Genomic DNA, 72089 nt, shown 5'->3' on the forward strand with positions numbered 1-72089 from the left:
TTTTGAACACCACAACAACAACCGCCGCTGACAGCAAGGTCGGTGTAAAGGAAGCTACGTCTCCGGCAACGGTAGGCCACCCTCCCACTGCTCCAGTCGGAAGCAAGCGGGCAAGGAAGCCGACGACAGCTGCAACAGTGCTCGCCGAGGAGGTGGCGAAGAAGAAGAAGAAGAAGAAGAAGAAGAAGAAGAAGAAGAAGAAGAAGAAGAAGAAGAAGAAGAAAAAGAAGAAGAAGAAGAAGGCAGCTCTGATGCCTCGTCCTCACGTGACGCCTCATACCCCGTATGCGGCCACCCCTATGCCCTCTCTTCCGGTGCGTCCTACCGCAAGTGTCGTCACCAAGTGCCATGGCCGCCAAGTAGTCGGTAAATGCCTTCAAGGTAAAAGAAAATTGCCTTTTCATTTTGGCCAGTGCATTATTTGGTGATCCCTTTCTATGTGTACCGTCGCAGTCTATGTGTACCGTCTTTGCAGCTGCACCCCCAGGCCAGGTTGGCCCACCACCCTGCGCTATCAAGTACAGCCGGCAACGCCCGACAACACACCGTCGGATGCGATGCATGCGGCCACGATAGGGCTTTGCCCAGAGTGGTTGCACCGTGCTGCCTGCGCCGGGCCGCGCGCTCTGCCTATAAGAGGAGACCGTGGGCAGGGCACTCCCACCTTCTTCACCTGGGAGCTGGGACTGAGAGGAGAGGGGGAGGGTTTTCTCGGAGACTCTTGCCATTCCTCCTCCTATCCCCGCCGCTTCAATCAATCAGTAAGAGGAAGCGACACGGTGGTGATTTTCTTGCTTGGCCTTCTTCCTCCTCTTCCCTCTCGGTCCTCTAATTTTACCAATGAATATGATATGATCTCTCCCTCGTTCGCCTGTGTTGTTCCTTTTGTTAATCTCTCTTGCCGGTACTGGTTTTGCCTCGTGTTATTTGGGATGCTCATTCCATATATGTTCTCGATCTAGCTTCTATATATCTAGACTCGTGCGGGTTTACTGGCTGTTCCTCTCGCTCTCTGCCTACTTCTTCTTCTTGTTGGTGGTCGATCGGTCGCCTTGACTCCTTCGGCAGCTTCCTTTCTTTCCTTCGCGTCCTCCTTGTCTCGGCCTAATCTCTCTCTGTCTTCTCATTTATCTCTTGCAGGTGTTGATTAATTGGCGTCGGATCCACCGATCTAGGCCACCAAGAGATGGGGTAATTAACGCATCTTCTGTGCTCCTTCTTTCCTTTTCCCTATTGCCATGATTCCGTCCTCTTTATGTGCCTCTGTGTGGGCGTAAGAGGGTTTTTCATCTCTTTTTTTGAGGGATTTCTTTTTCTGTTGACGATCGTGGGAGGAAGCCTGCACTTTTTTTTTGAAAGCAAACTAGGCTTTATTGCTTAACGGTGGCTGGGCATATCGCCCGATACACAGACGCCCACATGGGCTGGTACATCAGCGTCCCACTGCATACAGTGGTTTATCTCACACATTCGGCCAAGGTTGGCAAGTTCATGAGCCACCAAATTGGCACTCCTTCTACAAACAGAAATTGTAAACTTGGAGAACCAAAGCTTTAGTTGGTATTTCATATCCTCAATCACAGCTGAGTACGCCGAGGAGTCCACCTTACCCAAGTCCAAAGCATCAGCTAGCAGTTGGGAATCCGATTCAAATTCCACCCGTACCATCCCCAGATCAGTCGCAGTATTGATCGCTTGAGCCATGGCACGGGCTTCAGCAGCAAAGGCATCGTATACATGCACATCGCAACCCGCCCGAGCGCACAGAAGATGGCCTCCCGCATCTCGCACGGCAACGCCCCACCCAGCATTGGACTGCCGAGGGACGAAGGATCCATCAACGTTAATCTTGTACTCACCATCCCCTGGGGGCCTCCATCTCTCCGGTGAAGGCTTGGGATCTGTGGGGATATATATGTGCATGAATTCCAGAACACTGCTCTGAGCTCTTCTGGCCACGAACTCAGCCGCTAGCATCAGCTCTCCTGAACGAAGCTTGTTGCGATTAGACCACCATAACCACCAGGAAGTGAGAACAAGGAGCCGCTTATTAACATCCAGCCCCCACAAGAAGTCCAGCATTGCATGCACGGACGTGATCCGTTCCAACTCACCGCGTTCCCGTTCCATACCAAGCTCTCTCCAGACGCCCTTGACGGTTTTGCACTTGATGAAGAGATGTGCCCCGTCCTCGTCAACTTTGCCGCAGAACAAGCACTTCGTGTCAGCTATAGGGATGCCTCTCCGGGCCACATTCGTCCGCAGCGCAAGGGACTCATGCTTGACTCTCCAAGTGAACATTTGAATGGTTTTCGGGCAGGGTAACTTCCAAATCCGCTTCCACGAGTCCTCCTCCGTTCTGTTCAGAGAACCCGGGTTCGCATTACTTGCACCCACGTCCCCGGTCGCCCTGGTTTCCTCAAGCTGGCAGAAGAGTTTATAAGCTGATTTGACGGAGTGAGTACCCTTATTGTCATAATGCCAAGCAATGAAGTCTTGAGCCCCATCTCTCAAAGGGATCTGAAGGATGTGCTTGGCATCGTCTGCCCAGAAAGTGTCTCGCACCAACTGTTCGTCCCATTGGCCTGTGGATGGATCAATAAGCTCACTAACCATAGCCAGGAGATTTGCCCCTCGTGCCGTTAAGACACGTCGTGACCAGGGCCGCGGTATCCACGGGTCGTTCTAGATATTAACTTGGGTGCCATCCCCAATCCTCCAAATGTATCCTTCCCGAAAGAGCTGCAGCCCATGAAGCAAGCTACGCCAGGAGTAAGAGATGCCATCTCTCGGGGCGGCCTCTAGCAGTTGATCATTGGGATAGTAACAAGCTCGCAGCACCTGCGCACATAGGGACTCCGGGTTTTGGAGCAGCCTCCAAATCTGCCTCGACAACATGGCAATGTTGAACCCGTGCATGTCCCGGAAGCCTAGCCCTCCCTGAGCCTTTGGAAGCCCGCACTTGACTCACACTAACTCCGGCCTCTCGCACGTCAGATCCATTTCTTCCCAGCCAGACGGGCTGGATGAGCCGATCTGGGCTGGATCTGACTCTTTTTTTTAGAACAGTCGGGCTAGATTTACTTTTGTTTTTTGATGCGGGGGTTGGGCTAGAGCTACTGTGAGAGTGAAGAAACAACAAACTGCTAAAATTGCTAGTGGGAGATTTGTTTCTGGCCCAACTAAATTGAACTGCCCTTCTGAAGAGATATTAACTGGCCTAATTTTTGATTGGACAAACCTTGTACCTATGACCTTTGTTTTGGATGAATAAAGATGGCGGGAATTCTAAAAAAAAAAAAAACTAGAGCCTAATTTTAACTGGAAGGAGTGTGGGGAACCGAAACATGAGTGTATATTGATATGGGGGGTTGGGTGATGCAATCCAGCTATTTGATCAAATGTGCAAAAAAGAGCATGATTCATGGTTCTGTTTCCCCATGAGATGCCTCGTTCCCTGAGATGCGCAGTACATGGTGTTCTTGGCAGCACCGTCGTGGTCTCGTCTCACTTCTGTTTGTTCTGCCTAATTAGGTCTCTACTTATTTCTGGGCAGCACCGCATGGTATTACTTTTGGTTTTGGTTAATCTCTCTTGCTCGTGTGCCTGAGGTGTTTGGGGTATTGCTTTAGAGGGTTTTTGGCCTTTGAGAAGGAGGTGCGCTGGCGTTTGATCTTTAGCCCGCATATGCATGCTTCAGTCGTGTTCTCCTTAGTATGCGGTTTGGTATGTGAATATGCGCTCCCTTGGTGTGTATGAGCAGCGTCGAATCAGGCTTACTACTGATGCTTACATCTCCAAAATACTGTTCCATATATGTGTGCATTTATTGATTTAATAACATGGGCATGAGGCGGTGTTTCTCTTGTTGTTATGAATTGGATACATAACATTGGAGAGTTGTCAAAAAAAATTGAAAAACGTTATCAAACAACATCAAACTCTATCGAATGTTTGTGGTTCTTGCAAAATTTCATCAAAAAATAACATCCGAGTGTGCGACTAGGCGGAAGTGTCTTACCTCGATGTGAGGGACGCGTTACGTGTTATATGGAGCAGGGGCGCACCTCCCTGATAGCGCATACATGCGGTAGTTTAGATCTTCTAGGAAGATTACATCTTGGAAGAGGAAGAGATAAGTGAGAGGTTACAATATAAGATATGAGATAAACATTCAAACAACCTACTCTATCTATCTCTATCATCTACTCTATCTATCTCTATCATGCGCCGGTGTGGGCTCAATGAACGTGACATGTTTACATGTTTGACACCCTCCCTTAATCACAACTTCATCAAGTTGAGATTATGCTTGAAATCCTCAAAGCTTCCGACAGGTAGGGCCTTTGTGAATCCATCTGCTATCTGATCTCTGGAATGCACAAATCGAATGTCAAGTTGCTTTTGAGCCACTCTTTCTCTGACAAAATGGAAATAAATCTCTATATGCTTTGTTCTCGCATGGAAAACAGGGTTAGCAGATAGGTATGTGGCACCCAAGTTATCACACCACAAACAGGGAGCCTTGGCACTTTTCACACCAAGCTCCTTTAGCATGGACTGCACCCATATGATCTCAGCTGTAGCATTAGCTAATGCTTTGTATTCTGCCTCTGTACTTGATCTGGAGACCGTGGCCTGTTTTCTTGCACACCATGAAATCAAGTTAGGGCCAAAGAAAACTGCAAAGCCACCAGTGGAACGCCTGTCATCTAGGCATCCTGCCCAATCAGAATCTGAGAAGGCACTCACAAGTGTAGATGAAGATTTGCTGAGATTGAGACCAATATTAAGAGTGTTTTTGACATATCTGACTATGCGCTTTGCAGTAGTCCAATGAACTGTAGTGGGTGCATGGAGGAATTGGCAAACTTTATTGACAGCAAATGAGATATCAGGTCTTGTAAGTGTTAAATATTGAAGTGCACCTACTAGACTTCTGTATTTCGTGCTGTCATCTTGGCTCAAGGGCTGCCCTTCTGTAAGAGATAGCTTTTCAGAACTAGACAATGGAGTGGGTGAGGGTTTACAACCTTGTAAGCCAGCTTTCTTCACCAAGTCTGTTGCATACTTTTCTTGGGAGAGATGAATACCATTCTCATGCTTCTTTACTTCTATGCCCAGAAAGTAATGCAACTCTCCAAGATCCTTGAGAGCAAACTCTGCACTGAGATCTTTCAGAAGTCCTGTGACAGCCTCATCAGATGAACTTGTAACAATAATATCATCAACATATATGAGAACAAATATGTGTGTGTTGCATTTATTGTAGATGAACAATGAGGTGTCAGACTTAGACGGGACAAAACCAAGTGTTTGCATTTTTTGACTGAGTCGTGAATACCACGCACTAGGAGCTTGCTTCAACCCATATAATGCCTTATCAAGTTTGCACACGTGAGAAGGTGCATTCTTGTTTTCAAACCCAGGAGGTTGTTTCATGTACACTTCCTGTTCCAGAACACCATGAAGAAACGCGTTCTGTACGTCAAGTTCTCTGAGACTCCATCCTCTGGAAACTGCAATAGACAACACGAGACGAATGGTGGCAGCTTTTACAACGGGACTAAAGGTGTCCTCGTAATCTATGCCATACTGTTGTTTAAAACCCTTTGCCACAAGTCTTGCTTTATAGCGATCTATGGTTCCATCAGATTTTCTCTTGATCCTAAATACCCATTTACAATCAATAAGATTTTTACCTTTCTGTGGGGGAACCAAGTGCCAGGTTTTATTTCTTTTCAGAGCCATGTATTCTTCATTCATGGCTTTTCTCCAATGTTCATCACCAAGTGCTTCTTCAAGTGTATAAGGTTCACCTGGTTCACCTGTTGAACAAATCATACCATATTTTGTTACATGTTTGTAATCAACAGGTTGAATTACCCCTTTTTGCAGCCGTGTACGCCGTGGTGACTGCATAGAGGATCCCGTGCTGCGTACATGAGTTTCTGCACGTGCCGATCCCAAGTAGGATTCGGAGGCAGCAGCGGTGTCCAGCGGCGGCAGATCTTCTGTGGCAGGGGACGAAGCAGCGACGCGCACGGGCGAAGCAGCAGGCGCAGAAGATCCGGGCTCATCATTGCCCGTGGCTCCCCTGGCGCCAGCAGCGGAGTCCGCGCCAGCAGTGGTTGGGCCCGCGCCGGTCGGGCAACGCAGGTCGCGCCGCTTGTAGCAGACCGGTTGGACCGGAAAGCAGGCACGCATCGCGCCAGTCAGAGGCGGCCACGCGGTTGAGCGGGGTTGGTGCGGGGCGAGGGGCGCGGCGTCAGGCGCAGGAGCGGCCCGGTCGGGCGCAGCCGAGACGCGGGCGGGCGCTGACTCCGAGGCGGATCCGCGCAGCCTGTCGTCAGACGCAGATCCCGGGGCGGATTCTGTCGGCCCTGCACGCACCGATCCCGAGGGGGATTTGTTCCCCGAGCTGGGACACATGAAATATGGTGCTGTAGCACCGTTTTCTTCAGGATTTTCACCGGTTCCTTTCGAGTTTCCGTTCCCAGATGCATCTGCACTATCTCCTGTATCATCACACAACTCATGCAGCGTGGTGAGCGGGTTAGTCATCATAGAATCAACACAGTTATCATCCCTTGAATCAAGGTCAGTGAGAGTGGATGGGAGAAGAAGAATTTCTTTGCGAAGCAAGGCACCAGCATTTGGGTGGAGGTCAGAAAACGGAAACTTGGTCTCATCAAAAACTACATCGCGAGAAATGTAGACACGACCGGAGGAGACATGAAGACACTTGACCCCCTTGTGTTGAGCACTATACCCAAGGAACACACACTGTTTGGAGCGAAACATGAGTTTTCTGGTGTTGTAAGGACGGAGATTGGGCCAACATGCACAGCCGAAAACACGTAGAGAAGTGTAGTCTGGTTTGACATGAAGAAGTCTTTCAATGGGAGTTTCATGATTTATAACACGGCTAGGAAGCATATTAATGATATGAACAGCCGTGAGAAAAGCTTCATCCCAGAATTTAAGGGGCATGGAAGCAGCAGCTAGGAGGGCTAGACCAAACTCAACGATGTGTCTATGCTTACGTTCGGCTGACCCATTTTGCTGGTGAGCATGAGGGCATGACACGTGATGTGATATGCCAAGTGTTTGGAAAAAGGAATTGAGTTTCTCATACTCCCCCCCCCCAGTCGGATTGGACGGCAATAATCTTGCGGTCAAACTTGCGTTCAACAAGTGCTTGGAAATTTTGAAAAACTTGAAAGACTTCGGACCTCTTCTTGAGAAGATAAATCCACGAGAATTTGCTATAGTCATCAATAAAGCTAACGTAATATGTGTATCTACCAACCGAGCTAGGAGCAGGGCCCCAAACATCAGAAAATATTAATTGCAAAGGTTGAGTAGAAACACTAGTTGATATGGGATATGGTAACTGCTGACATTTTGCTCTTTGGCAAGAATCACAAATAGTCTCAATGTTGCACTCACCAACAAACGGGAGCTTATTTTTCTTAAGCAAACTTTCAACTAAGGAAAAAGAGGCATGTCCTAAACGATCGTGCCATCGTGTGGATGAGAGCTTGATAGTACCACAAGCTTGTTTATTTGATCTTCGAAACTCTGGAATCAACGGGTAAAGCCCTCGAACGCATCTACCTCGATAGAGAATTCTCCTCGTGGCATGATCCTTAATCAAGAAGAAAGAGGGGTGAAACTCAATGAAAACATGATTATCAATGGTGATGCGATGAACGGAGAGAAGATTCTTATTGGCACTAGGAACATGCAAGATTTTCCAAAGATGAATTTTGCGGGAAGGGGTATGAATAACTGAGTGACCTATGTGACGTATGCTCATACCTGCACCGCTGGCTGTATGGATTTGATCCTTCCCATGATATTTCTCACGGAGAGTTACCTTCTCCAGCTCGCCCGTGAGATGGTTGGTGGCGCCATTATCGAGATACCAGTTGGTATCCACGCCATAGGAGCCATCGGAAGCCGCTGCCACCTTATCATCTTCTTCAGATGTCGCCTCGTCCTCATCAAACCGGTACCAACAGTCTTTGGCTATGTGGCCAGGTTTCCCACAGATTTGACAGCGAACGGCGTCGGGACGAGACCGGCCAGATCCACTGCGCCGCCCCCTGTTACTGGTGGAGTTGGGACGGCCCGAGCGTGAACCGGAGCCGGTGACGTTGCTGGGGCCGCCTTGCTTGCCCTTAGGACGAGGAGGACCGCGGTGGCGACCTGAGTAGCCACCACGCCCGCGGGTGGCCGCGTTCGCAGATGACTTGAAGCCGCCGCCGGAGTTCTGGAAGTGGGCCACACGCTGATCGAAGTTGCTGAGCATGGCGAAGAGCTCGTCGAGGGTGACGGGCGTGACGCGGGCGTCGAGAGCTGAGGCCAGGGGCTGGTAGTCCATGTCCAGCCCGTGCAGGATGTAGGAGATGAGCTTGTCGTCCTGGATGGGTTTGCCCGCCGCGGCGAGTTCATCGGCAAGCCCGCGCATGAAGGCGAAGTAGGCAGCGACGGACTGGTTGCCCTTTTGAGCGTTAATGAGGGCGGTGCGGATGTTGTTGACGCGGCTCAAGGATTGCGACGAGAACATGCCTGCCAGCGCCGACCAGAGGCCGTGCGCGGTGGTGATCGCGGTCACCGTGATCAGCACCTCTTTGGAGAGGTTGCTGAGGAGGTAGCCGAGCACCTGCTGGTCCTCCGTGACCCAGATGGGGTGGAGAGGGTTGGGCTCGGACGTTTCCTTCCCATCCTTGTCTTTGGTGACAAGAAGGGGAGCGGGTTCGGGCATGGTGCCATCGGCATAGCCGAAGAGACCTGCCCCTCTCAGCTGGGGCGTGATCTGAGTACGCCAGAGCACGTAGTTCGTGCGAGAGAGTTTCTCCGGGACCTGGCCATTTAGGCTTGCGTGGGAGGTGGCAGAGGAAGACATGGAAGCTAGCGCTACTGGATTTCTGGAACCCTAGATGAGATTGGAAGAGGAGGCTCTGATTACCATGTGCGACTAGGCGGAAGCGTCTTACCTCGATGTGAGGGACGCGTTACGTGTTATATGGAGCAGGGGCGCACCTCCCTGATAGCACATACATGCAGTGGTTTAGATCTTCTAGGAAGATTACATCTTGGAAGAGAAAGAGATAAAAGAGAGGTTACAATATAAGATATGAGATAAACATCCAAACAACCTACTCTATCTATCTCTATCATGCGCCGGTGTGGGCTCAATGAACGTGACATGTTTACATGTTTGACACCGAGGAGCTCCCACCAAAAACAAAAGAAAAACAAAATTGCTGCTCAGGCAGTGCACAAAACATTGAATTGCGTTTATTTTTTGTGAGAGCTCAAGTGATGTTTATTTGGGTGAAATTTTGAAAGAACCTCAAACAGTCGATACAGTTTGCTGTCGCAAAATTTCAGATTTTTTAGATGTTGTTTGATCACGTTTTTTTAGAATTTTTGGGCAAAGTCAGTGTAGTACACCCGAGAGTAGCCACTACTTTTGGATAACATTGCTCGTCTTCTTGTTGTGAATTGGTTACATAACATCAGTGTGTTAACTGCATATTGTTTCTTGGCTAGTTAGTTGCTTTGCGTAAACATCAGTATGTGTTTTGTTCTACTGTCACTCCACTGTCTTACTGCTTGGTGCAATTTTTCTAGCTGATTATTCCTTATTTTTCAGGTCTCCTATGGAGTGCAGTTCAGACGAGTCGTCAGAGCTAAGTGATATTGATATCCATGACTATGCTGACAAGGCATACACGGACCTCAAGTCTGGCAGGCTTGTGGCGAGGTTCGGCGCCGACAGGTTTAGATGCCCGTTCTGCCCCGGGAAGGAGGACTGCCGTTACAATGAGCTGCTTCAGCATGCAATTGGTGTGGGCGCATCCAACCATGCTGCCGAAGTGAAGGCAAACCATCTGGCATTGGCCAATCATCTCAAGACGGACCATGCTGATGCAGCAGGCTCATTGCCGCCGCGACAAGCCGAGGCGCTAATGAATCCTCCAAGGCCTCTGCAAGATCAGGAGCTGTTTGTTTGGCCCTGGATGGGCATCCTTGCCAATGTTCCAGTAGAGGAAACACAGAGAGGTGGAGCCATTATAATGCAACAATTAGCTGGTTTCAAACCCATACGTTTTGATGCTGTGCATTGTCCTGACGGCGTGTACACTGGCTTTGCAATAGTCCGTTTCAAAAAGGATTGGATCGGGTTCAAGGATGCCTTGGGATTCCACAACTACCACAAATCACATCATCTGGGTAAAACGGATTGGGAGGCAAATAAATGTGAGAAGTACATGTTTGCTTGGCTGACAAAAGAGGAGGATTACAGAGCCGATGATCCAGTTGGCAAGTTCTTGTCAGAAAATGGTGATCTGAAGACAGTGGCTGAAGTGCAACAGGAGATGTCCCGCAAGACTGACACTCTCATAGCTCGTTTGACGAGCCAGATTAGTGCTAAGAGCAAGTACTTAACGGAACTTGAGTGCAAGTGTAATCAGATGGATCTCGCTCTTCAAAGGGCCATGGAAGATAGCGACTCGCTGAACCAACGCTACAACGAAGGTACCCCCCACCCCCCAAAGTCTCGTGCGACTGCTGTATGAATGGTACACTCATTTGCATTGCAAATATGATCATGTCTACCGTATCATGTTTTATTTGTTTTTTCTACAGAAATGGGAAAGGTGCAGTCAACTGCCCGTGAACATTCATTGAATTTTTTTCATGAGACTGATCAGCTGAGAAAGCAGTTGGATGAGAAAGCGAACGACATCAAAAGGAGATCCAAGCAATTAAGTGAAATAGTTGCTCAAACTGACATGGAGAGAAGAAAACTGGAGAATGAGAGGACGAAGGTATGAAATTTACTCACCCTTTGGTTTATATTATTGTTTACTATAAAATGCCTCATTTATATCGGAATCAAGCGAATAGCTTTCTTGGTCTAAATTTTGTCTCTGTTCTCGCAATAGCATTTTTGCATGCTTGTGCTGATATTGTTCTCGGTACTGCTGAACTAATTTTATCTTCAGAATGATGGTCAAGACGACTCCCTCGACATGGCCAGAATTGAGCAAGAAAAAGCCAATGAAAGTGTGCGGATTCTTGTTGAGAAATACGAAGTATGCACTCCTACCCTTCCAATTGTTGGTGTCATTCAAATGTCTTGTGAGTTTTCATTCCAGAATCTAGAAATTTACCCTGACATGTCAAATACCTTCCAGAAAGAGAAGGAAGTCGCTCTGATTGAAACCTTGCAGTTAGAGAAGCAGCTTGATGAGAAGCGTCGGCTGGAGCTGGATATTCAACAGCTTAGAGGCAAACTGGGGGTGGTGAAGCACATGGATGGAGAGGGCGTCGATGTGAAGAAACGTAGTGAAGAGCTGAATAAGGATCCACAGGATAGAATCGACGCGGCGGAAGACCTTGAAGAGCTAAATCAAGCTCCGACTATCAAGGAAAGGATGACCAATGATGAAATAAAACTTGAGCTTGTTGGTTTACAGGGCTCGGTGGATCCGTTGGGCCCTGGTAGCAACATTGGAATCAGGAGGATGGGTCAAGTGGATGAGAAGCCGTTTGTTGAAGCTTGCAAGCCAAAGTACGGCGCGGAGGCGGATGCTAAAGCTCTGGAATTATGCTCCATGTGGCAAGACAATCTGAGGGATGCTAACTGGCACCCTTTCAAGATAGCGACCACAGGTGAAAAGCCTTAGGTACCAACGATCAATCGAGTGATTCTTATCCTGTTGCCTTCTTGTCTTAGACACTTGCTGACAAGTACATAATGCAATGCAATGATATTGTGATGTGTCTGTGTGATGTCCCCGGCAAATCATCGACGAGGGTGACGAGAAGCTGGTGGAGTTGAAGGAGGAGCTGGGTAAAGAGGTTTACAAGGCTGTGACCACTGCGCTAGTGGAGATGAACAACAAAGAGAACATCCTCAAGCAGTGCAAGGCGAAACGTAAGGATTTTTTGTCACAAAAAACCACACACGCTTTTGTATTGACAGAAAAGACCACCTCCAAACTGTATTGACAAAAGAGACCATGTACACCGTGGCGGCAGGTCCGGCAGCCGACACGTGGCACCTGCCGGCACGGCCAGCGGCGGCCAGACCTGCTGCCACAACCTAGGCGGCAGCTCAGCTGCAACAGGTTTTTGGCCCATCCCTATGGCGGCAGCTCCTTTTTGTTGCTGTAGTACAGTGGCGCTAATTCCTACTTTCCTATCCAAGTTCTGACCTGTTTTATTATTTACCTACTATTAGTACTGCTAGTCCTGGTCAAGCCACGTGCTACAGCCTACAGCAGAAACAAATACAGTAAATACTAGCATGTGTGTGGAAAAACTTTGCAACGAAGGAACCAACATGCTCCGAATTTGCCTCAGACTTGGGGAGCGAGAATGAAAGAGCAAGGCAGTACCGGATCGGGTGCAAGCAGCGGCGCACAAACTTGGAAGCGGCCGAGTTGCTTTTTTGACTGCTTCGTGTGGGGCCGTCGCATCGTGCTGCTGCACGGGCTGTCGCGCTGTAGGAGCTGCCCGCCACCTCTTCCTATCCCGTTGCGAGTCGCTGCGTCGGACGGAAATCTGTTGGAGCCGAGCTGCCGCCTCCACATGTGACGGCAGGTGCCACGTGTTGGCTGCCAGACCTGTCGCCACGACGTATGTGGTCTTTTTTATTAATATGATCTGCGAGTGGTTCTTTCTGCTAATATGATAGCGTATGTGGTTCTTTTGAACAAAAAATCAAACATAAGAGGTGATAGACGTATCGTACTCGGCGCAATCAGTGGTTTTCATTTCGGGTGTGGATTAGAGAAGACTTGACAACTCTTTCCTTCTAATAATGTTGGTGAACTGCAAGACAAGTTTATGTGCTGCTCAGTCAGTCTGAGAGCAGTGATGTATGGGAACCGCTTTTATTCCGTTCGGAGTTGGGAGACAATGGTCGCAATGAATCGTGGTTTCTTCCTTATCATTCGTTCCTTTTTCCGCAATGGATCGCCTTATCGTCTTTTCTGAGTGTGTTTTTTCAGGCAACTTTTTTTTGCGAGGGTGAACTCGACCACTTGTGTGCTCAAAAGTCACGTGTTTTCGATGTTTTTGCATGTCCATGTGGGAGTTTATTTGGCACCTGTGGTTTTTGTATTGCCATCACACGACCATATAATCGCACTTGTCTGATATTTAAAGTAAATTTCATTTCACCAAAAGCATTTCCACGGCACCCCGGCGCTGATGTTCTTGAGAGGCTTCGACAAATGGAGATTGGACTTGGCACACTCCTGTACTTGCACGATTGGCTCACGGTCGCCCCCACGTTCCTCCCGTGGTTGCACCCGGCGCCCCTATATGTACTTTGTGATGGCACACTAAACAGTCAATCCACTTCCGCACTTCCACGATCGCCATGACGAACCAGGCGAACAACCAACCCTTCTCATCTCCGGCGGCCAGCCAACACCTCCTTCTCCGCCCGCCGCCCAGCCAACTCTCACACCATTCCCTCCTCCCTCTTCTTTAGTGATACGATCACTGACACTACCCCGTTCATCCCTATCGTTCTTGATCTCCATGGCCACAACTACTATCATTGGCGGCACCTCTTCGAGATCCATCTTGGCTGCTGCTCCCTCCTACATCACATCACCGGCGACACACCACCAGCGACACACAATCCTCGATGGCTCAAGGATGATCTCGCCATCATTCAGTGGATGTACACAGTACACCCGTATCTCCACCGAGCTATTCGACCTTGTGGTGACCGATGGCGCCTCCGCTCGCGATATCTGGCTCGAACTCCGCCGGCTGTGCCAGGACAACCGCAACGCTCGCGTCTCCGTCCTCAACACGGAGCTCGGCCCTCGCCTCCTCCTGGCGTCGGTTGCCTCGCAGTGGTACGCTGGCTGATGCGGCAAGATGATCAATATCAGGGGCCGCCCTGGCAGGCGTGCTGTGGAGGCCATGGTAGAGGACAAGTGCGACATCGACAAGGGCTGCTGCGACACCGAGGTCAGGACGTTGGCCGCCGTATGGAAGGCCCTCGGGATCAACGCCGACGTCCACCAGGCAGCCGTCACCTGGTCGGGTCTCAACCGAAACACGCATGGCAAATTGAGTCATCTCTTGCTTTGGACTTCATTCAGAGCCTTCAGTGTTCGTGCCGTTACTACGTGCTTACCGACCTTCGCGGCTGAGTAGTAAGTAGTACACGCATGATCTGGGCGGGATAATCTACTTACATGTAAGTGTCAGTTCAGTGCAGAGTAAATTGCACAGAACCACCAATTTAAAGGTTAGATTTATGAAAAACACTACAATATTTTTTTTTGCAGAAAACATCATATTTACGGTAATGTTTTTGCAAAAAACACTGATCAGCGGATTTGGCTCTGTTAACTGAGGTTATGACAGATGGGACCCATTTTTTACCTACGTGGCATAAATTTTACACATGCACCCCTCTCTTCTCCATCTCTCTCCCCTCTCTGTAAAAATTAAACCGCCGCCGCCTGCCGCCCACCACCGCGGCCCGGGATCCCGCCGCGCCACCACAGGTTCACCGGCTCCACCGTCGCGCCCCACACCGGATCCGGCGACATCCGCTTCCACCTCCGCACCCCACAGCAGATCCGGTGACATCCAATTCGACCTGCAGCCAGAGCGCAAGGCGCACCCGGAGCCTCGACCTGCACCCGGAGCCTCAACCCGCAGCCGGAGTGCAAGGCGCAGCCCTGCAGCCGGTGCCCAAGGCCCTTCGACGGCGGCGGCACCAGCCATACCTGGTTCCCTAGCCGCCAGCGTGGCCCTTCGCGGGCGCCCCGACGACGGCAACAACACCTCGACGTGCCCCATGACGGCACCTTTGACCACGTCGTTGTCGTGCTGCTGCAGTACCCCCGGCTGCCCACGCGGCCCTTCGGCGGGCGCCCCGACTACGGCGACAGCGGGGCGACGTGCACATGCTGGAGCTCATCCTGGTCGCCCCAAGATCCAAATCGGGCTCGCCCCAATCCATCCAAATCGAGCTCGCCCCAGCACCAAGCCGCCCCAAGCCTCCATGGGCGCCGCCCCAGCCAGCGACGAGAGCCCATGGACGCCGTGCTACTGGTTTTATGCACGTGGGGGGCTGATTGTGATTTTGCATTTTGATTCATGGGTGTATACATAAATTTCTAGGGATTACTTTGTGAATTTAGATTAAAACCCATTGGCACGAAATGTGATGCCACGTAAGCAAAAAACGTGACCCACCTGTCATAAATGTGCTCAAACGAGCCTAATCCGCCGATCAGTGTTATTTGCAAAAAGATTACCGTAGACATGGTGTTTTCTGCAAAAAAAAATTTATAGTGTTTTTCGCAAACCTAACCTTCAAACTGATTGTTTTGTGCAATTTACTCGTCAGTGCAGGACGATCTCAGTTTGCTGTCCTCCACGAGACCATGAGCTACCCAACAATATACTTCAGCATCATCATCCCATAAAATTTTGACTTCATCAGATTCTTAATGCCGCCTAAATGATTCCACTTTTAGCTTAGCAGCTGAGCGTTCCGGTGTTTCACCAATCACCATCTCCTGAAATTTAATCGAGCAGTAATGTACGCTCATAATATGACTCGTTAACAAAACAAATTCAACATCACGCCAGATAGCAAGCAAAATCAGGTAGCGAATCAACCTGTGGTTGAGTTGGTTAGGTGGACAGTGGTATCCCCAACCCAACAGGGTTCAAATCCTGATGCTCGCATTATTTCTGAATTTATTTCAGAATTTCCGGCGATGTGCTTTCAGTGGGAGGAGACGTTCCCGTCGACGACGAGATGCTCGCATTATTCCTGAATTTATTTCAGGATTTCCGGCGATGTGCTTTCAGTGGGAGGAGACGTTCCCGTCGACGACGAGGCGCCTACGGCGACTTCGTAAATCTCAAGATGATATGCCGGCTCAGTCTCTCGAAGGTGCTCATAGGGGTAGGGTGTGCGTGTGTGCGTTCATAGGGGTGAGTGTATGCGCGTGTATATGAGCGCTTGTGTCTGTACTGATGCTCAAAAAAAAGCAAGCAAAATCAGGTTTAAATCACTTGATTTTGACGAGTATATATAGCCAGAGCTAAATCACCAAGTTTGATGACTTCGCGAAATTACTGTTTCTTTTCAGATAAAAAAATCTCTACCACCTATTGGGAAGAAAATGTTCTCCACCATTCAAGTTCACATCCAATCATTAAATCACAGCACAGACACAGCAACAGCAGCACCAGTAAAGTATAGAGGACCGGGAGAGGCCCAGCAGCGCATAATTATTCTCCCTCCACAGTTTGGCTCAACACGGCCCAATAGTTGGGCCCGAACAGAAGAGAAGCAATCCTTCCCTCGGAAACAACCAGTTTTTTCTCGTTATTTCTGGGACTCTGGCACCGGCGGACAACTAAGTACAGAACAAATATGAGGAGCATTGACAGTTTGGTTTGCTTATATTATAATCTCTTCAAACTCTTCTTCCTCGCATCCATCTTCTTCTTATCGACGGGGACTTTCACGGCCAGTGGCCCGTCCTTCCTGGGCGCTGCCGGTGCTCCACCTGAGACAGCAGAAGGGGCAGCGTTCCGATCCTGTGAATTTGGGTCAAATGCTTTTGTGCCGGTAGAGGTCGATATTGGTGCAAGAACAGTATGAGGCTGGCCCTTATTCAGAGCTGTCATTGACTCAGAGATAGCTCCACTCTTGGACTTATTCTTGGGTCTGAGAGCATGGATACTGGTATATAGCCTGCATATGGAGCACAATGGCGGGATCAGTAACTAGCTACAGCCGCGCCAGATGTTTCGGTAAGAGGTCTGGTCTAACTTGCCACAGACAGTAGCAGTAGGTGGCAATCTAGGTGTTCACATTGTTTTGAATACAAAACCCTAGCTCAATTTTAACCAATAAATAAGAAAAGACGTGAAGCACCGCATCACACCATGCTGACAAAATGAAGTTGAAGATTACTGACCTGGCATGCCGTGCATACTCCTCATAGTTCTCAAGCAGCAACTTCCCAGCTTGTTCATTCAGGGCAGATTCAGGAAATGGCTCAATCAGGAGGCATCTCACTACCTGTCAGCAAGCAATTTATAGTAAGTCCACCACATCCTATGCAGGCAGTTCAAACTTCTTCCATAACCAAATACTAGAAAATGCTTACAAAACAAATCATGCACTACAACAACATGGGTTGTTGTGTGTTGAACTTCAAGCTTACCAGCAGAACATGCCTTAATCCAAGGCTAGGATTCCAATCCTTCTTCAATGTGTTAACACATATCTCACCACTAGTTGCAATATTTGGATGGAAAATTTTAGTCGTGAAAAACCCTGCAGAAACAAGACCAACAGACTTTCAACTAAAGCTCTACTTCAGGAACTAAACTAAAGTATGGACGACAAAGGAAGTCTGACAAAATGTCTACCTTTTGGAGGTGACTGAGGGAAGTCACGAGATAATATTAGCTTCATCCGGAATATTCCATTCTCATATGGGGTTCCAGCTGTACATGCCCAGGTTCAGATTAAGAATGCAATATCAGAAAGTAGTGTAATAGGAAAGAAACGCAGCTTTGAGATTTCTTTAATTTACAAAGCCAGAAGCCGCAAGCTCCAACTTGACTAGTGATGAATAAAAATGTGACGGAAAGACAAGAATAGAAAAGGGCACCATCATGCAAGTAGCAGAGCATTAGCACATAACTTATTGGTGCAAAGCACACAAGATGGGAGGTGTAAAGCAATGTATTGTATCCTGACAGAATCTTACCAGGGCCCTCAATATCAGCAAAAATAGTGGCGAAGTCATCGTCATTAACAATAACTTTGATCCCTTCTGGAGGTGAGTCATCAAGGTTCTTCAGTTCTTTAGCCAATTGCCTGATGACAGTTGGTGGGAGGTTCTCGTTGGTCGCCTTCAGTGACATGAATTGACCATTAGAATAATGGAAGCTCTTGAACACTCAAATCTGAAAAAAGTTATTCTCACCATGGAAGCCATAACAGCAGACAGCTTTAAGATGCTCGTTTCGCTAGGTGCTGACTTATTTTTGGATGTACCCTTTAATGACAACAAAGCCTCAGGACTGTGCAAAATTTGTGATCACCAAACTGAACCTACAAGAAAAAGTATGTAGGAGATCAGATAGAATGAATAGGTATAGAACAATATAAAATAAAGATATTTCAGAAAATTGAGTGTGAAATTCAATCTGATACCATGAGAGGGGTGGGGGGTGTTCTGCTTTCATAACGGCATATCTTGGTAAGAAAAAAGAGCACCTTACATGAACTGTACTACTACAATTATTGTTGTGTCGATGTCCATAAACTTACCAAACATAATCTCAAACATTCAGATTGCGAACAACCGCTATAAGTAACGACTTAAGGCCACTACATGATATATGACCAATGCCTGCAAGCGGTGATTTATGCCCCCAAAGTTATTGCAGTACTATTAGTTTATGAAGATGCCATTTATGCAGCCTACTTTATCCTCTCTGACTATCATGCCCGTTTGAACACAGAAAAATTATTCCAGCTCAATAAAAACTCAACCAACAAGCACTAGCACTCGTGGCCTTTTTATTTATTAAAAGAGACAACTGATCACCACGGGGAGTACATGCCTCGAACCCGGGTGGGCTGAGCGAGCACAGAGGCTGTTAGCCAACCGCGCGACAATCAGTTCTTAATGATTCCAACTGCAAATATCACCTTTTATCCATTATTCCTAGCACCGTATATATGCAAGTAAGCGTGCTCGCACGTGTTAGGCGCACGTGTGGACAATATGCCCAGTAACTCGATGCTGCTAAACGACGGTGCCGCACGTGTGAATGAAACATCAACAACTTAATGCTGCTAAACAACGGTGCTGCACGTGTGAACGATACATCGGTAACTTTATGCTGCTATGATAATTGCGTTAATTTCGTACGGAGATATTTACGCGGGTGATTTATTCAAAAAGGAACCATCAACTTCTGCCCGCCCTGTTTTCCCCGCCATCCGTACACGGCGCGCCGCGCCCCCTTCCCCGCTTCCCACCAATGCGCTATCCTGCACACCACTCCAGACACAAGCACACACGACGATCGCTACATCCGGGGGCTGTTGCCATTTGACCTTGCGTTCCTGCATGATCAGAGGACCCAGATGGACCTTGCTAATTCCTAACAAACAACAGAGGCGTTGTGTATTTACTCTGCGCACAAGAACTAGGACGAAAACAGATCGTCCCTCCAAGAATTCACTGAGATGTCTCCGCTAACGAACGAGATCGGATCGGATTAGATACAGGACCAATCGGTCGGAGCAGGCAACCAGCGTCTCCTACCCACCCTACCACCACCAGGACGCGAAGTGAAACACCAGCGCGGAACCGAACGGCACATCCATCCTGCAAGGCAACTCGACTTCTCATCGCTTGCTTACCAGGTACCGGACAAGTCGTCGGAGGAGACCGCCGCTCGCCGGATCCGCCACGGGGAGTCGGGAAGGGGTCGGACGGCCGGGTGCCGCGGCGGGGAGGGGAGGGGAGAGGGAGAGCGGTTGAGGCGGCGGGCAGCGGGGGAGGGCTTGTGGGGAGGATTGCGGCGAGGACCGGCCGGCGGCGGTGGGGGGCTCGTCGGCGGGGGAAACCCTAGGCTTCCGATTTGGGGGAGGCAGGGGCGGGAGGGGGGGAGAAGGAGGCAAGTTAAAAAGTGACTGGGATTTGAGAGGGACTCGACAGCCGACCGAGATCCGTCGGGGGGATCCGACCGTTGACGTCTCGTGGGCCCCCTCCCGGGCTGGCCCAGGATCCCGTGTGTGTCCCGGCCCGTCTCTGCCGACGCAGCGGTGGGCCGTACGAGGGCCACGACCCACGAGCACGAGGGACACCCCTCAAAAAAATACGAGCACGAGGGACTACCCGTCAAAAAAAAATCAAAAGATAAAAACGGGCACGAGGGCCTGTTTGAAAAAACGAGCACGAGAGATTTTTTTTCTAAGAAAGAAACAAAACCGAGCACGAGTGACTGGGCGTCGTGTCGCCTCCCAAAGCTTTTTTGGACCGCAATATTTGACGAACACTGGGGGGTTGGCATTTGCGAAGGTTGCAAGTTCTAATATCCGGCTCAGTATCTCAAAGGTGCTCATAGGGACAACATGCGTACGTGCGTGTGTTCATAGAAGTGAGTGTATATGCGTGTACGTGAGTATCTGTAATTGTTTTGTGTTAAAAAAAGATCCACCCTCATCACTTCACCTGCCAGTTTCCCAAAGCCTTTTGAAAGTTTTCCGACCTCTTATCAAACACCATCTCGAGCAGACTTGCGTTTCCATCGTTATCTTTCAGCATGTCTCAGTCACCTTCGCTATTGTAGTGAACCACAAAAACATTGTCATTGATGTCTTTTAATCGAGCATCGCGGTGCAGACCCACGCTCTTTGCATAGCCCTTTTGAAAGCATGGATATTCAAGGGCCTTGGCGTGCATACGTAGCCCACGGCCGACCGCTTTGGAGTTTTGGGCAGATCCGGTCCAGAATCAGCGAAGAACGAACCCTTTGATACCTTCTCAGTCAAAACTACCCCCCCCCCTCCCCCCCAGCCTTGCTGAAAGGTTTGTAGCCTCCTCCAAAGATTTGCCATCAATCGGAGATCTTGGGGAATCCCTGCTTGTGCACACATCTATCGTTTTTTTTTTCCAGAGTTGATGTCTTCATCGGAGTAGTCACACCTTGTCCCGCCCGCGCCTCCATTGAGATCCCCTGCGGAGAGGAGAACACCCACTAGCTAGTGTCATGGCCACACATGTCGTAGCTTCTACACCGCAGGAGAACCGACCACATAGGAGAAACCCTAACCCTAGGCGCTGCCTACCGACGCCTCGACGATCACCTCTCATTCGCCGCAAGGTTTAACCCGTGGTGGGCCTGCATTGCTGGATGATCTCGACACAACAATTACTCAGCTCTAACTATCTCACAACAACGAAAAAAAGGAGCAGCGACACAATTCATCAATCAAACAGGAATCCAGGTCAGCAATCACAATCCACAAACCCCATGTGGTAGCCCACGTGCTGACGGTGAACAGTCGTATTCTCGGAAATAAAAACAGTGAGCAGTGCCACCGTATCAACTTTTTAAAGAGCCGTCCGCGCTGAACAGTAGCTTCGTTCGCCATGCACGTCGCTCGACTGTGCGCGCGTGTGGGTGGTCGCCGCCGGTTCCCAACTGGCCAGCACTGTTCTCGGCCCGAGTTCAACCAAATAGTTGACCCGTGTCACTGCGCCGGACGGTGAGATGCAGGGATGGGACAAGCCAAAGGTCCCATGCACGTGTCGGTTGAAACTTGGATCTAGTATTAGCTCTGGGCCGGAACTGGAATGATGAATAACCCCGCCGACACGTAGTACGTACGTACGTACGTGCGTGCTTATTGGTGAGATCTGCAAGCCCTTTTTGCTGGTGAGCAGCCATTATGGTCTGCAGCTCCGCATTGCGTTCTTCTTGGAGCACACTGCGGGAACACAAGGTATGTGGTAGTGTGGTACTATCCACCTAATATCCTGCGTGCACATGCTCTGTTTAATCCGATCTTCGCTCACTCGGATATTATTAGTCCGAATCATTTTTTTAATAATGGAATAGAAAGTAGTACCAGTACTAGAAAAGTTTATGTCAATTAATGCCACTGGTCTCTCTTGAAATTTTAACTTTTACTACTATTGCTTCTCGGGTAATTATTATTTTAAAAAATCATTTACCATGTTACGTATTCTTATACTTTTGCATCCATTTAACAGCTTATCTACCCACGCCCCCTCTCACTGACACCTCAGGGTGTGCATTCGGTTTTTTCGGTTTGATTCAGTTCGGTTTATACGGTTTTTGGTTTATACGGTTTTTATACTTCGGTTTATATGGTTTTATACGTAGATACGGTTCGGTTTCGGTAATAACCATTTACTTTCGGTTCGGTTTCGGTAATAACCAAAATAACCAAAGTTGACGCGAATTTGTATACAACAAAAAATTATTTGGTCACACACTTTCGTTCATGACATGTATGTAGGTTAGATTTTCTTGTGAGAAATGTGTACGTAGATTGGGTAATTAGATGACAGCCATGATTTAGTCGTATGTATTAGGTAGCAGCAGATACGAGGGATTAGGTAGGTGTTGGAGGTCCACATGATTTGGTCTTGATTAAATGGCAGTAGATATGATTTATTAAATGAGGGAGGAAGCAGAAAATGGAATGATAGAAAAATCTTGCACATACACGCGGTGATGAGCCCTCAACCCAGGTCAATCCTTCCTTTTTTTGAGCGATCAACTCCCTTTTTTTAGCGACCAACTGCCTGGGATGACACCGCGCGTGGTGGATCGCTAGACAAAGTGGCCGAATGGCGAATGGGCTGGATACTTTGAGCCCAAATAAACATCGCATGTGATGTGCCCTGGTTCTGGTTGGTTCGAGCTGTAGAGATTTAGTACCACCTCGCTTATTGAGCTGCAAATGCTAAATGGTTTCTAGAATTGAAAACTGAAACTGAAACCGCAACCTGAAAAAACCGAAAATTCGGTTTGGTTTGGTTTTTTTGGTTCGGTTTTTGGTTTCCGGTTCGGTTTTGCACAGGGTGACTGACACCGTTGTCCCGGCCGCAGGTTCATCTTTGTCCTCCCAACTTCCTCTCAACCTCTACTTGAAGGCCTTACTGAGCGCCAGAAGCAGCTGGAGAGGATGTAAGAAGCGAAGGCGGAGGATGAGCCGACTATGGGCGAGAAGGCTGACGAGCAGCCGATGATGAGCTCCACGTGTTTGGTTTACAACATGGATATTAGAAAAAACATCGGGTACAATGTAGATGCACACGCACACACCATCACACACACAGTGCCTACTAAAGACCGGGGTCGGAGTTTTGGAGCATCAAGATTGACAAAAATAACCACATACGTGTCACTATCAACGGGAACATTTGAGCACTTTAATTGTGTGTTGCCAGATAAGTTTGTTTTCAGAGGCATCATTGCTAGTGCTTCCTCCTCCATTGAAAACTTATCTGACAAAAATTAACTTGGTAATGTAAAAAGTAAGGGCTCTTTTGATTCAAAGAAATTTTTATAGTAATTCTGTAGGGTTTGGATCATTATGAATTTTTCCTACATACCATCCTTGCTTCGTGGGATTGGAATCCTTAGGGAAAACTCATAACAATTGATTTACACTCTATTTTGAAGGAGAATCTCCACCACTCAAATATCTTCGTGCAATTCCTTTATTATTCCTATGGCATCAAACACTCTTTTAGGGCTCTTTTGGTTTGAAGGAAAAGTAGAGGGAAAATGTAGAAATAGGATTTTACCTATGATAAATAATACTATTCCTGCATTTGGTTTAGAGTAATGAGGCAAAGGAAAAAAATGAAGAAATTTGTTCTTTGGTCACGGTTTGAAAGGAAAAAACATGGGGATAATAACATCTCCTTGGATCTTTTTTCAAATTCTTATGCACAAAGAACGAGACTAAGAGCCTTATTGGCATAATAACATTCTAGCTATACATTTTCATGTGGTTTGCCTTTAGTTTGACCATGTTTATTAGGATTTTTGTGTTTTTCAATTCCTGTAACCAAACAACCAAATTATAGAATTCATGTATTTATCAAAAATTTGACATGCATTTCCTATCATTTTTTTTCTATTGTTATGTTTTTAGAACCCTATGAACCAAGAAACCAAATGAAGTCTTATTCAAATCCCCGTAGTTTTCCAATCACATAGGATTTAATATAGCATGCATTATATTCATATTTTTCCTTATATTTGTGTTTTGAAAACCCTATGAAACAAAGAGGTCCTCAAAATACAGATTTCTCCATTGTCCGTACAAAAAAAAGTTTGGGTGGAGAGCATAAAATGTTGAATTATTGGGCCAACCCATTAATTATTCATCAATAGTTCCTAGGATAAACCCCGAAGCCCACACGTCCCATTCGTGCATGGCAAGAGAGTGGAAAGTTTAATCTCACTCCATAGTGGATGGTGTGGTAGGCTAACATGTAAGCTGGGTTGTTCTAGACACCACTAATTAAGAGCTCGAGAAGAGGCTAGACTCATATGTACATGCATGCTCCTTCTTCGGCCGTCACATCACGCCTCGCCTCACATGTGCGTCGTGTTTTTGTGAACGAGCCAAGCCAAGTCAGGCTAGGAGCTATGTCACGTGTGCGTGCTTGGATAACTACCATGTTCCATGCACATCGTGTTTTGTGAACGTGCAAAGCCGAGACGGGCTAGGACCCATGTCAAATGTACGTGCTTGGATAACTACCATGTTCTAGGCTACCGACACGCTCTTGAGGGGTGTTCTTTTTAGTGTTCTTAGTGATAAGATCATCGATCCTTTCATATGGATGCGCTCGAGGCCAAGTTTGGGGTCTCAGACGCATGCAACAAGTTGTATGTCATGGATAAGATAATTGATGACCAACAGTTGAGCTTAGTCATGAGATACATTCACTTGCCAAGAAACTTGAGCACTTTAATTGTGTGTTGCGATAAGTTTGTTTTCAGAGGCATCATTACTAGTGCTTCCTCCTCCATTGAAAACTTTTGCCACTTCTCTTAAGCACAAGAAGCATGAATTTTCTGTTGTTAAACACAAGAGAAATTATTTTCATACACTCGTACTCCTGCTCCGTGGCCCGCCCCGCCTCACTACACCTCGCATGCATGTCGTGTTTCGTGGACGAGCCGCGTCGGGTTAGAATCTATGCCATGTGTACATGTTGCCTTCTTTCTGCCACGCAAGAAAAGGTCAAAATGTTTTCCACTATTTCCAGATGAATCTAAACTGACGTAAGCGGTTCCACTCCCTACAGTGGACCAGTAACCGGCTCTGGTTGTCTTCATCTCCCTATGGAAGTAGTTTCATCTCGTTTATATGAGGTTTCTACTCTGCCACAAACATGAGATTTTCAACTTGAACTTATGCGTCGACCTATAAGTTTCAAAGCCTTCACCGCGTACCTTGTTCTCATCTCGCTTTCCGGTTAGCACCACGAAGTGATATAGCAAGCCTTCGAAACTACGTCTCTTACTAAGTTACTATCATGTACATGAGAGAGGCAATCAGTTTTCGGGAGTGCTCTTTGCGGGACTGCTGGATTCTCCATCACCTATCTGTGCACGATAACTTGAGCGATGCTGAAATCCTCTTCGGTGACATGCCTTCTGGCGGTGCCGTGAATTCTCCTTCTTCTTCAACGTTGTACATAATTTTTATCCCTTGCGCTAGGGATTGTTTATGGATTTTTTTGGTACTTCCTCTCTGAAAAATATGCGATCATTTAGATCACTACTTTGCGATCCAAACAATCTTATATTATTTTTTACAGAAGGAGTGGTAGATATAATACTTTTGTGATATGTGATTACATGTTTATCATGTGTACTAGTACTTTCGTTCGTTCGATCATCATGTTTAATCCGTTTTATTTATCGCACTTCCCAACTAATTTGTAAGTAGTACAAAATTGCTCAAATATTGAACAGAAGACGCCAACGGCACCACGAGACACGCGTGATGATGCCGAAGCTTGTACGTAAGCCCAGCGCGATAAGGCCGTGCGCAGCACGCACTCACGCTTCATACGCGTCCAGATACATACATGGATGGACGGACGCATCCGCGACCCGTCGGGCGTCCGTTTCCGCTTGTGTGCACGGCGACGCCGGGCGCCGATCGAGCCGCCCCTCCCCGGAACAAGCCAAGAGCTTTCCTGCGCCAAAGAAACCACAAATGTCGGGACACATCCGCAGGCGTTTCTCGAGTCAGCCGGCCACATCATTCGCCCGTCCACCGGCGCCGCCTGCGGACGCACGCACGCACCAACGGCGGCCGCCGGACGAGGTTAAAAAAGCCACGGCGCACGCGCGTGCGCCGTGAGCCAGACGAACCGTGCACGTACCTACCTGAGGCACTAGCGCAGCTGCTTTCTTGTCACGGAGCACTGGGAGGGGAGCTCCGGCACCGGTGGATCTCACCTCCCAACGGCGCGGTGAAATGCATGTGACTCGCCCAAATTTGGCCCAGGCAGCGGGGTCCTCGCCCCTGGCCGCCGTGTCCGCGCTCGTCCCGGTCCCCAGCAAAATGACAGCGTCCGCTGACGGGCGGCGTCCCGCGGTAGGCGCCACGCGGGCGCGCGCGCGCGCTGGCGGCCACTGCCACGGCCGGATGTCAGTGAACCAACCGCACCAGCAGCGGCAGCAAAAGCCGGAGAGGTAGCTCGCGTGTTGGTGAGTGCGTTACTCGCCCTCGCCACCGGCGTTAAAGCCCACCGCCCCCCGCCCCCGCGCCCGCATATCCATCCGTCTTGCAGGCTTGTAGCCAGCCAGCCAAGAGAGCAGAGCGGCGCTCCTGACCAGCACCGCACCCTTCGATTTGCGGCGCCGGGCGAGGGGGGAGAAGGGGTCGACATGGAGGGGTCGGCGGCGGCGTCGGCGTCGATGGGGGCGGCGGCGCGGGCGGCGCGGGCGGGGGCGAAGGTGTGCGGCAAGGAGGAGAAGGTGGTGGGCGTGCAGAAGGCGCCGGGGAGCTGCCCGTACTGCGGCGGCGGGGTGGTGGCCACGGACGTGGAGGCCAAGTGGGTGCTCTGCTTCCTGCCGCTCTGCCTCAAGAACAAGCGCAGGTTCGCCTGCACCGCCTGCGCCCGCCGCCTCGTCACCTACCCCGCCATTGTCCAGGACTAGCTGCTGCTTAATTAGCCTTCTTTCCATACTAGTATTTCATTCTCCGCCCCCCTCGGTTTGATTCTCTGGAGATTGATCCAAGAACTCAAGATTTTCATCCGATGCCAGATCGAACAACCGGAGGTCGATCGATGTGCGTCCCGGCCGGTCGTTTCCCGTGCGCGCGGATCTTGATTTGGTTAGCTGCTTGATTATTTTCTTGATTCCGCCGGAGCTAGAGTAGCTTGCTACATGTTTCTCGCTTCGTCTGGCTACAGTTCTTGTTACTGCTGCTGATGGATGATGCGGTACAGGACTGGCTCCGAATCCGGACGCGTGTGATCTTTGTGGATGTGCCTTTTGACTCCTGCGCGACATGTCTGAAATGGTTTCACATCCATGTGGACATTATAGGAAATCTCGCGATCGAACGCATCATGATGCTGATGCTGATTGCCCTGAGTCTGGAAATAGAACATTCGTGCGTGACCTTCGGTGTAACTGTAGCAGAGTCGTCTGGCCGATCGCCGTAATAATCGACCCTATTATGATTTTAGTCGAGAAGGACAAGAGTAAGAGCAAGAGCAAGAGCATCTACACCCGGGCATCCTAAATCCCTCCTCAAACGCTTGGACGCGCATGCCCGGTTACTGACCAATTAAAGACCAATTTTAAGAAAAATCGATCTAGACGGGCGACACTCCTCGTATTCAGCCCAATATGAGGCGGATATGGTGAGGCGCGTGCGCGACCGGGCCTGTCCGCCATGTCAGACTGACGATGTAATCGTACACGGAATCGTCCGGAAACCCAACAGTCCGACGAGAGTCTCCTCCAATGGGGTGTGAACGCCACGTCGCGCCGCCCCGGCTCGCCGCCCGAAGCCAAATTCGGCTATTTAAGCCAGCCGACGTCCTCCAACCCTAGCCACATCCATCTTCTCCCTCTCTGCGCCGCCAACCCAAGCCCATCCAGCTCTCTCCGGCTCCGCCGCTCTTCCCACGCCGTCCAGCTTCGCCATGGCCCGACAAAAGAAGATGACATACGCTATGCTCACGCCGGAGCGCCGGTTCCAGATTGAGGAGGAGATCCGGGCGAGGTGCGTCGCCCGCATCGCAGCCGGCCTGCCTTCGGACTCGCCGGAGCCGGAGGAGCAAGAGGAGTCGCAGCCGCAGCCGGTTTCAATGGAGGTGGCGGATTCGAAGAAGGACGAGGTGGCATCGGCTGCGGGCTTCGGCATGAAGGACGCCATGGCGGAGTTCGCGGTCGCGCAAGCGGCGGAGATGACGGAGCAGCAGGACATCCCGGAGTCCATCCAGGATGAGGCCTATGTAGATGCCATACGGCAGGAACATGCATCAACCGACGCGTTTTTCGTTGAACTTGACGCGGAGGTGGAGGGGCTGAAGTTGCGGCTGCTGATGTACTTGAGCCAGGCACGGACATAGTGGACACCTTTGACGAGGATTAGGGTAGTATAAATTGATCTACATAGAATTTCCTCGTTTGCATGCTTTGTATGTCCGGGGGCATTTGAGGGCCTAGATTTGCAGTCCGTCAGCGAAAAATGCATATAGAAGCCGAGCTCCATATAGCTCTTTATTATTTTTCATCGAAAAAATTATTTCTACATAATGAAAAAATCTGAAAAAAGTATATGCATGGATGTATATTTGTAGTATACACATATAAAATTTCATGAACACATATGTTCACATTTAATGTACAAAAAAGATAAATACGCAAATTAAAATGGGCTTTTTTCTTTGTTGTTTTTGGGCCAAAAATTTATCTTTTTTGTGTAGCATGCAAATAATATCGAATTACCTAATGAATTTTTTACATACTTGACGAACAGGCATATGTATTTGTATAAAATTTTATTTTTTTGAAACTTTTAAGTATATCTTGATATTTTTTTGGGCAAAACCTCTGCAACGCCACTCTCGTCCGTGAGCCTCCATCTATGCGGGGGATATTTGTAGCACGCTCCATCTCAAAAACTGTTCAGAGACACGAGCATCATTTCCCCTCTAGATGCTCTTGTCGGGCGCTGGGGCGCCTCCTTTCCCTCACCGTAGCGCCAGCTATGGCCCCTTCAGGTCGCCCCCAGTTCATTCCAACGACGCCATGGACGTTGCCTTGACGCCCGTGTCCCAGTCTGTCGGTTTGGAGTCGGATCTCGTGACTTTTAACGGTTGTTGTGTCGACCGCATTTCCTGCTCCTCAAATTACCGCCAGACATAGCCTAGGCCAGTACCTCGTCCACCCTATCGGAGATGACTTGGGCGTATAGGTGACAAACCCTATGGTGCCACCCCTAGGCGCCGACCACCTCCTTCAAGACTTGTTTCAAAGAGATGGAGGAGAAAGAAGGGGGCGGGACGTGCCCATGCCCTTCCCCCCCTTCGTCCCGGCAGGAGGTGAAAAGCAGGATCAGAAATGCCATTGAGGTAAAAAAAATCCCTCGGACTTGTATTGGGATTGCTTTGATTGAATGGGACGTGACATTGGGAAAAAAACATATTATCCATGTGCAATGTTTGTGTCGGGCGAGGATCTGTGTCATAGTTGTCCAGTGGTCCTCGTGATTCGGAGCTGAAACGATCTTATATTATGGGTCGGAGGGAGTAGCCAGTAAATGTTCATCTTGATTCGACTTGGTTTTTTCTTTCATTTATTAAGAATAGTTACATAGCCGGCCGTCGAAGGAAACACGTTTCGGTCCGTTCGCTCCGTCGCTCATGCGTTGCAGTCTGGCTACAGTGCTATTTACTGGTTGTGTGATGATGGATGATGCGATGCAGGAGACAGTGAGTAGTCTCACTCCGCGACCCCACGGCCGCGTGTGATCCATCGCGTGGCTTCCGCTCCCGTGCGCCGAGTCTGAACTGAAATCGTGGTAGCACGTCCATGTTGACATTACCAAATCTTGCGAGTCGCGATCGAGCACATGATGAGGGTGATGCTGATGCGCAGGTCTGCAACATCAGCGTTCGGCAATAGTAGCCAGAAAGAAGTGTACTGCAGTTTTGTTTTTTTGAACACAGTAGTGTAGGAGTAGCTGTTTTTTTAGACAAACACTTTCTTTCTTAGGCGATCTCTTCACAAAAACCATCCGAGGGTTTAAGAAGACCCAAAGTGGGATCGGGGGCTGAACTCGCCGGGAACAAAGCCGAATCAAATCATACGGCGATCAACGCGTCGCTGTTGCGCCGCCTTCTTCACCAGCCGCGGGCGCTCGCGGCCGACATGCGGGTGCCGGTCTACTTCCCAGAAGAGCTCGTATCTGACATCCTGTCTAGGACCCCTGAGAAGCCCGTGTGCCGGTTCCGCGTAGAGATGGAGGAACCGCGGGACCATTGCGTCTCAAGTACAACTCCCGTAACCAGTACACTGCTGCGGTCAATGGTATATTGTACTTCTTGCCGGAGGAACCGCGGGACAAGGGCTCTTTGCTCTGCTTTGACCTCGAGAGTGAGGAATGGAAAAAGAATATCAGAAGCCCACCAAATGTGGAGATCTTGTGGCTTACCGACTTAGACGAGCTGAACGGCGCTCTGTGCATATTATTTGAACTAAAGGATTGGAAAACCAACGACGCTCTTCGGTGGCCGTGTGCGTAGCTAGCCGCCCGCATAGCTAGCCGGTCCGGTGGCTGCGTGCGAGCATGCACAATCGCATGGTAGCTGCTATTTGCTATGCTAGCCAGCCGGTGCTCGCCGTGGCCTTCGCTCGTCCCGCTCGCACAGGTCGCCCATCAGATATTTGATGGAATGCCGAGGCGGACATGACAAAAAAATAGGTCAGGTTTTATTGGGCATGTCGGCCGATCCATATGAAAAAATGGACATGGACGTGTGTACTGGCGGCTTAAATGGACAAAAAACGAACAAAATCGATGTCCGTTTAGATCGGCCGTTTGAAGTTGCTCTGATCGTTTCTTTAGCTGGGTTTGATAAAATCTGAACAACTTTCTAGAACTCCATTATAGGCAACATGGTATCCTTTTTAGTATTTGAACAAAGGTAGACGACACCATCGGCAGCAAGAGCATGACAGTAGCAGTTGTAACTCGCAAGGCCCGTGACGCTGTCGTCGGGGCCGCACCAGGGGCCTTGCCGTTGATGTTGTGGCACCTTTGGACCGTCGGGACGAGCGCCGGTGACGTATACCGGAATGTGTCCATCCTGACTCCCGTCTCGTGTCATTTCTAGGCCGAAATCACTGTTTTTACGTTTTCAGCAATCATTGCCACAAAATGAACTCGACATAAAAGTATTTCACTATATAACCCTTTTAGCAATGTCACGGTCCGTGGTGTTACTTTTTCATATAAAAACACCAAGATAGCTCACGTTTCTTCTCAACATTCAAACGCCATCATCATGATGCAGAGGCCGGGGGTACGCCTCCATTTCCAAAAAAAAAAACGCCAAGCTAAATTGCGTTTTTGCTCCATATAAAAACACCAAGATAGTTGGCGTTGCCACTCAGGCCGAAACGCCATGAGCTTTGGTGTTTCTAGCTATAATTAGTTATGCTCGTAGGAAGCTTAATGTTCGGCCTGCGGCCTCTAGTTAAACGAAACTACTGGGCGGACGACGAGCGCCAGCCGAACTATGCACGACGCAAGATTGAACGGCCCTGCCAACTTTTAGCATGGATGGCTTGATGTGTACTGTTGTCTGTAAATCGTCCAATATATGCCGTGGGTGTAGCAACACTCTAAGTTAAAACTAGTACTACGGAATGAATGAGGAGAGTATAATCGGGGCATGTCCATCTGTCAATCTCCAAGCATGCATGTGGCCGTGCGACGGCGGAATATTAGCAGAGCAGTACGTACAGGCACGATCGTGGGTTTCAGCTAGAAACGCCAAAGCTCATGACGTTTTGGCCTGGAAAGCAATGCCAGCTTTCTTGGCATTTCCATATGGAGCAAAAACACAAGCTAACTTGGCGTTTGAATAAGAAGCTGAAACGCAAACTATCTCAGCGTTTCTATATGTAGAAAAAACGCAACGGGCTTTGGCGTTGCTAAAAGGGTCAGATCATGAAATTCTTTCATATTGAGTTCACTTTATGGCAAAGATTGCTGAAAAGATCATAATAGTAATTTCGGTCTCATTTCTGTGTGCAAGCTGCAAACTCTGCAGATCAGTTTGCATTGTTTTCTATCTTTGTTTGAGCTGTGAACGGGCCACCAAAGTGTTTGTTAGGTTGTTCCATGTTACCCCAGGAATCCTTGTCTTTTTGGCGGCAGGTTTTTTTTCCTGCCCAAGAGATCAACTGCGAGTGTTGCTACTGCATCTATGCAAAAATCAAACTTTCTACCAGCTTGCTGCCGGCTAGATTAATAGCTAGAAGCATTCTCATTACAACGCCAAATATATTTAGCAATCAGTCCTCGATAAGAAAATCAGACTCGAAATGATATTTCCCAAAACACGATAAGGAGCATGTACTAATAGGTAACTCACCTGCAGAAAAAAAGGTGTTAAAACTGAGCTACTAAGCACCACTACATTGGTGATTACCTCGGAAATCCTCTCAGCCAATTCCTCTTTCTATCGACAACAAGGAGACAACCAATCTAAAGGAAGCAAATTCATCATTGTAGGAATTTCTGTTCTCGTAAGAGTTTCAGGGGACCAAACATAGCCATGCTGCATTTTCATTTCATTAAGCAGGGGAAATAACAACACATAACAGAGTAGTAGAATTGCTACGGATTAAAAGAAAAACAAGATTGCAAAAACTGCTACTTGTTGCTAAAATGTTTTATTCCTCTATTATTTTTTTCTAATTTGTTATATTCCTCTATTAGTTTGTAACAATCACAAAAGCAGGGACATCAACACTTAAGTCTTCAAAAGAAAGTGCATCTTTGGGTAATAAAAAGTTTTACTGATAACAATACAAATTTATACGTATATGATATAGGTACGAGGTAGATAGTGGAGGAACGAAAACCTTAGTAAACTGAATTTTTACATATCCTAATCATATACAAAAATACTAACGCCCACACGTATGGTAGTTTTGTAATTCGCCCACACGCGTGGATCACCGTCCTGCCGAGTTCGCATGAATCTTAAGACATCGAGGCGGATTTTGCGTGCCACGTAGGACGGGGCCGGTGTGCGGACGTTGGAGAGCTCGCCTACACGCCCCGCAACACGTGGTTTGCCAGCTGCGCTGTGTGGGCAAACTAGTTTCTGCCCACACAGCCACCACCTAGCCCACACGCGGGTGGGCGAACTGTTTTTCGCCCACACGACACTCGTACGTTGTTGGATTGCAACTGCAGTTACGCGTACGTGGCAACTATGATTCGTAGCTAGACGGCAACTGTAGTGTCGCGTACATGGCAACCAGATAAACACATATGGCAACTGTGATTAATCACACATGGCAATTATGGTTGGACCACACGTGACAACTAGGTAAACAGACATGGCAAGTATTGTTTGATCATATGTGGCAAGTAGTTAATTCCACACGGCAACTATGGGTTGATTACACACGACACCTATCATAAATTAGACATGGCAACAATAGTTAACCAAAACAGATAGAGTTGTCATGCTTTTACAACTATATTTTCCATCCTGGATAATTACATCTGCCAACCCGGATGGCAACTAAATCGTCATCCCGCGGGTACCTAACGTTGTTGCGGCAGGACGTGTTGGCATTTTTGCTTTGTGCCACACGCGCGGGTGGAGATAAGTAGTACTTGTTGGGCGTGTGGCACGAAGTAGCTAGGCCCACAGGTGTAGGCAATTCTAATATCCGCCCACACACAGCCTGTGTGGGTAGCCTCCTCTTCACGCCACACACTGTGTGTGGGCGAATGTCTAGTATGCCACATGTGTGGACATTATCGGCGTCCCATCATATATAGGACACACGATTATTTCAATCTCTAGCAGTGCAGGCAACACCTAAATATTCGGGACAGTGTCACTTGTCTCCAATGGAAAACTAAGGAAAACCTTACGGTTTGTTTCAGGATTTTTTTACACCAGATGCAGCTTCTAAATATCTTTTAAAACTAGAAATTTAGTTTCTATGCTTCAATGTGGCAAATAACAATGTTCCCTCAAATTAATTTTTATGTACCTCAAATTGTTTCACAATGAAAGACTCATTGGATTTGGAGGAAACCAAAATGTTAAAATTGTTTTTGTTTTGTTTTCTACTATGCTTCCTAACATAATTTATGTGAAAAAATAGACTATCTAATGAAGTTTACCACATGTTCTTGTTTTATTCCGTCATTTTACAACATGTTTTTCTTATACCATGGTTTGTAGGGTTATTATACCATGTAGGTATTCAAAGAAAGTGCAAGTGTGACAAAAAAGATTTGGCATTCTTGATTTAGAGAAGAAAGAATTCCTTATTTGACACTATCTTAAATGTTGTTTCCCTATTTGACACCGAAAACTTTTTCTTCCCTATCTAACATCGACTTTAAATTTTTTTGCCCTTTATGACACTTTCATCCGTTTTGAGCCTGAACGGTGTTAAATGTCACTTGAAAAGACCATTTTACCCCTTATGTGTTATGTGAGCAAAGTTTGTGCATGGAGCTCGTGTGGCGGCGGCACGCACATTCGGTGTGCTGGCAGGGCGCGTATCTTGTGCAGCTCGCGCGCGTGGTGTGCAGCCGGTGACAGACAACCAACGCGTGGGACAACGAGGCGTGTGGGGCCAAAGATGTTAGAGGCACGGAACGGCTGGGAGAAAAACGTTTGGCAACCGAGAGGGCGCGCGATGGCCAGCAGAGTCACCGGCTTGCGTCCGACTTGTGGTCCGCGGTCGGAGAAACCGGCTCATCCGGGCCGGTTGGATGCATATGCATGCTCTACACAAAGGCCAACAGGGCCATGGTGCGGCACGGTAGAAGGGCATGGCGGGCATCCTTGGTCGCATGTCCTGCATCCGAGCGCGGCAACCTGAGCCTGCGTCATGCACGTCCTCGCCACAATAGCAAGGCAGCACTTGTACACGCCGTACACAAGAGCTAACAATATGTGATCACTTGATTGATTTTCTTTTAAAGTTGACTCACGCACCTAGCAAACCGAACCGGATGGGATAAACACAAGCAGCTAGTCAGCTACGTAGCATACAACAAACAAGCTGGCTGGACATGTCTTATTTTCCATTATTAGCATCTATTAAATTTTTGGTCACATACCATATGAGGGGCAAGGAGGTCTTTTCATGTGCCGTTTAACACCGTTAAGGCTTAAAATGGACGAAAGTGTTATAAAGGGCACAAAATTTAGACTCGATGTTATATAGGGAAGAAAATATTTTTCAGTGTCAAATAGGGAAAGAAAATTTAAGATAGTGTTAAATAAGGAATTCTCTCTTTAGAGAATAGGTTAAAGATTCCGGACAGCCGCCGCCCGGCTAAGATTTTGACCAGTCACTTCACATGAGCGACTCACTTTTCAGGTTATCCCACATGTCATCGCTTTCCACCATCCCCATCCTTATCTCGTTAACCTTATCTTCTCGAGACCAAAGCAAAGTCACCACAGAAACCCCCCATCGCCTCATCTCCTTCTCTTCTCCTCAACTCCCACTGTTACCGCCAGCGGCCTATCGCCACCGTGGGTACAACTCCCCCTTCAAGCTACCCCACACCTGACTCCCACTTGGCCTCTCTCTGTTACCGCCTCGTGTGCCACAACCAGGGAGACGGGAGCAAGTTGTTGGTTCTACAGAGACGAGGGCAAGCTGGTGCTTTTTTATGGTGGCGGTTGGATGTTGTGTCGCCGGGAAGGTGGGGCTACGTCGACTCGCCGCCGTATGCAACCGGCAGCTGTGGTGCTTCCGTTCTCGCTGGAAGCTACAGGGTGCTATGGCAGCATGTTGGGATGCTACAACTGACCGAAAGGGATATTAGAATTAGCTATGCAAAAAGCTACTACCGGCGAAAAGAAAAGCTACAGCGGGGCAACTGCGAAGGAGTTTTTGCTCTAACTGGTGGCTGTTTTTTGCTAGAATCGGCGACGCCATTTGCTGGAACGCTTGATGGTTCGGTGCCGACCGTCGTTGTTTGCTACAACGAGCGTTGCATGTTGCTAGAACCGGTGTGTGTTGCTGCTTCGACCGGCAACAGCCATAGCGACAACAGTGTGCTGGAACTGGCTAGCAAAAGAGCTGGAACTGGCAGCGGCGATTGCTACAGCCGGCGAGCGAAATTGTTGCAACCTGCATGGCGAGCCACAACAGTCAAGAAGGGCGACGACGATTTTTGGCTGGAACCGGCGTCACGGTAGTGCGGGAATAGGCAAACTCGTGGTGCTGGACCTCGACGTTGTTGTTTTTGCTGGTATGGAGCGCCATCGACGAAAAGGCGGCGAGCAGGGCTCCGGTGGTCCGGGAATATATCCATTGCACCAACACTTGTGGTGCTAGCGGTACACCGGATGCCAATAGAACATTTTTTTTTAAATCTAAAAAAACATCTAGCATATTGACACAACATCAATGTATGTTGTCGCAAAATTTGGTATAAAAATTTAAAACATTTCTTAAGATACAAAAATAAAATTTTGACACCAGTTTGATAATGGACCAAATCTAAAATCCAACTTATGTTATGTACTATATTGAGTGTTGAATTTGTCATTTTTGTTTTTTGAGTTGTGTTTTCAATTTTGACTTGAAATTTGGTGACAACCTATATTAAAATTGTGTGACCGTGCTAAATTTTTGTCAGAATTTTTTGAATATTTTAAAATATGCAACATGAGTTCGGTGCATTGGTACCACCACAAGCACCGGTACGCCGGTGGTCCAAGGTGGGGCGGGCGGGGCAGCTACGCGCTGGAGTTCGGCGAGCTAGGGTGCAGTCTTTTCTCTCTTGTTTTTCCCCCATATTTCTTCTTCCGCGTGTTACGATGGGCGGTTGAGGATGAGAGCGCAGCTAATCGAGAGTTGGCGCCGATACGCTTTGGCCGGTCGACAGGCGCGTAGCGCTGCCTAGAGAATATGCGGTGTAGGGGTTGCCGGTGACAAAGTGTTTCACGACGCGATCTCCTTGCAATATACGATGCATATATATGCCACGTACGGGGCTGCGATGCGAATCCATTGAGATGCGTTTCCCATACGGGTCCTCGTCCAGCTTAACGGATCGACGCCTTGTCCGGTCTTCAGCAATCTCTGACCAAAATCCGAAGGTGTACGTAAGGAGACTCGATGTGGAATTCGGCAACTCGCCGGCCACCGGGAACGAGGCCAAGTCATATGGGGATCAAGGCGTCCACTTTGCGCGTTCTTCTTCACCAGGCGTGGGCGCTGTTCCGGGCTCCGTCGCCGGCCTACCTGCCGAACGAGCTCATCTCCGACACCCTGTCCAGGGTCTCGGAGAAGTCCGTGTGCCGGTTCCGATGCGTGTCCAAGGAGTGGCGCGCTCTTGTTTCCGACCCGGTCTTCGCCGCCGCTCACAAGTCCCGCCCCGAGCCGTTCCTCGTGGTGGCCTCTCGTGCCGACCAGCTGGACGAACACCTACGGCTGGTCGACATGGACGGCAACATTGTGAGGGTGATACCTTTGGGTATGTTACATGACGGCTCAAAACTTGTCTTCTGTTATAGTGATGGTCTTGGAGGGGATAAATTAGGAAGACCACCGATACTACAAATCTATGATCCCTATGAAGGGACATGCATAGACGTGACAAAGAAACTACTTGGTGATGATGGCCCTGTTGTCGGCTTTTGTAGGTCACACTTGGGACGTGTTATCCCGGCAAAGATCCAGCAGCCGATATCTTCTTTCCGCTTTATCTGAAATAATCATTTCGGAGAACTATGCATTATATATACACACTCACCAGCCAGCATGTTTTTTGCTCACTGATGTGTTTCATTGTGCGGTAGATTTTGTTGGGCTGTTTCCATGTTTCATCGTTTGTTTAGCTGCATTTGATAAAATATACACAAAACTTTGGGGAACTCCAGTGAGCAACATCGATATTTCTTTATTATTCGAGCAAAGGTGAGGTAGATATGCGTTATGTCTGGAAACCTATGCCCACGAGTCCTGCTGAAGTTGTATGTGTTGTCGGCTACCTGGATAACGGTTATGTCGCCGGGGTGATCGGCCTTGCCACCATGAAGGTGCTCGTCACTCGCTTGAAAGTTGGTGGACACTGGAGCTTCGGTCGTGCCATTCCGTCTGGCACGTACAAGATAGTGCGCTTTCAAGACCAGGCATATTGTGAAGTCTATAGAGTAGGAGATGGGGGTGGATTGAGACGGTGCATCTCGGGCATGTTTTTAGCGATGACTTTGATTTCGTCTTCAGAGACGGGCCGGGTGACTACTGCGGCCCGTGAAGCCAATAGGGGACGACGATGTTTTTATATGCTGGGATAATGGTTGGCTCTTCAGCTGCATCGTTCTTCCTCATCGTTCTTCTCTAGTGGTTACTTCAACGATACTGGAGCATGCATGATGGTAGTCGGCGACCCGGCCAGACCGGAATCATAAAGGTATCCGTGGATGTTTATATTTAGTAAAGTATATATTTTCTTGGGTCTTTGAGTATGTTGGTGGAGTCAGTTGTATTCTCTTTGTATAGGTCAGTGTTTATATTTATACCCACCTCTGTACTTTTTCTTCTCGTACAGTCCGAATCCTAATTTGACTAGGTTCGGTGAGGCCGGAGTAAACTGACGGCTAGTCGGAATCGGCAACTCCCCGGTCAATTAATATAAGCGGAGGCGTCGATGCACAAAGGGACAAAGCAAGCAGAGGCATCTTGTTCGCGATCACGAAGCTGGTACGCGCAGTGCAACTCTGCCGATGCATCCATCAAGCATGGACAAAGACACACAGGACGGGCGGTCACAACGACAACCCTTGTTTTCCCGGCTTAAGTGCGGCGAGGAGGAGACGCTAGCACCTAGGAGCACCGACGAGCGCCTCTACGTCACCGACGTCGTCCTCGTCCGCCCGGGGAGAGCAGCCGGCGCCCAGAGCGTCGTGGCCGCCTGCGTGGAGGTCGGCACGCGGAACCTCATGCTCGGGATGCTGTCGGCGGAGAACCCCTGTGTGAACCTGCAGACGCCCGTGGAGCTGGACAATGAGTTTTGCTTTTACGTGGTACGTATGGAAGACGGCTACGCCGCCGACGATGACGCCGACACCTACGTGGACGCCAATGCGGCAGTGGTCGAGTTTCAGGGTTTCGCTCTCGCTTCGCCGTCTCTCCACACGGAGGAGAAAGACGATGACGACCACAAGGAAGGGCAGGAGACTGACGGCGAGATTAACCCACGTGTGGCCAGGGCGAGCAGTGCTGGCGGCAACGGCAAGGACGTTCGACAGGTTCTAGTTAGAGGTTTATTTGGGATTTTTATGTTTGCTTCTATGCTGGCATCGATGATGTAATCGTGGGTTCATCTATGGATGAACTACATCATACGTTTATATTTGACTAGTCATGCATCTTCGACACGGACCCTTAAAACACACGCAATTTTTTGGACCAAACTGTCCCGACGCAATTTATCATTAACGCGGTCTAGTATTTGTCTGCGAATGCATCTACCTGTTCGTTTTCCCACAAATCAGTAGCAAACCAAGGTGGCATTGCGGGAGTCCGAACCTCCGCTTATGCATTGTGAGTGGTCCGTATTGTTTCTGCGCCAAAACCCGTGCTTCCCCACCCTCTTTGCTCCAATCATTTCCGCGCCAAGTTGAAGCGAGAAGGGGCGCCAGTCAAGATGACGGAGAGGTTGGAGAACATCTTGGCAAAGAAGGAGGCATATGTCAAAGCGCTATAATGTGTAGCGAGAAAAGAATGTGAAGAGGTTCAACATCTTGATGGCGGCAACCGAGAAGAAGATCAGCCTTGAAAAAAAAGAACAAATTCAGAGAGAATAAGGTTGAGCTCGCGACCGCTTCAGAGGATGTTGACCATGAGGAGTAGATGACTTGGATCTCAATGCGGCGATGATCGTGTGCTTCGTCCATGTTTGAATGTTGAAGCTTTTGGCAGCCGCGACGGAGACGTCCCAAAAAGAGGCGGATAGTGAGGACGCGGATGGTGAGGAGGAGGAAGCGATGGTAGAGTGAGCGAAGTGGCATAGGCAGCAAGTCTGGGAAGAATTTTTTTTTGTCATTTTTGCTTTTTTTTTTAAAAGGAGGATGACCCATGGCCTCTGTATCTAGACGATGCATGCAACCATTTTATTAATTATATTCACAAAGGCCTTACAAAGTAATACATAAGTAAGTATGAAGTCATCATCTTGACAACATCTGTTGCTACTCCTATCCAGTTGATGAAGGGGGTGCCGAAATTCTGAGCCGAATACCAAATAGACCTCGCACCAAAGCCTAACAACTAAAGCCGGAGGCCCCCACCAATAGGGATGAAAGCGGTGCGGAAATGGACGGAACTGGGTGCTAGCATATTTATTTTCTACTCATTGTGTCATTATGCGTTGTTTGGTAGTTGGGCTACAAAGCAGCCATATGCATATAGTAGAAACGGAAATTCCATATTTACGAAAACGGAAAGTTCCGTTTCCACATCTGTTCCACAGGAAAACAGAGTTCCTTTTTTGTTTCTGTTTTTGCATAAAAAAATTCCATTTTCATATTTCCTCTTCGTTTCCATTCTCCCTCCGGAAAAGTGGAAACTTCCCATTCCATTTTCATCCCTACCCACCAATCCTCTTGTCAGGTCTGGGGCACACACCGGTCTAGCACACTCTCAGAGTTCGTTGCCGCCGTCTTCCACCGATCCATCTTCAGAGCAGGTACTGATGCATCGACCATGTCAGGTCTGCCGTCGACGTCACCATGACGCCAGACAACGCCACCTCCCTATGCACGTCCATCAAGATGCATCCGACGTCGAGACTCTACTGCACCGTGCCGCCGAGGCCCACCGCTGACGATACACGGTTGATGCCACGCCGCTCCACCTACGTGCCATCTCACGTCGCCTCCGAACTACCAGCAACTCCACCACCATGAGTAGTCCCCAGCCGACGCCTTAAGGAAGGAACACGACACCAAGCTGTCGTCTGATACGTCTCCAACGTATCTATAATTTTTGATAGTTCCATGCTATTATATTATCAACCTTGGATGTTTTATATGCATTTATATGCTATTTTATATGATTTTTGGGACTAACCTATTAACCCAGAGCCCAATGCCAGTTTCTGTTTTTTTCCTTGTTTTAGAATATCACAAAGAAGGAAAATCAAACGGAGTCCAATTGACCCGAAACTTCACGAAACTTATTTTTGGATCAGAAGAAGCCCAGAAGACTTGGAGTCCACGTAAGGGAAGCTTCGAGGAGGCCACGAGGTAGGGGGCGCGCCCACCCCCCTGGGCGCGCCCTCCACCCTCGTGGGCCCCTCGTGACCCCCCCGACATACTTCTTCCGCCTATATATCTCCATATACCCTAAAAACATCGGAGAGCACAATAGATCGGAAGTTCCGCCGCCAGAAGCCTCCGTAGCCACCGAAAACCAATCTAGACCCGTTTCGGCACCCTGCCGGAGGGGGCAATCCCTCTCCGGTGGCCATCTTCATCATTCCGGTGCTCTCCATGACGAGGAGGGAGTAGTTCTCCCTCGGGGCTGAGGGTATGTACCAGTAGCTATGTGTTTGATCTCTCTCTCTCTCTCTCTCTCTCTCTCTCGTGTTCTTGAGGTGATACGATCTTGATGTATCGCGAGCTTTGCTATTGTAGTTGGATCTTATGTTTATCCTCTCCCTCTACTCTCTTGTAATGGATTGAGTTTTCCCCTTGAAGTAATCTTATTGGAATTGAGTCTTTAAAGATTTGAGAACACTTGATGTATGTCTTGCCGTGCGTATCTGTGGTGACAATGGGATATCACGTGATTCACTTGATGTATGTTTTGGTGATCAACTTGTGGGTTCCACCCATGAACCTATGCATAGGGGTTGGCACACGTTTTCATCGTGATTCTTCGGTAGAAACTTCGGGGCACTCTTTGAGGTCCTATGTGTTGGTTGAATAGATGAATCTGAGATTGTGTGATGCATATCGTATAATCATACCCACGGATACTTGAGGTGACATTGGAGTATCTAGGTAACATTAGGGTTTTGGTTGATGTGTGTCTTCTAGGGCTGTTTGTGACACTTATAGGAATAGCCCAACGGATTGATTGGAAAGAATAACTTTGAGGTGGTTTCGTACCCTACCATAATCTCTTCGTTTGTTCTCCGCTATTAGTGACTTTGGACTGACTCTTTGTTGCATGTTGAGGGATATTTATGTGATCCGATTATGCTATTATTATTGAGGGAACTTGCACTAGCGAAAGTATGAACCCTAGGCCTTATTTCCACGCATTGCAATACCGTTTACGCTCACTTTTATCATTAGTTACCTTGCTGTTTTTATATGTTCAGATTACAAAAACTATTATCTACCATCCATATACCACTTGTATCACCATCTCTTCGCTGAACTAGTGCACCTATACAATTTACCATTGTATTGGGTGTGTTGGGGACACAAGAGACTCTTTGTTATTTGGTTGCAGGGTTGCTTGAGAGAGACCATCTTCATCGTACGCCTCCTACGGATTGATAAACCTTAGGTCATCCACTTGAGGGAAATTTGCTACTGTCCTACAAACCTCTGCACTTGGAGACCCAACAACGTCTACAAGAAGAAGGTTGTGTAGTATACATCAAGCTCTTTTCTGGCGCCGTTGCCGGGGAGGTTAGCGCTTAAAGGTATATCTTTAGATTTTGCAATCGATTCTTTTAGTTTCTTGTTTTATCACTAATTTAGTTTATAAAAGAAAATTACAAAAAAATGGAATTAAGTTTGTCTCATACGCTTCACCTTTTTAATATCTTTCGTAAGTACGATGGAAAGGAAAATTGTGCTCAAGTGCTAGAAGAAGAAATCTATAAAATGTTTGGCAGTAAATATGTGAATGATGAGCATGATTGCAATATTGTTAGTACAAATTCTTTGAATATCCATGATACTAATGATGATTGCACTAGTTATGATGAAACTATCTCCTATAAACATGTCAATTTTTGTGGAGTGCATTGGGTTTGTACGCAGACACCAAATAGGGAAGATAGATATTGCAAGAGGCATAAGTACTTAGAAACTAAATTGTTGCAAGAAAGGCTAGATGAATGTGCTGAAAATTTAAATTATATTGGCCATACTTGTGAGCTTGGCAATGAACATGATCATTTCAATACCCAATGCAAATTGTTTCATGATCGTATCGTGTCCAAAAATTGTGATGACTTGATTTCCCTTGCACATCATAATGAACTTAGTTTGCTTATGGGTTACGAAGAAATGAAACGTATAACTAATTATCTTCCAGAATTTGCCCGTTATAAACTTCTTGGATTTGATCTAGAGGAAATTTATATGTATTGTGCGGTGAATTGTATTGAAAATCCTTATATTGCCAACTACATAAAGAAAATAAAACAAATAGAAGATTAAGAGAATACTAATGAAAGGGAAGAGACCTCCCAATATCCTCCTATTATTTCTTATGATGAATGAGGTAACGAGGAGGAGCCTCCTATTCAACCAATCTCATTAATAAGGAGCTCCAAAAAGAGGATTGAACCCACACATGATGTGGTGAAGAGGAAGAAAAGAAAAAGGAAGAGAGGTAAAAAGATATCTCCCCCAAATAATGCTGCTCCTATTACTATTGTGCCTCATGAAAATATAATCGTGGAAGATAATGATACTTCTTATGATCTTGAAAATCTTTTTGGCACTTGCTTGGAAGAATATGATAATTGCTATACTATTGGTGCTATCCATACTATTAATTATGAGAGTGATTATGCTTATGATTTGAAAAGGCCCAAGCTTGGGGATGCTATGTTTTTTGAATATGATGTTTTTGAGAATATATTTTCTGAAATTAATGTTTGTCCTAAGCTTGGGGAAGCTATGTTTAATGAAGATGATATTTTTAGTCTCCCAAGTTTTGATATGCAAATTTATAATGATGATAGCATGCCTCCTACTTATGATGATTATTGTGATGATACTTATGCTATAAAAAGTAGTGATTATATTTATAAAACTTGTCATGATTATGATTACCCATTTTCTGAACATTACTCTTTTAATATGGAAACAATTTATAGTATTCGAGTTTCTTATGATACTCCCACTATTCCGAATGAGAAGAATTTTGCTTATGTGGAGAGTAATAAAATTTCTATGCTTGTAGATCATGAAAAGAATGCTTTAGGTGCTGGTTATATTTTTGAATTCATTCATGATGCTACTAAAAATTATTATGAGGGAGGAATATATGCTTGTAGGAATTGCAATTATATCAAGTTTCCTCTTTATGTGCTTAAAATTTTGAAGTTATGCTTGTTTTGCTTTCCTATGCAAGTTGATTCTTGTTCCCACAAGTTATTTGCTCACAAAATCCCTATGCATAAGAATTTGGTTAGACTTAAATGTTCTAGTAATATTCTTCATGATGCTCTCTTTATGTTTCAATTCTTATCCTTTATGTGAGCATCATTGAAATCATCCTGCCTAGCTAGGGGCGTCAAACGATAGCGCTTGTTGGGAGGCAACCCAATTTTATTTTTGTTCCTTGCTTTTTGCTCCTGTTTAGTAATAAATAATTTATCTATCCTATGTTTAGATGTGGTTTTATTGTTTTAATTAGTGTTTGTGCCAAGTAGAACCTTTGGGAAGACTCGGGGAAAGTCTTGTTGATCATGCTGTAAAAAAACAGAAACTTTAGCGCTCACGAGAATTGATGCCATGTTTATTTGGAAAGTGCTATTTTGTTAATTATTTTTTGCAGATGATTAATAGATAAATTCCTCAGGTCCAGCAATTTATTTGAGAATTTTATGAGTTCCAGAAGTATACGTTTGATCCAGATTACTACAGACTGTTCTGTTTTTGACAGATTCTGTTTTCGATGTGTTATTCACTTATTTTGATGAATCTATGGCTAGTAAAATAGTTTATAAACCATAGAGAAGTTGGCATACAGTAAGTTTAACACCAATATAGATGAAGAATGAGTTCATTACAGTACCTTGAAGTGGTGATTTATTTTCTTATACTAACGGAGCTTACGAGTTGTCTGTTAAGTTTTGTGTTGTGAAGTTTTCAAGTTTTGGGTAAGGATCCAATGGACTATGGAATAAGGAGTGGCAAGAGCCTAAGCTTGGGGATGCCCAAGGCACCCCAAGGAAATATTCAAGGACAACCAAGAGCCTAAGCTTGGGGATGCCCCGGAAGGCATCCCCTCTTTCGTCTTCGTTCATCGGTAACTTTACTTGGAGCTATATTTTTATTCGCCACATGATATGTGTTTTTCTTGGAGCGTCATTTTATTTTATTTAGTTTTGCTTGATGTTTGAATAAAATACCAAGATCTGAAATTATTAAATGTTAGAGAGTCTTCACATAATTGCATAATTATTCGACTACTCATTGATCTTCACTTATATCTTTCGGAGTAGTTTGTTGTTACTCTAGTGCTTCACTTATATCTTTTTAGAGCACGGTGGTGGTTTTATTTTGTAGAAATAGATGAAATCTCATGCTTCACTTATGTCATTTTGAGAGTCTTTAGAACAGCATGGTAGTTTGCTTTGGTTATGAAACTAGTCCTAATATGATGGGCATCGAAGAGGGATATAACAAAAACTTTCATATGAAGTAAATTGAATACTAAGAGAAGTTTGATACTTGATAATTGTTTTTAGATATGGAGATGGTAATATTAGAGTCATGCTATTTGAGTAGTTGTGAATTTGAGAAATACTTGTGTTGAAGTTTGTGATTCCCGTAGCATGCACGTATGGTGAACCATTATGTGATGAAGTCGGAGCATGATTTATTCATTGATTGTCTTCCTTATGAGTGGCGGTCGGGGACGAGCGATGGTCTTTTCCTACCAATCTATCCCCCTAGGAGCATGCGCGTAGTACTTTGTTTCGATAACTAATAGATTTTTGCAATAAGTAGGTGAGTTCTTTATGACTAATGTTGAGTCCATAGATTATACACACTCTCACCCTTCCACCATTGCTAGCCTCTCTAGTACCGCGCAACTTTCGCCGGTACCATAAACCCACCATATACCTTCCTCAAAACAGCCACCATACCTACCTATTATGGCATTTCCATAGCCATTCCGAGATATATTGCCATGCAACTTTCCACCGTTCCGTTTATTATGACACGCTTCATCATTGTCATATTGCTTTGCATGATCATGTAGTTGACATCGTATTTGTGGCAAAGCCACCGTTCATAATTCTTTCATACATGTCACTCATGCATCATTGCACATCCCAGTACACCGCCGGAGGCATTCATATAGTCATATCTTGTTCTAAGTATCGAGTTGTAATTCTTGAGTTGTAAGTAAATAAAAGTGTGATGATCATCATTATTAGAGCATTGTCCCAGTGAGGAAAGGATGATGGAGATTATGATTCCCCCACAAGTCGGGATGAGACTACAGACTAAAATAAATAAATAAAAGAGGACAAAGAAGCCCAAATAAAAAAAGAGAAAAGAGGACATAAAAAAGAGAAGGCCCAAAAAAAATGAGATAAAAAGAGAGAAGGGGCAATGCTACTATCCTTTTACCACACTTGTGCTTCAAAGTAGCACCATGATCTTCATGATAGAGAGTCTCTTCTTTTGTCACTTTCATATACTAGTGGGAATCTTTCATTATAGAACTTGGCTTGTATATTCCAATGATGGGCTTCCTCAAAATTCCCTAGGTCTTCGTGAGCAAGCAAGTTGGATGCACACCCACTTAGTTTCTTTTTGAGCTTTCATATACTTATAGCTCTAGTGCATCCGTTGCATGGCAATCCCTACTCACTCACATTGATATCTATTGATGGGCATCTCCATAGCCCATTGATACACCTAGTTGACGCGAGACTATCTTCTCCCTTTTTGTCTTCTCCACAACCACCATTCTATTCCACCTATAGTGCTATATCCATGGCTCACGCTCATGTATTGCGTGAAGATTGAAAAAGTTTGAGAACATCAAAAGTATGAAACAATTGCTTGGCTTTTCATCGGGGTTGTGCATGATTTAAATATTTTGTGTGGTGAAGATGGAGCATAGCCAGACTATATGATTTTGTAGGGATAGCTTTCTTTGGCCATGTTATTTTGAGAAGACATGATTTCTTAGTTAGTATGCTTGAAGTATTATTGTTTTTATGTCAATATTAAACTTTTGTCTTGAATCTTATGGATCTGAATATTCTTGCCACAATAAAGAGAACTACATGGATAAATATGTTAGGTAGCATTCACATCAAAAATTCCGTTTTTATCATTTACCTACTCAAGGACGAGCATGAATTAAGCTTGGGGATGCTGATACGTCTCCAACGTATCTATAAATTTTGATAGTTCCATGCTATTATATTATCAACCTTGGATGTTTTATATGCATTTATATGCTATTTTATATGATTTTTGGGACTAACATATTAACCCAGAGCCCAGTGCCAATTTCTGTTTTTTCCTTGTTTTAGAATATTGCAGAAAAGGAAAATCAAACGGAGTCCAATTGACCTGAAACTTCACGCAACTTATTTTTGGATCAGAAGAAGCCCAGAAGACTTGGAGTCCACGTAAGGGAAGCTTCGAGGAGGCCACGAGGTAGGGGGGTGCGCCCACCCCCCTGGGCGCGCCCTCCACCCTCGTGGGCCCCTCGTGGCCCCCCTGACGTACTTCTTCCGCCTATATATCTCCATATACCCTAAAAACATCGGAGAGCACAATAGATCGGGAGTTCCGCCGCCAGAAGCCTCCGTAGCCACCGAAAACCAATCTAGACCCGTTCCGGCACCCTGCCGGAGGGGGAAATCCCTCTCCGTTGGCCATCTTCATCATCCCAGTGCTCTCCATGACGAGGAGGGAGTAGTTCTCCCTCGGGGCTGAGGGTATGTACCAGTAGCTATGTGTTTGATCTCTCTCTGTCTCTCATGTTCTTGAGGTGATACGATCTTGATGTATTGTGAGCTTTGCTATTGTAGTTGGATCTTATGTTTCTCCTACCCCTCTACTCTCTTGTAATGGATTGAGTTTTCCCCTTGAAGTAATCTTATCGGAATTGAGCGTTTAAAGATTTGAGAACACTTGATGTATGTCTTGCCGTGCGTATCTGTGGTGACAATGGGATATCACATGATTCACTTGATGTATGTTTTGGTGATCAACTTGCGGGTTCCGCCCATGAACCTATGCATAGGGGTTGGCACACGTTTTCGTCATGATTCTTCGGTAGAAACTTCGGGGCACTCTTTGAGGTCCTATGTGTTGGTTGAATAGATGAATCTGAGATTGTGTGATGCATATCGTATAATCATACCCACGGATACTTGAGGTGACATTGGAGTATCTAGGTGACATTAGGGTTTTGGTTGATGTGTGTCTTCTAGGGCTGTTTGTGACACTTATAGCAATAGCCCAACGGATTGATTGGAAAGAATAACTTTGAGGTGGTTTCGTACCCTACCATAATCTCTTTGTTTGTTCTCCGCTATTAGTGACTTTGGAGTGACTCTTTGTTGCATGTTGAGGGATAGTTATGTGATCCTATTATGCTATTATTGTTGAGGGAACTTGCACTAGCGAAAGTATGAACCCTAGGCCTTATTTCCACGCTTGCAATACCGTTTACGCTCACTTTTATCATTAGTTACCTTGCTGTTTTTATATTTTCAGATTACAAAAACTATTATCTACTATCCATATACCACTTGTATCACCATCTCTTCGCCGAACTAGTGCACCTATACAATTTACCATTGTATTGGGTGTGTTGGGGACACAAGAGACTCTTTGTTATTTGGTTGCAGGGTTGCTTGAGAGAGACCATCTTCATCCTACGCCTCCTACGGATTGATAAACCTTAGGTCATCCACTTGAAGGAAATTTGCTACTATCCTACAAACCTCTGCACTTGGAGGCCCAACAATGTCTACAAGAAGAAGGTTGTGTAGTAGACATCATCGTCGTCACCAAAACAGAGGAGCTGAGGCTTTCGACTGCGCTCATGGCAGAGGTGGGAGGAGCAGGATATGGAGGACATATGCCCTAGAGGCAATAATAAAGTTATTATTTTATATTTCCTTATTCATGATAAAGGTTTATTATTCATGCTAGAATTGTATTGGTCGAAAAGTTAAATACATGTGTGAATACATAAACGAATATTGTGTCCCTAGTAAGACTCTACTAGACTAGCTTTTTGATCAAAGATACTTAAGGTTTCCTAACCGTAGACATGTGTTGTCATTTGATAATGTGATCACATCATTAGGAGAATGATGTGATGGACAAGACCCATCCGTTAACTTAGCATATGACCATTCAGTTTATTGCTACTGCTTTCTTAAATGTCAAATACATGTTCCTTCGACCATGAGATCATGCAACTCTTGGATACCGGAGGAATACCTTGTGCGCTATCAAATGTCACAACATAACTGGATGATCATAAAAAATGTTATACAAGTATCTCCGAAGGTGTTTGTTGAGTTGGCATGGATCGAGATTGGGATTTGTCACTCTGAGTATCGGAGAGGTATCTCTGGGCCCTCTCGGTAATACACATCATAATTGAAGGAAATATGCCCTAGAGGCAATAATAAAGTTATTATTTATTTCCTTATTTCATGATAAATGTTTATTATTCATGCTAGAATTGTATTAACCGGAAACATAATACATGTGTGAATACATAGACAAACATAGTGTCACTAGTATGCCTCTAATTGACTAGCTCATTGATCAAAGATGGTTAAGTTTTCTAACCATAGACATGAGTTGTTATTTGATCAATGAGATCACATCATTAGGACAATGATGTGATTGACTTGACCCATTCCGTTAGCTTAGCACTTGATCGTTTGTTTACAGCTATTGCTTTCTTCATGACTTATACATGTTCTTATGACTATGAGATTATGCAACTCCCGAATACCGAAGGAACACTTTGTGTGCTACCAAACATCACAACGTAACTGGGTGAAAGGTTCTCTACAGGTGTCTCCGATGGTACTTGTTGAGTTGGCATAGATCAAGATTAGGATTTGTCACTCCGAATGTCGGAGAGGTATCTCTGGGCCCTCTCGGTAATACACATCACTATAAGCCTTGAAAGCATGCTAACAAATGAGTTAGTTACGGGATGATGTATTACGGAACGAGTAAAGAGACTCGCCGGTAACGAGATTGAACTAGGTATTGGGATACCGACGATCAAATCTCGGGCAAGTAACATACCGATGACAAAGAGAACAACGTATAGTGTTGTGCAGTTTGACCGATAAAGATCTTCATAGAATATGTAGGAACCAATATGAGCATCCAGGTTCCGCTATTGGTTATTGACCGGAGACGTGTCTCAGTCATGTCTACATAGTTCTCGAACCCGTAGGGTCCGCACGCTTAAAGTTCTATGACGATCGGTTTTATGAGTTTGTATGTTTCGATGTACCGAAGGTAGTTCAGAGTCCCGGATGTGATCACGGACATGACGAGGAGTCTCGAAATGGTCGATACATGAAGATTTATATATTGGAAGCCTATATTTGGATATCGGAAGTGTTCCGGGTGAAATCGGGATTTTACCGGAGTACCGGGGGTTACTGGAACCCCCCCGGGGGTTTAATGGGCCAATATGGGCCTTAGTGGAGAAGAGGAGGGGCGGCTAGGGCAGGCCGCGCCCCCCTCTCCCTCTAGTCCGAATTGGACAAGGAGGGAGGGGGGGGGGGGGCCCCCCTTTCCTTCCTCTCTCCCTCCTCCTTCCCCCTTCTCCTACTCCAACTAGGAAAGGAGGGAGTCCTACTCCCGGTGGGAGTAGGACTCCTCCTGGCGCGTGATACGTCCATTTTGCATCATGCTTTTATATCGATATTTATAGCATTAAGGGCTGTTATTACACATTATGTCACAATACTTATGCCCATTCTCTCTTATTTTACAAGGTTTACATAAAGAGGGAGAATGTCGGGAGCTGGCATTCTGGGCTGGAAAAGGAGAAAATATTAGAGACCTATTCTGCACAGCTCCAAAAGTCCTGAAACTTCACGGAAGTCACTTTCAGAATATAAAAAAAATACTGAGCGCAAGAAGTTCACCAGGGGGGCCACACCCTATCGACGAGGGTGGGGGGCGCGCCCCCCTACCTCATGGGCCCCTTGGTGGCCCTCCGATGGCCATCTTCTGCTATATGGAGTCTTTCGATGAGGAAAAAAATCAAAAGCCATCTTTCCGGACGAGACTCCGCCGCCACGAGGCGGAACCTTGGCGGAACCAATCTAGGGCTCTGGCGGAGCTGTTCTGCCGGGGAAACTTCCCTCCGGGAGGGGGAAATCATCGCCATCGTCATCACCAACACTCCTCTCATCGTGAGAGGGAAATCTCCATCAACATCTTCACCAGCACCATCTCCTCCCAAAACCCTAGTTCATCTCTTGTATCCAATTCTTGTCTCCAAGTCCGGGATTGGTACCTGTGGGTTGCTAGTAGTGTTAATTACTCCTTGTAGTTGATGCTAGTTGGTTTATTTGGTGGAAGATCATATGTTCAGATCCTATATGCATATTAATACCCCTCTGATTATGAACATGAATATGCTTTGTGAGTAGTTACGTTTGTTCCTGAGGACATGCGAGAAGTCTTGCTATTAGTAGTCATGTGAATTTGGTATTCGTTCGATATTTTGATGAGATGTATGTTGTCTCTCCTCTAGTGGTGTTATGTGAACGTCGACTGCATGACACTTCACCATTATTTGGTCCTAGAGGAAGGCATTGGGAAGTAATAAGTAGATGGTGGGTTGCTAGAGTGACAGAAGCTTAAACCCTAGTTTATGCGTTGCTTCTTAAGGGGCTGATTTGGATCTATATGTTTCATGCTATGGTTAGGTTTACCTCAATACTTTTGTTGTAGTTGTGGATGCTTGCAATAGAGGTTAATCATAAGTGGGATGTTGGTCCAAGTAAGGGCAGCACCCAAGCACCGATCCACCCACATATCAGATTATCAAAGTACCGAACGCGAATCATATGAACGTGATGAAACCTAGCTTGACGATATTCCCATGTGTCCTCGGGAGCGCTTTACATCATATAAGAGTTTGTCCAGGCTTGTCATTTGCTACAAAAAGGATTGGGCCACCTTGCTGCACTTTTTTTACTTTTGTTACTTGTTGCTCGTTACCAATTATCTTATCACAAAACTATCTGTTACCTATAATTTCAGTGCTTGCAGAGAATACCTTGCTGAAAACCGCTTATCATTTCCTTCTGCTCCGCGTTGGGTTCGACACTCTTACTTATCGAAAGGACTACGATAGATCCCCTATACTTGTGGGTCATCAAGACTCTTTTCTGGCGCCGCTGCTGGGGAGTGAAGCGCCTTTGGTAGGTGGAATTTTGTAAGGAAAAATTTATATAGTGTGCTGAAATTTACTGTCACTTGTTACTATGGAAAGTAATCCTCTGAGGGGCTTGTTCGGGGTATCTTCACCCCGACCAGTAGAGCAAAGAGTTGCTCCTCAACCTAATGAACCTACTGAAAATGAAAATGTCTGCTTTGAAATTCCTTCAGGTATGTTAGAAAAACTGCTAGCTAATCCTTTTGCAGGAGATGGAACAAATCATCCTGATGAGCACCTAATATATGTGGATGAAGTTTGTGGATTATTTAAGCTTGCAGGTGTACCCAGAGATGTTATTAAGAAGAAGGTCTTCCCTTTATCTTTGAAGGGAGATGCATTGACATGGTATAGGTTATGTGATGATACGGGGTCATGGAACTACAAACGATTGAAATTGGAATTTCATCAGAAGTTTTATCCTATGCATCTTGTTCATCGTGATCGCAATTATATATATAATTTCTGGCCTCGCGAAGGAGAAAGCATCGCTCAAGCTTGGAGGAGGCTTAAATCAATGTTATATTCATGCCCCAATCATGAGCTCTCAAGAGAAATGATTATTCAAAAATTTTATGCTCGACTTTCTGATAACAATCGCACCATGCTCGGTACTTCTTGTGCTGGCTCTTTTATGACGAAGACTATTGAATTCAAATGGGATTTCTTGGAAAGAATTAAATGCAACTCTGAATATTGGACCTCGACAAAGGTAAGGAGTCAGGTATGACACCTAAGTATGATTGTGTCAAATCTTTTATGGATATCGATGTTTTCCGTAAATTCAGCACTAAATATGGACTTGACTCTAAGATAGTAGCTTCTTTCTGTGAATCTTTTGCTACTCATGTTGATCTCCCTAGGGAGAAGTGGTTTAAATACCATCGTCCCATAGAAGTAAAAGTAGCTGCACCTATTAAAGTTAAAGAAAAGACTATCACTTATAATGATCCTATTGTTCCTACTTCTTATGTTGAGAAACCACCTTTCCCTATTAGGATAAACGATCATGATAAAACTTCAACTGTGGTTCGTGAAAGCAATATTAGAACTTATACACCTCCTGAGCAAATTAAAGTTGAACCTAATATTGCTATTGTTAAAGATCTCTTGTCTAATATTGATGGGCATGTTATTTATTTCTGTGACGAAACTGCTAGAATTGCTAAACCTTGTGCTAAAGATAAATCTAGACCTGTTGTAGGCATGCATGTTATTTCTGTTAAAATAGGAGATCATTGTTATCATGGCTTGTGTGATATGGGTGATAGTGCTAGTGCAATACCTATTGACTTATACAGAGAAATTATGCATGATATTGCACCTGCTGAGTTAGAAGATATTGATGTCAGAATTAAACTTGCCAATATAGATACTATTTCACCAATGGGAATTGTTAGAGATGTTGAAGTCTTGTGTTGGAAAACTAAATATCCTGCTGATTTTCTTGTTCTTGGTTCCCCACAAGATAGCTTTTGTCCCATTATATTTGGTAGACCCTTCTTAAACACTGTTAATGCTAGGATAGACTGCAACAAGGATGTTATTACTATTGGTTTAGGTGATATGTCTCATGAGTTCAATTTCTCTAAATTTTGTAGACAACACTGTGAAGAGGAATTGCCTAGTAAAGATGAAATTATTGGTCTTGCTTCTATTGCCGTGCCTCCTAGTGATCCTTTAGAACAATATTTGCTAGACCATGAAAATGATATGTTTATGAATGAAAGAAGGGAAATAGATGAAGTATTCTTTAAACAGGAACCCATCCTGAAACACAATTTGCCTGTTGAAATCCTAGGGGATCCTCCTCCACCCAAGGGTGATCATGTGTTTGAGCTCAAACCATTACCTGATACTCTTAAATATGCTTATCTTGATGAAAAGAAGATATATCCTGGTATTATTAGTGTTAACCTTTCAGAGCATGAAGAAGAGAGATTATTGAAAACTCTGAAGAAGCATCGTGCTGCTATTGGATATACTCTCGATGATCTTAAGGGCATTAGTCCCACTCTATGTCAACACAAAATAAATTTTGAGGAAGATGCCAAACCAGTTTGTGATCATCAACGACGGCTGAATTAAGATGAAGGAAGTGGTAAGAAAGGAAATACTAAAGCTTCTTGAGGCAGGTATAATTTATCCAGTTGCTGATAGTCAGTGGGTAAGTCCCGTCCAGTGTGTCCCTAAGAAGGGAGGTATTACTGTCGTTCCTAATGATAAAGATGAGTTGATCCCGCAAAGAATTATTACAGGTTATAGGATGGTAATTGATTTCTGCAAATTAAATGAAGCTAATAAAAAGATCATTACCCCTTACCTTTTATCGATCAAATTCTAGAAAGATTATCCAAACATACGCATTTTTGCTTTCTAGATGGTTATTCTGGTTTCTCTCAAATACCTGTGTCAGCCAATGATCAATCAAAGACTACTTTTACTTGCCCTTTTGGTACTTTTGCTTATAGATGTATGCCTTTTGGTTTATGTAATGCACCTGCTACCTTTCAAAGATGCATGATGGCTATATTCTCTGACTTTTGTGAAAAGATTTGTGAGGTTTTCATGGACGATTTTTCCATCTATGGATCCTCTTTTGATGATTGCTTAAGCAACCTTGACCGAGTTTTGCAGAGATGTGAAGAAACTAATCTTGTCTTGAATTGGGAAAAGTGCCACTTTATGGTTAATGAAGGTATTGTCTTGGGGCATAAAGTTTCTGAAAGAGGTATTGAAGTTGATAAAGCCAAGGTTGATGCTATTGAAAAGATGCCATGTCCCAAGGACATCAAAGGTATAAGAAGTTTCCTTGATCATGCCGGTTTTTATAGGAGGTTCATTAATCACTTCTTAAAAATTTCTCGGCCTCTGACTAATTTATTACAAAAAGATATACCATTTGTTTTCGATGATGATTGCATAGAAGCATTTGAAATACTTAAGAAAGCATTAATCTCTGCACCTATTGTTCAGCCACCTGATTGGAATTTACCTTTTGAAATTATGTGTGATGCTAGTGATTATGCTGTAGGTGCTGTTCTAGGGCAAAGAGTTGATAAGAAATTAAATGTTATTCAATATGCTAGTAAAACTCTAGATAATGCTCAGAGAAATTATGCTACTACTGAAAAAGAATTCTTAGCAGTTGTATTTGCTTGTGATAAGTTCAGACCTTATATTGTTGATTCTAAAGTAACTATTCACACGGATCATGCTGCTATTAAATACCTTATGGAAAAGAAAGATGCTAAACCTAGACTTATTAGATGGGTTCTCTTGCTACAAGAATTTGATTTGCATATTATTGATAGAAAGGGAGCTGAGAACCCCGTTGCAGACAACTTGTCTAGGTTAGAAAATGTGCTTGATGACCCACTACCTATTGATGATAGCTTTCTTGATGAACAATTAAATGTCATAAATGCTTCTCATACTGCTCCATGGTATGCTGATTATGCTAATTATATTGTTGCTAAATTTATACCATCTAGTTTCACATACCAGCAAAAGAAAAAGTTCTTCTATGATTTGAGACATTACTTTTGGGATGACCCATATCTTTATAAAGAAGGAGTAGATGATGTTATTGGACGTTGTGTACCTGAGCATGAACAAGAACAGATCCTACGCAAGTGTCACTCCGAGGCTTATGGAGGACACCATGCTGGAGATAGAACTGCACACAAGGTATTGCAATCCGGTTTTTATTGGCCTACTCTCTTCAAGGATGCCCGTAAGTTTGTCTTGTCTTGTGATGAATGTCAAAGAATTGGTAATATTAGTAGACGTCAAGAAATGCCTATGAATTATTCACTTGTTATTGAACCATTTGATGTTTGGGGCTTTGATTATATGGGACCTTTTCCTGCCTCTAGTGGATGTACACATATTTTAGTTGCTGTTGATTATGTTACTAAGTGGGTAGAAGCTATTCCAACTAGTAGTGCTGATCATAACACCTCTATTAAGATGCTTAAAGAAGTTATTTTTCCAAGGTTTGGAGTCCCTAGATATTTAATGACTGATGGTGGTTCACATTTTATTCATGGTGCTTTTCGTAAAATGCTTGCTAAATATGATGTTAATCATAGAATTGCATCTCCTTATCACCCACAGTCTAGTGGTCAAGTAGAATTGAGTAATAGAGAACTCAAATTAATTTTGCAAAAGACTGTCAATAGATCTAGAAAAAAATGGTCCAAGAAACTTGATGATGCATTATGGGCCTATAGAACTGCATATAAAAATCCTATGGGTATGTCTCCGTATAAAATGGTTTATGGAAAAGCATGTCACTTACCTCTAGAACTAGAACATAAGGCATATTGGGCCATTGAAGAACTCAATTATGATTTCAAACTTGCTGGTGAGAAGAGGTTATTTGATATTAGCTCACTTGATGAATGGAGAACCCAAGCCTATGAGAATGCCAAATTATTTAAAGAAAAATTCAAAAGATGGATGACAAAAGAATACAAAAGTGTGAGTTTAATGTAGGTGATTATGTATTATTATACAACTCTCGTTTAAGATTTTTTCCAGGAAAACTTCTCTCTTAATGGGAAGGTCCTTACGTTATCGAGGAGGTCTATCGTTCCGGTGCCATAAAAATCAACAACTTCGAAGGCACAAATCCGAAGGTGGTGAACGGTCAAAGAATTAAATATTATATCTCAGGTAATCTTATAAATGTTGAAACCAATGTTATTGAAATCGTAACCCCAGAGGAATACATAAGGGACACTTTCCGGAACGTTTCAGACTCCTAAAAGGAATAGGTATGTGGTACGGTAAGTAAACTGACTCCAAAACAGTTCTAATGGCAATTTTCTTCCGTTTTGGAATATTTAGAAAAATAGAAAAATAAGAAGCAGTCCGGGATGGACACAAGGGCTCCACGAGGGTGGAGGGCGTGCCCTACCCCCTGGGCGTGCCCCCTACCTCATGGGCACCTCGTGTGCTCTCCAGACTCCTTTTTCGTACACAACACATATTTTGGTCGGTAAAAAATCATTATATAATCGCCCGGAGGTTTTGACCTTCGTATCATGCAAATACCTCTTGTCTTTGTTTCGAGCTATTTTCTGTTAGGGTTATCAAGGCCAGGCATTATGTCGTCTCCCTCCTCCTCCAACCATGAGGGCAACGATGCTTGGCTAATGAAGATAGAGCTAAAGAGAGAAGAACCCATGGAGATCAACAAGGATGAAGGGATCAAGAAGACCACGGAGGACCAAGTTCCGGCAACACAAGACATCCTTCAACTTGATCGCAATCTTCTTACCCCAACTGAGAGCGAAGCTTTCAAGATGATTGAGTTAGCTCGTATACAAAATAAGTATCTCACACGTGAAAATGTTTTGTTGAAGGAGCATATCATCGCACTCAAAGGCATTATCCGCAAGTTAGAAGACCTCCTACGCTCGATGTGCGACTATCCATCATCAACAACTCCACCTTCTTCACCAACAAAGAAGAATTGAGTATCTGGTATGGGCACTCCCCTTGGCAACTGCCGAGCTTGGGGGAGTGCCCCGGTATCGTATCACCATCATTTTTATCTTTACCGCTTTTCTTAGTTCGATCCTTTTGATAATATTTTGATCTAGTAGAATAAAAGTTCTTAGTATGATCTAGTTGTGAGTTTTGTTTTATGATCCTTCTATGTAATCGAGTCCGTGAGCTATATATAATAAATATTAGTGTTGAGTCAAGGGCTTGATTATTTTGCCATGATCTTGAGTGAATAAAAGAAAAGAGAAAAGAATAAAACGAATAAAAGATATCATATGGATCTTATGGAGAGTAATGAGCTCACATATAAAAAGTACGATGAATAAAAGTTGTTGAGAGTTGACAAACATAGTTTTGGTCATCGTTGCAATTAATAGGAAGTAATAAAGAAAGAGAGGTCTTCACATATAAATACACTATCTTGGACATCTTTTATGATTGTGAGCACTCATTAAAATATGACATGCTAAAGAGTTGACATTGGACAAGGAAGACAACATAATGGGTTATGTTTTCTTACATGTGAGATAAATTATATTGTCTTGGATCATCCAACATGATTGAGCTTGCCTTTCCCCCTCATGCTAGCCAAATTCATCGCACAAGGTAGAGATACTACTTGTGCTTCCAAACACCCTTAAACCAGTTTTGCCATGAGAGTCCACCATACCTACCTATGGATTGAGTAAGACCCTCCAAGTAAGTTGTCATCGGTGCAAGCAATAAAAATTGCTCTCTAAAAATGTATGACTTATTAGTGTGGGAGAAAGTAACCTTTATACGACCATGTGATATGGAAGAAATAAAAGCGACGGACTGCATAATAAAGGTCCATATCACAAGTGGCAATATAAAGTGACGTTCTTTCGCATTAAGATTTTGTTCATCCAACCATAAAAGCGCATGACAACCTCTGCTTCCCTCTGCGAAGGGCCTATCTTTTACTTTTATCTCCTACCTTACATAAGAGTCATGGTGATCTTCACCCTTCCTTTTTACATTTTATCTTTTGGCAAGCACAACATGATGGAAAGATCCTGGTATATATGGCTAATTCGATGTGAGTTTTCATGAACTATTATTGTTGACATTACCCTTGAGATAAAACGTTGGGAGGCAAAACCATAAGCCCCTATCTTTCTCTGTGTCTGATTAAAACTCCATACCCATAAGTATTGCGTGAGTGTTAGCAATTGTGAAAGACTATATGATAGTTGAGTATGTGGACTTGCTGAAAAGCTCTTATATTGACTCTTTCCTATGTTATGATAAATTGCAATTGCTCCAATGACTGAGATTATAGTTTGTTAGTTTTCAATGAAGTTTGTGATTCATACTTGAAATTGTGATTGAATTGTTACTCTAGCATAAGAGACCATATGACAAGAATTATATAAGTTGTTGTTCTAAGAATGATCATGATGCCCTCATGTCCGTATTTTATTTTTATCGACACCTCTATCTCTAAACATGTGGACATATTTTTCAAATTCGGCTTTCGCTTGAGGACAAGCGAGGTCTAAGCTTGGGGGAGTTGATACGTCCATTTTGCATCATGCTTTTATATCGATATTTATTGCATTATGGGATGTTATTACACATTATGTCACAATACTTATGCCTATTCTCTCTTATTTTACAAGGTTTACATAAAGAGGGAGAATGCCGGCAGCTGGGATTCTGGGCTGGAAAAGGAGCAAATATTAGAGACCTATTCTGCACAGCTCCAAAAGTCCCGAAACTTCACGGAAGTCATTTTCAGAATATATAAAAAATACTGAGCGCAAGAAGTTCACCAGGGGGGCCACACCCTGCCCACAAGGGTGGGGGGCGCGCCCTACCCCCTGGGCGCGCCCCTACCTCATGGGCCCCCTGCTGGCCCTTCGATGGCCATCTTCTGCTATATGGAGTCTTTCGATGAGGAAAAAAAATCAAAAGCCATCTTTTCGGACGAGACTCCGCCGCCACGAGGCGGAACCTTGGCGGAACCAATCTAGGGCTCTGGCGGAGCTGTTCTGCTGGGGAAACTTCCCTTCGGGAGGGGGAAATCATCGCCATCGTCATCACCAACGCTCCTCTCATCAGGAGAGGGCAATCTCCATCAACATCTTCACTAGCACCATCAAAACCCTAGTTCATCTCTTGTATCCAATTCTTGTCTCCAAGTCCGGGATTGGTACCTGTGGGTTGCTAGTAGTGTTAATCACTCCTTGTAGTTGATGCTAGTTGGTTTATTTGGTGGAACATCATATGTTCAGATCCTATATGCATATTAATACCCCTCTGATTATGAACATGAATATGCTTTGTGAGTAGTTACATTTGTTCCTGAGGACATGGGAGAAGTCTTGCTATTAGTAGTCATGTGAATTTGGTATTCGTTCGATATTTTGATGAGATGTATGTTGTCTCTCCTCTAGTGGTGTTATGTGAACGTCGACTATATGACACTTCACCATTATTTGGGCCTAGAGGAAGGCATTGGGAAGTAATAAGTAGATGATGGGTTGCTAGAGTGACAGAAGCTTAAACCCTAGTTTATGCGTTGCTTCTTAAGGGGCTGATTTGGATCTATATGTTTCATGTTATGGTTAGGTTTACCTTAATACTTTTGTTGTAGTTGCGGATGCTTGCAATAGAGTTTAATCATAAGTGGGATGTTTGTCCAAGTAAGGGCAGCACCCAAGCACCGGTCCACCCACATATCAGATTATCAAAGTACCGAACACGAATCATATGAACGTGATGAAACCTAGCTTGACGATATTCCCATGTGTCCTCGGGAGCGCTTTACATCATATAAGAGTTTGTCCAGGCTTGTCCTTTGCTACAAAAAGGATTGGGAAACCTTGCTGCACTTTATTTACTTTGTCACTTGTTGCTCATTACCAATTATCTTATCACAAAACTATCTGTTACCTATAATTTCAGTGCTTGCAGAGAATACCTTGCTGAAAACCGCTTATCATTTCCTTCTGCTCCTCGTTGGGTTCGACACTCTTACTTATCGAAAGGACTATGATAGATCCCCTATACTTGTGGGTCATCGGCGCGCCTCCTCCTGGCCGGCCGCCTCTCCCCACTTGCTCCTTTATATACGGGGGCAGGGGGGCACCTATAGACACACAAGTTGATCATAGAGATCTCTCCAGCCGTGTGTGGTGCCCCCTCCACCATAATCCACGTCGGTCATACTGTAGCAGTGTTCGCGGTAGCTTCATCAACATCGTCACCACACCGTCGTGCTGACGAAACTCTTCCCCGAGCTCTACTGGTTCGTGAGTTCCCGGGACGTCACAGAGCTGAACGTGTGCTAAATGCGGAGGTGCCGTACGTTCCGTACTGAGGATCGGTCGATCGTGAAGACGTATGACTACATCAACCGCGTTGTCATAACGCTTCCGCTTAACGGTCTACGAGGGTACATGGATGACACTCTGCCCTCTCGTTGCTATGCATCACCATGATCCTGCGTGTGCGTAGGATTTTTTTTGAAATTACTATGTTCCCCAACAGTGGTATCAGAGCCTAGTTTTTTGCGTAGATGTTATATGCACGAGTAGAACACAAGTGAGTTGTGGGCGATACAAGTCATACTGCTTACCAGCATGTCATACTTTGGTTCAGCGGTTTTGTTGGATGAAGCGGTCCGGACCGACATTACGCGTACGCTTACGCGAGACTGGTTCTACCGACGTGCTTTGCACACAGGTGGCTAGCGGGTGTCAGTTTCTCCAACTTTAGTTGAACCGAGTGTGGCTATGCCCGGTCCTTGAGAAGGTTAAAACAGCACCAACTTGACGAACTATCATTGTGGTTTTGATGCGTAGCTAAGAACGGTTCTTACCCAGCCCGTAGCAGCCACGTAAAACTTGCAACAACAAAGTAGAGGACGTCTAACTTATTTTGCAGGGCATCTTGTGATGTGATATGTTCAAGACATGATGCTATATTTATTGTATGAGATGATCATGTTTTGTAACGGAGTTATCGGCAACTGGCAAGAGCCATATGGTTGTCGCTTTATTGTATGCAATGCAATCGCCCTGTAATTGCTTTACTTTATCACTAAGCGGTAGCGATAGTCGTAAAAGCAATAGTTGGTGAGACGACAACGATGCTACGATGGAGATCAAGGTGTCGCGCCGGTGACGATGGTGATCATGACGGTGCTTCGGAGATGGAGATCACAAGCACAAGATGTTGATGGCCATATCACATCACTTATATTGATTGCATGTGATGTTTATCCTTTATGCATCTTATTTTGCTTTGTTTGACGGTAGCATTATAAGATGATCTCTCACTAAAATTTCAAGATAAAAGTGTTCTCCCTGAGTATGCACCGTTGCCAAAGTACGTCGTGCCGAGACACGACGTGATGATCGGGTGTGATAAGCTCTACGTTCATCTGCAACGGGTGCAAGCCAGTTTTGCACACGCAGAATACTCGGGTTAAACTTGACAAGCCTAGCATATGCAGATATGGCCTCGGAACACTAAGACCGAAAGGTCGAGCGTGAATCATATAGTAGATATGATCAACATAGTGATGTTCACCATTGAAAACTACTCCATTTCACGTGATGATCGATTATGGTTTGGTTGATATGGATCACGTGATCACTTAGATGATAAGAGGGATGTCTATCTAAGTGGGAGTTCTTAAGTAATATGATTAATTGAACTTAAATTTATCATGAACTTAGTACCTGATAGTATTTTTGCTTATCTATGTTGTTGTAGATAGATGGCCCATGATGTTGTTCTGTTGAATTTTAATGCGTTCCTTGAGAAAGCAAAGTTGAAAGATGATGGTAGCAATTACACGGACTGGGTCCGTAACTTGAGGATTATCCTCATTGCTGCATAGAAAAATTACGTCCTGGAAGCATCGCTGGGTGCCAGGCCTGCTGCTAATGCTGCTGACAACGTTAAGAACGTTTGGCAGAGTAAAGCTGATGACTACTTGATAGTTCAGTGTGCCATGCTTTACGGCTTAGAACCGGGACTTCAACGACGTTTTGAACATCATGGAGCATATGAGATGTTCCAGGAGTTGAAGTTAATATTTCAAGCAAATGCCCTGATTGAGAGATATGAAGTCTCCAATAAGTTCTATAGCTGCAAGATGGAGGAGAATAGTTCTGTCAGTGAGCATATACTCAAAATGTCTGGGTATCATAATCACTTGACTCAACTGGGAGTTAATCTTCCTGTTGATAGTGTCATTGACAGAGTTCTTCAATCACTACCACCAAGCTACAAAAGCTTCGTGATGAACTATAATATGCAAGGGATGAATAAGACTATTCCCGAGCTCTTCACGATGCTAAAGGCTGCGGAGGTGGAAATCAAGATGGAGCATCAAGTGTTGATGGTCAATAAGACCACCAGTTTCAAGAAAAAGGGCAAAGGGAAGAAGAAGGGGAACTTCAAGAAGAACGGCAAACAAGTTGCTGCTCAGGAGAAGAAACCCAAGTCTGGACCTAAGCCTGAGACTGAGTGCTTCTACTGCAAACAGACAGGTCACTGGAAGCGGAACTGCCCCAAGTATTTGGCGGATAAGAAGGATGGCAAGGTGAACATAGGTATATGTGATATGCATGCTATTGATGTGTACCTCACCAGAGCTCGCAGTAGCACCTGGGTATTTGATACTGGTTCTGTTGCTAATATTTGCAACTCGAAACAGGGACTACGGATTAAGCGAAGACTGGCTAAGGACGAGGTGACAATGCGCGTGGGAAATGGTTCCAAAGTCGATGTGATCGCCGTCGGCATGCTACCTCTACATCTACCTTTGGGATTAGTTTTAGACCTAAATAATTGTTATTTGGTGCCAGTGTTAAGCATGAACATTATATATGGATCTTGTTTGATGCAAGACGATTATTCATTTAAATCAGAGAATAATGGTTGTTCTATTTATATGAGTAATATCTTTTATGGTCATGCACCCTTAAAGAGTGGTCTATTCTTGTTGAATCCCGATAGTAGTGATACACATATTCATAATGTTGAAGCCAAAAGATGCAGAGTTGATAATGATAGTGCAACTTATTTGTGGCACTGCCGTTTGGGTCATATTGGTATAAAACGCATGAAGAAACTCCATACTGATGGACTTTTGGAATCACTTGATTATGAATCACTTGGTACTTGCGAACCATGCCTTATGGGCAAGATGACCAAAACGCCGTTCTCCGGTACTATGGAGAGAGCAACGGATTTTTTTGGAAATCATACATACAGATGTATGTGGTCCGATGAATATTGAGGCTCGTGGCGGATATCGTTATTTTCTCACCTTCATAGATGATTTAAGCAGATATGGGTATATCTACTTAATGAAACATAAGTCTGAAACATTTTAAAAGTTCAAAGAATTGCAGAGTGAAGTTGAAAATCATCGTAACAAGAAAATAAAGTTTCTACGATCTAATCGTGGAGGAGAATATTTGAGTTACGAGTTTGGCCTACATTTGAAACAATGCGGAATAGTTTCGCAACTCACGCCACCCGGAACACCACATCGTAATGGTGTGTCCGAACATCGTAATCGTACATTACTAGATATGGTGCGATCTATGATGTCTCTTACTGATTTACCGCTATCGTTTTGGGGTTATGCTTTAGAGACGGCTGCATTCACATTAAATAGGGCACTATCAAAATCCGTTGAGACGACGCCTTATGAACTATGGTTTGGCAAGAAACCAAAGTTGTCGTTTCTTCAAGTTTGTGGCTGCGATGCTTATGTGAAAAAGCTTCAACCTGATAAGCTCGAACCCAAATAGGAGAAATGTGTCTTCATAGGATACCCAAAGGAAACTATTGGGTACACCTTCTATCACAGATCCGAAGTCAAGATATTCGTTGCTAAGAATGGATCCTTTCTAGAGAAGGAGTTTCTCTCGAAAGAAGTGAGTGGGAGGAAAGTAGAACTTGATGAGGTAACTGTACCTACTCCCTTATTGGAAAGTAGTACACCACAGAAACCGGTTCCTGTGACATCTACACCAATTAGTGAGGAAGCTAATGATAATGATCATGAAACTTCAGATCAAGTTACTACCGAACCTCGTAGGTCAACCAGAGCAAGATCCGCACCAGAGTGGTACGGTAATCCAGTTCTGGAGGTCATGTTACTTGACCATGACGAACCTACGAACTATGAGGAAGCGATGATGAGCCCAGATTCAGCAAAATGGCTTCAAGCCATGAAATCTTAGATGGGATCCATGTATGAGAACAAAGTGTGGACTTTGGTTGACTTGCCGGATGATCGGCAAGCCATCGAGAATAAATGGATCTTCAAGAAGAAAACATACATTGACGGTAATGTTACTATCTACAAAGCTCGACTTGTTGCGAAAGGTTTTCGACAAGTTCAAGGAGTTGACTACGATGAGACCTTCTCACCCGTAGCGATGCTTAAGTCCGCCCGAATCATGTTAGCAATTGTCGCATTTTATGATTATGAAATTTGGCAAATGGATGTAAAGACTGCATTCCTGAATGGATTTCTGGAAGAAGAGTTGTATATGATGCAACCTGAAGGTTTTATCGATCCAAAGGGAGCTGACAAAGTGTGCAGGCTCCAGTGATCCATTTATGGACTAGTGCAAGCCTCTCGGAGTTGGAATAAATATTTTGATAGTGTGATCAAAGCATATGGTTTTATATAGACTTTTGGAGAAGCCTGTATTTACAAGAAAGTGAGTGGGAGCTATGTAGCATTTCTAATATTATATGTGGATGACATATTGCTGATTGGAAATGATATATAATTTCTGGATAGCATAAAAGGATATTTGAATAAGAGTTTTTCAATGAAAGACCTCGGTGAAGCTGCTTATATATTGGGCATCAAGATCTATTGAGATAGATCAAGACGCTTAATTGGACTTTCACAAAGCACATACCTTGATAAAGTTTTGAAGAAGTTCAAAAATGGGTCAAGCTAAGAAAGGGTTCTTGCCCGCGTTACAAGGTGTGAAGTTGAGTAAGACTCAATGTCCGACCACTGCAGAAGATAGAGAGAAAATGAAAAGTGTTCCCTATGCTTCAGCCATAGGCTCTATCATGTATGCAATGCTGTGTACCAGACCTGATGTGTGCCTTGCTATTAGCCTAGCAGGGAGGTACCAAAGTAATCCAGGAGTGGATCACTAGACAACGGTCAAGAACATCCTGAAGTACCTGAAAAGGACCAAGTATATGTTTCTCATTTATGGAGGTGACAAAGAGCTCATCATAAATGGTTACGTTGATGCAAGCTTTGACACTGATCCGGACGATTCTAAATCGCAAACCGGATACGTGTTTATATTAAACGGTGGAGCTGTCAGTTGGAGCAGTTCTAAACAAAGCGTCGTGGTGGGATCTACATGTGAAGCGGAATACATTGCTGCTTCGGAAGCAGCAAATGAAGGAGTCTGGATGAAGGACTTCATATCCGATCTAGGTGTCATACCTAGTGCATCGGGTCCAATGAAAATCTTTTGTGACAATACTGGTGCAATTGCCTTGGCAAAGGAATCCAGATTTCACAAGAGAACCAAACACATCAAGAGACGCTTCAACTCCATCCGGGATCAAGTCCAGGTGGGAGACATAGAGATTTGCAAGATACATACGGATCTGAATGTTGCAGACCCATTGACTAAGCCTCTTCCACGAGCAAAACAAGATCAGCACCAAGGCTCCATGGGTATTAAAATCATTACTGTGTAATCTAGATTATTGACTCTAGTGCATGTGGGAGACTGAAGGAAATATGCCCTAGAGGCAATAATAAAGTTATTATTTATTTCCTTATTTCATGATAAATGTTTATTATTCATGCTAGAATTGTATTAACCGAAAACATAATACATGTGTGAATACACAGACAAACATAGTGTTACTAGTATGCCTCTACTTGACTAGCTCATTGATCAAAGATGGTTAAATTTCCTAACCATAGACATGAGTTGTTATTTGATCAATGATATCACATCATGTGATTGACTTGACCCATTCCGTTAGCTTAGCACTTGATCGTTTGTTTACTGCTATTGCTTTCTGCATGACTTATACATGTTCTTATGACTATGAGATTATGCAACTCCCGAATACCGGAGGAACACTTTGTGTGCTACCAAACGTCACAACGTAACTGGGTGATTATAAAGGTGCTCTATAGGTGTCTCCGATGGTACTTGTTGAGTTGGCATAGATCAATATTAGGATTTGTCACTCCGATTGTCGGAGAGGTATCTCTAGGCCCTCTCAGTAATACACATCACTATAAGCCTTGCAAGCATGATAACTAATGAGTTAGTTACGGGATGATGTATTACGGAACGAGTAAAGAGACTCGCCGGTAACGAGATTGAACTAGGTTTGGGATACCGAAGATCAAATCTTGGGCAAGTAACATACCGATGACAAAGAGAACAACGTATAGTGTTGTGCTGTTTGACCGATAAAGATCTTTGTAGAATATGTAGGAACCAATATGAGCATCCATGTTCCACTATTGGTTATTAACCGGAGACGTGTCTCAGTCATGTCTACATAGTTCTCAAACCCGTAGGGTCCGCACGCTTAAAGTTCTGTGACGATCGGTTTTATGATTTTGTATGTTTTGATGTACCGAAGGTAGTTCGGAGTCCCGGATGTGATCACGGACATGACGAGGAGTATCGAAATGGTCGAGACATAAAGATTTATATATTGGAAGCCTATATTTGGATATCGGAAGTGTTCCGGGTGAAATCGGGATTTTACCGGAGTACCGGGGGTTACCGGAACCCCCCCGGGGGTTTAATGGGCCAATATGGGCCTTAGTGGAGAAGAGGAGGGGCGGCCAGGGCAGGCCGCGCGCCCCCTCTCCCTCTAGTCTAAATTGGACAAGGAGGGGGGTGGCACCCCCCTTTCCTTCCACTCTCCCTCCTCCTTCCCCCTTCTCCTACTCCAACTAGGAAAGGAGGGAGTCCTACTCCCGGTGAGAGTAGGACTCCTCCTGGTGCGCCTCCTCCTGGCCGGCCACCTCTCCCCCCTTTCTCCTTTATATACAGGGGCAGGGGGCACCTATAGAAACACAAGTTGATCATAGAGATCTCTCCAGCCGTGTGCGGGGCCCCCCTCCACCATAATCCACCTCGGTCATACTGTAGCGGTGTTTAGGCGAAGCCCTGCCGCGGTAGCTTCATCAACATCGTCACCACGCCGTCGTGCTGACGAAACTCTTCCCTGAGTTCTACTGGAACGTGAGTTCGTGGGACGTCACCGAGCTGAACGTGTGCTGAACGCGGAGGTGCCGTACGATCGGTACTGAGGATCGGTCGATCGTGAAGACGTACGATTACATCAACCGCGTTGTCATAACGCTTCCGCTTAATGGTCTACGAGGGTACGTCGACGACACTCTCCCCTCTCGTTGCTATGCATCACCATGATCCCGCGTGTGCATAGGATTTTTTTTGAAATTACTACGTTCCCCAACAATAATAAGCTTGCAAGCAAATGAGTAAGGAGTTAGTTACGATATGATGTATTGCGGAACGAGTAGAGAGACTTGCCGGTAACGAGATTGAACTAGGTATAAAGATACCGACGATCGAATCTCGGGAAAGTAACATACCGACAGACAAAGGGAATTACGTATGTTGTCATAACAATTCGATCGTTAAAGATATTCATAGAATATTAAGGAACCAATATGGGCATCCAGGTTCCGCTATTGGTTATTGACCGGAGAGGTGTCTTGATGTCTACTACACAACCTTCTTCTTGGAGACATTGTTGGGCCTCCAAGTGCAGAGGTTTGTAGGACAGTAGCAAATTTCCCTCCAGTGGATGACCTAAGGTTTATCAATCCGTAGGAGGCGTAGGATGAAGATGGTCTCTCTCAAGCAACCCTACAACCAAATAACAAAAAGTCTCTTGTGTCCCCAACACACCCAATACAATGGTAAATTGTATAGGTGCACTAGTTCGGCGAAGAGATGGTGATACACGTGGTATATGGGTAGTAGATAAAGGTTTTTGTAATCTGAAAATATAAAAACAGCAAGGTAACTAATGATAAAAGTGAGCGTAAACGGTATTGCAATGCGTTGAAACAAGGCCTAGGGTTCATACTTTCGCTAGTGCAAGTTCCTTCAACAATAATAACATAATTGCATCACATAACTATCCCTCAACATGCAACAAAGAGTCACTCCAAAGTCACTAATAGCGGAGAACAAACGAAGAAATTATGGTAGGGTACGAAACCACCTCAAAGTTATTATTTCCAATCAATCCGTTGGCTATTCCTATAAGTGTCACAAACAACCCTAGAGTTCGTACTAGAATAACACCTTAAGACACAAATCAACCAAAACCCTAATGTCACCTAGATACTCCAATGTCACCTCAAGTATCCGTGGGTATGATTATACGATATGCATCACACAATCTCAGATTCATCTATTCAACCAACATATAGAACCTCAAAGAGTGCCCCAAAGTTTCTACCGGAGAATCACGACGAAAACGTGTGCCAACCCCTATGCATAGGTTCCCATGGCACGAACCCGCAAGTTGATCACCAAAACATACATCAAGTGGCACGTGATATCCCATTGTCACCACATATACGCACGGCAAGACATACATCAAGTGTTCTCAAATCTTTAAAGACTCAATCCGATAAGATAACTTCAAAGGGGAAACTCAATCCATTACAAGAGAGTAGAGGGGGGAGAAAACATCATAAGATCCAACTATAAGAGCAAAGCTCGCGATACATCCAGATCGTATCACCTCAAGAACACAAGAGAGAGAGAGAGATCAAACACATAGCTACTGGTACATACCCTCAGCCCCGAGGGAGAACTACTCCCTCCTCGTCATGGAGAGCACCGGGATAATGAAGATGGCCACCGGAGAGGGATTCCCCTCTCCGGCAAGGTGCCGGAACGGGTCTAGATTGGCTTTCGGTGGATACAGAGGCTTCTGGCGGCGGAACTCCCGATCTATTGTGTTCCCCCATTGTTTTAGGGTATATGGGTATATATAGGAGGAAGAAGTACGTCACGGGAGCCACGAGGGCCCCATGAGGGTGGAGGGCGCGCCCAGGGGGGTGGGCGCGCCCCGCTGCCTCGTGGCTTCTTTGTTGCTTCCCTTACGTTAATAGGTTAGTCCCAAAAATCATATAAAATAGCATATAAATGCATATAAAACATCCAAGGTTGATAATATAATAGCATGGAACAATCAAAAATTATAGATACGTTGGAGACGTATCTGCATCCCCAAGCTTAATTCCTGCTCGTCCTCGAGTAGGTAAATGATAAAAACAAATTTTTTGATGTGGAATGCTACCTAACATATTTCTCTAAGTAATTCTTCTTTATTGTGGCATGAATGTTCAGATCCATAAGATTCAGGACAAAAGTTTAATATTGACATAAAAATAATAATACTTCAAGCATACTAACTAAGCAATCATGTCTTCTCAAAATAACATGGCCAAAGAAAGTTCATCCCTACAAAATCATATAGTTTGGTCATGCTCCATTTTCGTCACACAAGAATGCTCTCATCATGCACAACCCCGATGACAAGCCAAGCAATTGTTTCATACTTTAGTAATCTCAAACTCATAAACCTTCACGCAATATATGAGCGCGAGCCATGGATATAGCACTATGGGTGGAATAGAATATAATGAGGGGGTTATGTGGAGAAGACAAAAAGGAGAAAGTCTCACATCACCGCGGCTAATCAATGGGCTAGGGAGATGCCCATCAATTGATGTCAATGCAAGGAGTAGGGATTTCCATGCAATGGATGCACTAGAGCTATAAATGTATGAAAGCTCAACAAAAGAAACTAAGTGTGTGTGCATCCAACTTGCTTGCTCACGAAGACCTAGGGCACTTTAGGAGGCCCATTGTTGGAATATACAAGCCAAGTTCTATAATGAAAAATTCCCACTAGTATAAGAAAGTGACAAGACAAGAGACTCTCTATCATGAAGATTATGGTGCTACTTTGAAGCACAAGTGTGGCAAAGGATAGTAGCATTGTCCCTTCTCTCTTTTTCTCTCTTTTTTTGGGCCTTCTCTCTTTTTAAAGGCCTTTCTCTTTTTTGGGCCTTCTCTTTTTTATGTCCTTTCTCTTTTTTTATTCCTCACTTGCGACAATGCTCTAGAAAATGATGATCATCACACTTCTATTTATTTACAACTCAATGATTACAACTCGATACTAGAACAAAGTATGACTCTATATGAATGCCTCCGATGGTGTACCGGGATATGCAATGAACCAAGAGTGACATGTATGAAATAATTATGAACGGTGGCTTTGCCACAAATACTATGTCAACTACATGGTCATGCTAAGCAATATGACAATGATGAACGTGTCATGATAAACGGAATGGTGGAAAGTTGCATGGCAATATATCTCAGAATGGCTATGGAAATGCCATAATAGGTAGGTATGGTGGCTGTTTTGAGGAAGATATAAGGAGGTTTATGTGTGATAGAGCGTATCATATCACGGGGTTTGGATGCACCGGCGAAGTTTGCACCAACCCTCAATGTGAGAAAGGGCAATGCACGGTACCGAAGAGGCTAGCAATGATGGAAGGGTGAGAGTGTGTATAATCCATGGACTCAACATTAGTCATAAAGAACTCACATACTTATTGCAAAAATCTACAAGTCATCAAAAACCTCGGCACTACGCGCATGCTCCTAGGGGGATAGATTGGTAGCAAAAGACCATCGTTCGTCCCCGACCGCCACTCATAAGGAAGACAATCAAATAACACCTCATGTTTCAAATTTGTTACATAACGTTTACGATACGTGCATGCTACGAGACTTGCAAACTTCAACACAAGTATTTCTCAAATTCACAACTACTCAACTAGCACGACTTTGATATCACTATCTCCATATCTCAAAACAATCATCAAGTATCAAACTTCTCTTAGTATTCAATGCACTTATATGAAAGTTTTTATTATATCCCTCTTGGATGCCCATCATATTAGGACTAAATTCATAACCAAAGCAAATTACCATGTTGTTCTAAAGACTCTCAAAATAATATAAGTGAAGCATGAGATTTCATCTATTTCTACAAAATAAAACCACCACCGTGCTCTAAAAGGATATAAGTGAAGCACTAGAGCAAATGACAAACTACTCCGAAAGATATAAGTGAAGATCAATGAGTAGTCGAACAATTATGCAACTATATGAAGACTCTCTAACATTTAATAATTTTAGATCTTGGTATTTTAT

The 72089-nt window shown here is 45.1% G+C and overlaps 3 protein-coding genes across 3 annotated transcripts; 2 read left to right on the top strand and 1 right to left on the bottom strand.

Annotated features, from left to right (window-relative positions):
- The first annotated feature begins 9674 nt into the window (after positions 1 to 9674).
- Positions 9675 to 13914, top strand: LOC125519332 (factor of DNA methylation 1-like). The gene is made up of 7 exons (XM_048684176.1): positions 9675 to 10554; positions 10666 to 10847; positions 11025 to 11114; positions 11217 to 11697; positions 11813 to 11959; positions 13216 to 13355; positions 13729 to 13914. The coding sequence occupies exons 1-7, from the start codon at positions 9675 to 9677 to the stop codon at positions 13912 to 13914; spliced, it is 2106 nt and encodes a 701-aa protein (XP_048540133.1).
- Positions 13915 to 16218: 2304 nt separating this feature from the next.
- LOC125523190 (ubiquitin-conjugating enzyme E2 22-like) lies at positions 16219 to 19726 on the bottom strand. Its single transcript, XM_048688240.1, has 7 exons — positions 19475 to 19726; positions 18024 to 18151; positions 17805 to 17949; positions 17461 to 17538; positions 17253 to 17365; positions 17004 to 17107; positions 16219 to 16777 (listed from the first exon to the last, which is right to left on the bottom strand). The coding sequence occupies exons 2-7, from the start codon at positions 18033 to 18035 to the stop codon at positions 16486 to 16488; spliced, it is 744 nt and encodes a 247-aa protein (XP_048544197.1). The 5' UTR covers positions 18036 to 18151; positions 19475 to 19726; the 3' UTR covers positions 16219 to 16485.
- A 6141-nt stretch (positions 19727 to 25867) lies between these two features.
- On the top strand, positions 25868 to 26894 carry LOC125521899. Its single transcript, XM_048686960.1, has one exon. The coding sequence runs from the start codon at positions 26515 to 26517 to the stop codon at positions 26785 to 26787; it is 273 nt and encodes a 90-aa protein (XP_048542917.1). The 5' UTR covers positions 25868 to 26514; the 3' UTR covers positions 26788 to 26894.
- Positions 26895 to 72089: the final 45195 nt, after the last annotated feature.

Source organism: Triticum urartu, chromosome 7, assembly GCF_003073215.2.
Source record: "Triticum urartu cultivar G1812 chromosome 7, Tu2.1, whole genome shotgun sequence".
NCBI classification, from domain to species: domain Eukaryota; kingdom Viridiplantae; phylum Streptophyta; class Magnoliopsida; order Poales; family Poaceae; genus Triticum; species Triticum urartu.

Excerpts from the sequence above, each read along its gene's own strand:
- LOC125519332 (XM_048684176.1), top strand. The coding sequence starts at position 9,675 with ATGGAGTGCAGTTCAGACGAGTCGTCAGAGCTAAGTGATATTGATATC. Across the intron at positions 10,555-10,665 it reads GAACCAACGCTACAACGAAG|AAATGGGAAAGGTGCAGTCA; the intron begins GTACCCCCCACC and ends TTTTTTCTACAG. Across the intron at positions 11,960-13,215 it reads CAAGCAGTGCAAGGCGAAAC|CATTTCCACGGCACCCCGGC; the intron begins GTAAGGATTTTT and ends TTTCACCAAAAG.
- LOC125523190 (XM_048688240.1), bottom strand. Across the intron at positions 17,539-17,804 it reads TGCTGATATTGAGGGCCCTG|CTGGAACCCCATATGAGAAT; the intron begins GTAAGATTCTGT and ends GGGCATGTACAG. Across the intron at positions 17,108-17,252 it reads GATTAAGGCATGTTCTGCTG|GTAGTGAGATGCCTCCTGAT; the intron begins GTAAGCTTGAAG and ends GCTTGCTGACAG.
- LOC125521899 (XM_048686960.1), top strand. The coding sequence starts at position 26,515 with ATGGAGGGGTCGGCGGCGGCGTCGGCGTCGATGGGGGCGGCGGCGCGG.